Raw genomic sequence first — 72,089 nt, forward strand, 5'->3', positions numbered from 1 at the left:
TCCAGACGCGATATTTTACAGACTGTCGTCAAATAGCTGGAATATTGCCGAGTGCGGTGTTAAACAACAAATAACCAACCAACCTTCATCGCCAATCAGAGTGAGCAGCGCTGTTTGCGGTCCATTGTCAGGTTGCCAGATCCTCTTGCTTGAATTTCTTCCATGCAATCATACCATCCACACTGAAATCCATCGCTTTCGGAGCCAGTATATTCTGTATTTTAATCATTTAGCAACCCTTTCACTTCTAACATCATGAATTATTTCGTGTGAATACTGACAAGTCAACTTGAGCCCTTTCATTTTATTCTACCGGAGGTTCATTACACTAGACTTGGAGTAAATGTTCTCTGCTATTTTATCGGTCATAAAAGGATGTTATTTTTTTTACTATGCAAACGTTACTGTGGCACTTGTGTTGTTCAGTAGTTGTAGCATCTAAATGGCATGTGAAAATGGAGTGCTCTTTTCGCTACTCGGGGTCTCCCTTTTTCAAAGGAAGTACCCTGCCATTGTGATAACCTGAAGAAAACACAAATGCAAGAAGTCAATTTCAGGTGTCCAATGTTGTGTCTTGGCTGGAATATGGCTAAAAACGGCGTAAATCCAATACCCTCAATTACACTGTATGATTCCTGTAATGAACGGGACAAACTGAAAACATTGGACATTCTCCATGTGTTATAACGTAATCAGTACATCTCAAAGATGTGATGCTGATGACGTTGTATCCTACAAATAACATTATGGTAAGCCATAATATTTCAGAACATTCTTTATATGAGTAGTTTTGAAAGATTTAACTTAATTACTGGATAACATCAAAATCAGACATTAATATGCTATAATACTATGTCAAAACATTGACTTGGTAATTACAATTACAGTAATGTGGGGACGCAACATAACATTGACAAAGCTATTTCAGTTGTGATGGAGAACACCAAGTCAGTTAATGACTAATTGATCCTCGCTTTGGCACGTTTCTCTTGGATACGAACAATACCTATATAACGCCATGAATCATTGCTAATCTTCAATATCTGCGTGTGGCCGTTTTCATTGCGGTTGTGCTGTTTCTTGCAAAACATTAACCACGGTGATATAGTTTACGAAATGTTTGATTTCTGCAGATGTTTCTTTATCCTTCTTCTCTGTCACCTGACAATTGGCTCTGTTTCTTACAAAGAGAAGGAATTCCTGGCCAATCTCACCTTGAACTATGACCCCAAGATCCGCCCCGTATTAGATGGTTCCAACACGATTGTGTATGTCAGTTTGGGATTGTCCACAATATTATCTCTGGATGAAAAACAGGAAGTGCTCAGTTTTAAAGCATGGGTTATAATGGTCTGGCAGGACCAACTTTTGGTGTGGAACATGACAGACGGCATTCCTGATACAGTGGCTATGCCCTTGGTGGATGTATGGTCACCTACCATAATGAATCTTGACTCTGTGACAGACCTGAGGTATCTTTATGATGAAACGGATTCTGTGCTTGTCAATAACGATGGTACAGTTATATATTCCTACACAGGTAGGTTTGACATAGGATGCAAGGTGAATATACAACAGTTTCCTTTCGATCGTCAGTCATGTACTTTTCACTTGCAAACATTCTATGCCCCTGTAACTAAGGAATATCTTCAGGTAGCAAACACGTATTTAAATCTGGAAAAATACAACCAAAACGGAGAATTTCACCTTCTCAGTTCATCAATAGCATTGCAGAAATTCAAGATTTACAATGCCAGTAATGAATGGATAGAAGTGACCTTAGTCCTGAAGAGACGAACTATGTTCTACATCCTCAACAACATCCTGCCCGTTGTGTTCCTGTCCTTTCTCAACACCTTCGTCTTCCTGTTGCCCGAGGAAAGTGGTGAGAAGATGTCCCTGTGTGTCTCCATTCTGTTGTCATATACCATGTTCCTCACCCTAATCAACTCCTACTTACCAGCGAACTCCGACCACCTGTGTTTCTTCAGTGTCTATGTCACACTGCTTGTGTTGATCAGCACGCTCACGTGCCTCGTAACAATCTTCATGTTCGTACTTCACACTCGTCTTCAAAGGGGCAAAGTTTGTCCAAGATGGCTGCCACGAGCTTGGGGATCAGACAGCAAAGTTTGGACAACTGAACCACGGGTTGAGATTGAAGGCGTGGCTCCAAACCAATCAGATGATAAGGAGAAAGCAAACAAGACGACAGACATGAAGGATTTGATAATGACCAGGTGTAACAAGGTAGCATTTGGGACTTTCTTCACACTCACAATTCTCATTAACCTGATATATTTCATCAGCGTATCTCTATGATGAACATCATTCACTGATATGGCTTAATATGAACTGTGAGGGCTAAGAAAACTAACTTTTACTACTTTTACTTTTAGCTTGTAGGCTCCTGGAGACAACCGGGAAAAAGAATATATTCGATTGGTTGGTAGATGTATATTTTGACGTATCTTGTGTGTGTTTTGAGGCATCAGTCACAATATAATAGGAGATGCCATATTGTGACCTTTTGGTGTGAACAATTGACTTGCGTTTGATATCTTTAGAATGGAAAGAGTTTTTGCCACGTTTATTTGCATTCGTTCATCCTAACTTCACAGTAGGGAAGGCTGGCATGATATTCGGATGATGATTATTATAATCCTACATTCAGCCGGGGAATAACACACAGTATAACATACGAGGTGAGTATTACTGATCAGGTGGGGATAGAGACCAATGACGAACTTCCATTTGAATTGTATTCAGTCAGTTTATAAATTATACTCTCCAAAAAAAGAAACGCAAAATTGATAGTTTGGTTCATAAAAGCAAAATAAGCGGACCAAGAGGGGCAAAATGAAGATGTTTAATGTGTTTAGTGTCAGTGACAAATTTCCTAGATCAAAATGATCATAACAAGGACATGCAAACCATTAGTCGTGAAACACGTACGATTCGGAAAAACGCACCCAGTGCATTAATAAAAGGGCCATGGAGCTGCACGTCCTGCAAGTGCAGCAGCACTATTAAAATGCAGGATTTTTTATTGCCTAGCATCTGCGTCAGTCGTACAGTGACACTTTTACAACATGCCAAGATTAACAGAAGTGCAAAGAAACAACGTCTTTGGTGCAGGCAGGGGAATCCAGATCAGTTGCAGCCAGGGTTTTCAATGAACAAGGCTATGAGATCGGTTTTAACAACATGGGTCAACACGTGATCGGCCAAGGTCGGGACGACCAAGAGTAACCACCTCCGCTCAAGATCGCTACATCTGACTGCGCCAAAGGACGACCACAGCGACCTCAACCGCATCCCAAATACCCGAACTGCGCAGAATCTCCGACCAGACCGTACGGTACCGTTTAAGAGCAGCAGGTCTACGAGCAAGACGTCCTGTTCGACGTGTCATATTCAGTCGACACCACTGTCATTGGTGTCGTCAACACACGATATGGCCTCAACTGCAATGAAGAGATGTCTGGTTCAGTGACGAATCAAGATTTCTCCACCGTCGAGGGGATGGAAGAGCACGGGTCTATAGACGTCGGGGAGAACGTTACGCCGGAAGCTGCGTACAGGAAGTGGACAGGTTTGGTGGGGGTAGCGTCATAACGTGGGCGGCATTCTCTCATCATGGCAGGACAGGTTTGATCCATAGCCAGGGCTACACAACAACAACGTTTATGTTCTCCCCTGGCCCTCCTGATCCCTGGATTTGAACCCGATAGAGCACCTGTGGGATTAATTGGATAGACGGCTATGCCGACTTCAACAACAACCCTAGACGTTGCAGCAGTTAGCTTTAGCGTTGCAGGCCGAGTGGGCTACCATTCCCCAGGATGTGATTCGCATACTCGTCTCTTCCAAGGGCAGATACCAGGCCACTATCGATTCCAACCGGGGACATACACGTTATTGATGGTAGTTGACCTTCACCCTGGACATTTCCTGTACTGATAACTGAGATGACTACAATCACGAAGTGTTCTCGACCCGTGAAGATCCGGGGTAGAATAGGTCTTCAGCAACCCATGCTTGACGTAAAAGGTGACTGTGCTTGTCGTAAAAGGTGACTAACGGGATCGGGTGGTCAGGCTCGATGACTCGGTTGATGCATGTCATCGATCCCAAAGGCGTGGATGGATGCTCGTGATATTAATCACTGGATTGTCTGTTCCAGACTCGATTATTTACAGACCGCCGTCATATAGTTGGAATATTGCTGAGTGCGGCGTTAAACAACAAACCAACCAACCAAGTGTATTCTCTACAATTTTGGCTCAATACCTTGTACAGTTCCTCGTATAAATGTATTTTCCCGACACACACAAATCTGGCTTTGCACTTGCATTTATCATTTTCAAGAGTATACTTCAATCGTTCAGTCACCTTATTACATTTTTTATTTGTGTCTTTGTTACCCAGTTCTAATGTAACTAATGTATTTAACCTTGTAAGTTACTCAGTGATGATGTTGTTATTCTGTTGTATTTTTTGACAGTTTATGATAGCTGATGGATAGTCAATTGACGATTGCTTCGATGGTGGAGTCATTTAGAGTATTTTACTTGTGTGTTTGTTACCCAATTTTAAATTTTACTGATTCACTTAATTTTTGTCAGTTACTCACTTAGTGATTAAGAATAAATATGCTTTTCATTATGTTCTTCTTCTTGTTATTCTATTGACAAATTGTGTTTGATAGTTTATGATAGCTGCTGAATCGGGAAACCCATATTACTGTCAGGAAAGTCCACATATATACAGATGAACATTACTCGGCACCTATCATCCGTTAGTTCGAACGATTCATTCGGAACGTTACCGTCTGATTTAACGGGTTTTCACTTAATATCACAGGCGTATGTGTGATATCTTGCGGGAATATTTCTACTGATAGCATTAATTATTCCTTGTTTTATTCCCTTAATGTAGAGCACAAGGCACAGTAACAACAAGTGCCATCTTTTAACGTCGTTTGGTATGACGTGGCCACTGGATTGAAACACCAAACTTCTGCTTCTCTGGTCAGACGCTTTATCAACAAGGTCACGTTTTTGGGGGTTTTTTTTGTTGTTTAACGCCGCACTCAGCAATATTCCAGCTACATGACGGCGGTCTGTAAATAATCGAGTCTGGACCAGACAAGCCAGTGATTGACATCATGAGCATCGATCCACGCAATTAGGATACGATGACATTCATCAAACAAGACAGTGAGCCTGACCATCCAATCCCGTTAGTCTCCTCTTACAGATGGTTTCAGAGTTGGGTCTATTATAAGCTCTATAGTTGGTAGTGAAATGAGGTAAGTGGGTGATAATTTATGTTCTGTTTCGGGGGCACGGGTGGCCCAGTCGTCTAAGGCGCCGCGATTCTCTGTGCAGAGTTGCGTCCCTTGGGCACGCCAGAAACCTATGATTGTGGGTTCGAATACCGGGTTTGTCAGCACCATACATTTCCCACATTAAGCTGACACACTGCGATATAACTGGAATAATGTTAAAAGCGGCGTTAAACCCAACTCACTCACTCACTTTGCTCTCTTCATGTTCCAAATATCTCTGCAATGTTTATTTATGTTATTGCTGTTACCAAAATACCAATTTCTGTTTTTCATGCACCCAGTTTCTTTTCTTTTTTTGGTTTGCACACTTACCATTGTCAAATATATGGTAATCCTACACATAATTGTATGACATTTAAATAAGGATACTTTACAACTGTGTATTGATACAGTACTTAAACGCGGAAAGTAACAAGTGAAGGCACATCGCTATTTGGTGTTAAAATGCCCACTGAAGAAAGGCTCAAACGGTAAGTGGCACATTAACAAGAGAAAGCAAAGAAATGTCGTCATCTCGACTTTTTCCAAGAGGTATGTCGTCCGCAACCCTGTACATTTACATGTTTGAAATCGTTTTAGGGGTGGACCATTTGATTTCTAGGGGGAGGGGGGAAACGCAGTCCATAATTGTGGATAAATAAACAACTCAGCCTTCATCTGCTTGAGAAACAAATCTCATCCTTAATAAAAAAGACCGCATTAAGGCCATCCTCATCTATACAGAGTTTTCATGAGCGAAGCCACAATCGTAGACTGTATGCCCGTAGCGCTTATTTCTTCTTACTAAGAAATAGCATCAATGTTAAGCAAGATGACCCGGTATAGAAGTGATCAAGTCGTTTTAAGATGTTATATAGTAGTAATTGGATGGTAATTTGCGTAACTTTGCCTGAAATTCGGTATTACCCTCATACTTCGGTTCTGATGACTTGGGATGAGCGAGAGGTACGATGTCAGTAACCGTGGGACCTTGGATCTTAATTTACCGTAGTTCCTTCAGCAATCACAAGGGATGTTCTTCGTTTAACAGCTTTTATTCTCTTTGTGTTGCTGGTCAACCCACTCTATTTGTCTCTCAATTAAGGCTTCAGTCCCGGTCAAAATGCTGGTGTCTTAAGATTGTTTCCGAATACTAGTAACTGTCAGACAAGAGTAGGCGCACACAAGATGCCTGACTTGGGGCATGACTTTCCCCTAAAACACGGTTCCTACGTCACAGCAGTTCTCATTTTTTCGTTTATCATTGGTCGGCAACCTTTCCCCATTCAACAGACCATTCGAACCTACCCGTAGTTCCTTACCAGAATCCTTATTAGGTCTTTGGTTAGACGATTTCCAGGAATCTGAACTCTCTTCCCTAATACCATATATGTTTTATCTGTTGGTTGGTCTCTTATTATTCTTCTTCTATTTCTGGTATCTCGGATGTTATTTTTAACCTTATTACCTTGATACCTGATAGACCCCCTTGCTCTCGTGGCGTAGTGCTGCTCTCACCTCGAAGGGCTGTATATCTATCTACTCAAGGATGGTACCTACTCAAGAATGTTGCCAATTCTTGTCATGATATCTGGTATACATTCCCTCTTATTTCTATGACTTACTGATTTAACTTCCTCTTAATTATGCAAATACATATTACAATTCATGACTTAATGATTTAACTTCCCTTTAATTATCTAACTGCCTATTTTAATTTCAGGTTTATATTACTTGTCATATGAGGCGACTAACTGGATCGGGTGGTCAGGCTCGCTGACATGGTTGATGCATGTCATCCTTTCCCCATTGAGTGGATTGATGCTCATGATGTCAATCACTGGATTGTCTGGTCCAGACGCGATATTTTACAAACTGTCGTCAAATAGCTGGAATATTGCCGAGTGCGGTGTTAAACAACAAATAACCAACCAACCTTCATCGCCAATCAGAGTTAGCAGCGCTGTTTGCGGTCCATTGTCAGGTTGCCAGATGCTCTTGCTTGAATTTCTTCCATGCAATCATACCATCCACACTGAAATCCATCGCTTTCGGAGCCAGTATATTCTGTATTTTAATCATTTAGCAACCCTTTCACTTCTAACATCATGAATTATTTCGTGTGAATACTGACAAGTCAACTTGAGCCCTTTCATTTTATTCTACCGGAGGTTCATTACACTAGACTTGGAGTAAATGTTCTCTGCTATTTTATCGGTCATAAATGGATGTTATTTTTTTGACTATGCAAACGTTACTGTGGCACTTGTGTTGTTCAGTAGTTGTAGCATCTAAATGGCATGTGAAAATGGAGTGCTCTTTTCGCTACTCGGGGTCTCCCTTTTTCAAAGGAAGTACCCTGCCATTGTGATAACCTGAAGAAAACACAAACGCAAGAAGTCAATTTCAGGTGTGTCTTGGCTGGTATATGGCTAAAAACGGCGTAAATCCAATACCCTCAATTACACTGTACGATTCCTGTAATGAACGGGACAAACTGAAAACATTGGACATTCTCCATGTGTTATAACGTAATCAGTACATCTCAATGATGTGATGCTGATGACGTTGTATCCTACAAATAACATTATGGTAAGCCATAATATTTCAGAACATTCTTTATATGAGTAGTTTTGAAAGATTTAACTTTATTACTGGATAACATCAAAATCAGACGTTAGTATGCTTGTACGTCATACACTCAAGGACAACATTCAATGCTCTACTGAATGTGCGTCATTTAATGTTATGGTTATAATACTATGTCAAAACATTGACTTGGTAATTACAATTACAGTAATGTGGGGACGCAACATAACATTGACAAAGCTATTTCAGTTGTGATGGAGAACACCAAGTCAGTTAATGACTAATTGATCCTCGCTTTGGCACGTTTCTCCTGGAAACGAACAATACCTATATAACGTCATGAATCAATGCTAATCTTCAGTATCTGCGTGTGGCCGTTTTCATTGCGGTTGTGCTGTTTCTTGCAAAACATTAACCACGGTGATATAGTTTACGAAATGTTTGATTTCTACAGATGTTTCTTTATCCTTCTTCTCTGTCACCTGACAATTGGCTCTGTTTCATACAAAGAGAAGGAATTCCTGGCCAATCTCACCTTGAACTATGACCCCAAGATCCGCCCCGTATTAGATGGTTCCAACACGATTGTGTATGTCAGTTTGGGATTGTCCACAATATTATCTCTGGATGAAAAACAGGAAGTGCTCAGTTTTAAAGCATGGGTTATAATGGTCTGGCAGGACCAGCTTTTGGTGTGGAACATGACAGACGGCATTCCCGATACAGTGGCTATGCCCTTGGTGGATGTATGGTCACCTACCATAATGAATCTTGACTCTGTGACAGACCTGAGGTATCTTTATGATGAAACGGATTCTGTGCTTGTCAATAAGGATGGTACAGTTATATATTCCTACACAGGTAGGTTTGACATAGGATGCAAGGTGAATATACAACAGTTTCCTTTTGATCGTCAGTCATGTACTTTTCACTTGCAAACATTCTATGCGCCTGTAACTAAGGAATATCTTCAGGTAGCAAACACGTATTTAAATCTGGAAAAATACAACCAAAACGGAGAATTTCACCTTCTCAGTGCTTCAATAGCATTGCAGAAATTCAAGATTTTCAATGCCAGTAATGAATGGATAGAAGTGACTCTGGTCCTACAAAGACGAACTATGTTCTACATCCTCAACAATATCCTGCCCGTTGTGTTCCTGTCCTTTTTCAACACCTTTGCCTTCCTGCTGCCCGAGGAAAGTGGTGAGAAGATGTCCCTGTGTGTCTCCATTCTGTTGTCATATGCCATGTTCCTCACACTCATCAACTCCTACTTACCAGCGAACTCCGACCACCTGTGTTTCTTCAGTGTCTATGTAACACTGCTTGTCTTGATCAGCGCGCTCACGTGCCTTGTCACAATCTTCATGCTGATACTACACACTCATCTACAAAGGGGCATGGCTAGTCCAAGATGGCTGCCAATTGCTTGGGGATCAGACAGCAAAGTTGGGACAACTGAACCACGGGTTAAGAATGACGATGTAGCTCCATACCAATCAGATGTGAAAGACAAAGACAAAGCAAACAAGAAGTTAGACATGAAGGATGCGATAATCACCAAATGTAACAGGGTGGCATTTGGGACGTTCTTCACACTTACAATTCTTGCTAATCTGATATTTTTCATCTGCGTGTCTCTGTGATGGACACCATCACTGATATGGCAGAATATAAACTGTTTGACTACCAAACAAGGGAATCATTGCTGTCATTGCTTCTGCAGTTCGTAAGAAAACGCAGTGTTAGACAGTAATAGTCAGACCAGAAGGATGAGACGTATTTTATGTGTGTATCTTCATCTGAAGGTTACTGATAAAACATTTCTATGTGCAATGTGGTGATAAGACGTTTAGGCAAGAGGTAAGCATCCCTTTAGGCACCAATTGTGCTCCCCTTCTTGATTATCTGTTTCTTTGTTCATATTAATCTTAATTTCTGCTCGGATTGGCAAAATCAACTCAAGGGAATGTGGCCAAGAAGTTTACCGTAAACGTTTGATACATCGAATTTTGTGTGTTTCAATAATTGTCAAATAGCGAATTTACTGAGATAAATCTACTCGCCTGAATTAGAAATAGATGAGACCAGTGAAACAGCGTTACCTTAAGAAGAGGGATGACTTCAACTTCCCATTAGTCAACATTCTCTTCATTATAAGCAATATACCAGCAGTTCCACACTTTGGGGTCTACCATTCACAACGTTTGAGGTACAATCAAGCATGCTATTTCTACGAAGATTCCTGACACATCTGAAACAAGAATGACAAAACATTATGCCTGATGCAATTCCCTTTTTTGATTTATACCCTATCTTCCCGTGTATTTTTCAGGTGAACAGTTCACTTGCGTTTGCATAGAGATTTGTTAAGATTATTCAAAAGTTTTACTCGCTTTCATTTACGCTAGAAACGATGAAACAGTACTGAATATTGAATTTCCCTGTTTTGTATATTTTGGGATACTTTAGATTAGGGAGCAGGATGTCCCAGTGGTCCAGTGCCGCATTTCGATATGCAATGTTCCGTCCCCAGTACATTCAAGGATCAACTTAGTGATCTTTGATTGCCAGATTTGCCCTGATTATGATCATTAGTTTGTCAACACCATACAAATGCTCGTTGATTCCTCCAAATTGGCACATGTGTTGTTTTTAGTGACACTTCGTTTATGTATGCTAGTAGATAAAACACAATCATCTTGACAGATGAGATGAGATGAGATTAACCTGTCGATAAATCTCAGGCTAGGTTCAAGAGTTAACATTATCGTGCGCAGCATTGTCCTGTTTTCGTTCATCGTTTATCTTCAGTAATAAGTTCATTTGTGTATAACATTTGTGTTTACGTCAGTAATAACATAACAGATGTAGAAACTATGTTTAGTTTGCCGTAAATTACCTTCAGTTTGTATTCCGATAACTGACTGCACAGAGCGACATGCCAGGTTACTAGGCCGCGCCATTTTGAATCATGATATCATCGATATTTGTGTTCCCTCGGTTACATTACAATTATTGCAAAAAGTGATGTATTTTAAGTTCCTTAACTTCTGTCAGTTTGTTAAGTTGTTATATTAGTCGTGTGCTTTGTGGTATAAAATGATAACACAGTACATATTCGTTCGATGACCAGCTGTGACGTCACAGTTTGTTTACTGTTAGAGACGATCAGCTGGTTGTGGCGTTGTGGTTGTTTTTTACGTTTAAGATCCCGTTAGATTGAGATCAGCTGTGAATGAATGTAGTCGCTTGATATTGTGAGTATGCCAGTACCTTACAAAGCTGCCACACGCTTATCTTTGGCGCTGTTTTAGCTCCTATATTGTATATTTATTGAATAATTTAAGATATATATATCCGTACTAATAGATATATTTGCTAATTTGAGTTGTTGATTCGTGTAAATAAATTGATAGTGTTATTGTTGACAATGATATCCTGTTCTGTGTTTATTTGAACATGCAAACTGTGATACCATGTCCAGTTAATTGAAACCCCAAGATCCATCACAGTTTTTGGTGTCAGAAGTGGGATATCTTTGGAATGTTTTATGATAATTGTGTAAAAAAAGAAAATAATTTATTTTTTGTTGTTGTTGAAATGTTGCCTTTTTAAATCTTATCATATTTAATAGCTAATCATCACCAAGAATGTCCACCTTACTATCTCAGGTCACATGCACCCATTGCACCCGCCGTGGAGAATGTGAGACCTATAAAGAGTAGTAATGAAATGATGGATAGTGTTGGCCACCAAGGGAATCCTATACAATCGTTCAGCGAAGGACGTGTGGGTGATCCTAATAGGCAGCCAAGTACACTTACTGCACCTCAGCTTCGCTGGTCTAACCATCACGTACCCAATGACAACTCTCCTGATCCATCTACAAAGAGGAGTGAAATATATTGGCATATGATAAACATGGGCACAAATCTCTTGCTAAACCTGAACAAATATTGTCTTCAGCAACCCATACTTGCTGTAAAAGGCGACTATGCTTGTCGTAAAAGGCGACTGACGGGATCGGGTAGTCAGGCTCGATGACTTGGTTGATACATGTCATCGATCCCAATTGCGTGGATCGATGCTCATGATACTAATCACTGAATTATCTGGTCCAGACTCGATTATTTACAGACCGCCGTCATATAGCTGCAATATTGCTGACCAAACCAACCAACCAACCAAGCATGATGAAAATCCTTTTGACATGGTTTGAATTCCGAAAAATAAAATAACATTATTTGTCAAACAGTGACAAGACTGGCACGCTTATTTACTATTTCATTACCATCCGTGTCGGCTGGGATACATACAAAATCACATGATATACTAGTATATTTAGAATTGAGATAATTGCCTATACTCTAGATGTCATGCAAACTTTCACTTTTCGATCCAGTTGCCCCAAACTCAATTTTGCCGCTGCCATCGAGTCAGTAAAAAGGATCGATCAAGACGAGGCCTATTTGTGCATAGAGCATTCTTCTGATCACAATTCCAATTTTCACCTTTGATCCAAATTTGTTTGATATCATATGCTGGCTACATAGGCGCTAAAACACTTATACAGGGACGAGGGTTGGGCTTATTGGAAGTTCTGGCAAATTTCAATTCCTTCAAACACTGCTTTGATTATCGGCCTCAAAGTTTTCTTTTGTAGTCTAGCAGCCCCACTTTAACACAGACAATTTCTTTTGTTTCATTCATGCCACTAATTACAAAGGCTGAAGCTTGACTGATATGGGTTCTAGGCCATAGATCGCAGTCTCCCTTTAAAATTGATAAGGTTTCGGAGGGTCAACTTGAAAAAAAGGTTTCCAAGGGAATTTTGGGGATAATATCTACTCACACGCAAAAGAAACGGAAGTCAAGTATGCAGTATACATGTTATTTATTTTCAACAGTAAAGACAAGAAATACTAATAGGGCAAGATTGACAAAAATTTGACTGAAGACAGTTTAATGGATTAAAAGACAGATGACATAATTGGGTTTTTTCAAATGTTAAGGGCTTACACAGTTTCGGGTCAATACCCAAAACGTCAGTCAATACCTGGTGTCACCACCATTGGCATTGATCACTGCCACACTTGGGCGGCATTCTCTCATCATGGCAGGACAGGTTTGATCCATAGCCAGGGCTACACAACAACAACGTTTATGTTCTCCCCTGGCCCTCCTGATCCCCGGATTTGAACCCGATAGAGCACCTGTGGGATGAATTGGATAGACGGCTATGCCGACTTCAACAACAACCCTAGACGTTGCAGCAGTTAGCTTTAGCGTTGCAGGCCGAGTTGGCTACCATTCCCCAGGATGTGATTCGCATACTCGTCTCTTCCATGGGCAGGAGATGTCAGGCCGCTATCGATTCCAACCGGGGACATACACGTTATTGATGGTAGTTGACCTTCACCCTGGACATTTCCTGTACTGATAACTGAGATGACTACAATCACGAAGTGTTCTCGACCCGTGAAGATCCGGGCTAGAATAGGTCTTCAGCAACCCATGCTTGACGTAAAAGGTGACTGTGCTTGTCGTAAAAGGTGACTAACGGGATCGGGTGGTCAGGCTCGATGACTCGGTTGATGCATGTCATCGATCCCAAAGGCGTGGATGGATGCTCGTGATATTAATCACTGGATTGTCTGTTCCAGACTCGATTATTTACAGACCGCCGTCATATAGTTGGAATATTGCTGAGTGCGGCGTTAAACAACAAACCAACCAACCAAGTGTTCTCTCTACAATTTTGGCTCAATACCTTGTACAGTTCCTCGTATAAATGTATTTTCCCGACACACACAAATATGGCTTTGCATTTATCATTTTCAAGAGTATACTTCAATCGTTCAGTCACCTTATTACATTTTTTATTTGTGTCTTTGTTACCCAGTTCAAATGTAACTAATGTATTTAACCTTGTAAGTTACTCAGTGATGATGCTGTTATTCTGTTGTGTTTTTTGACAGTTTATGATAGCTGATGGATAGTCAATTGACGATTGCTTCGATGGTGGAGTCATTTAGAGTATTTTACTTGTGTGTTTGTTACCCAATTTTAAATTTTACTGATTCACTTAATTTTTGTCAGTTACTCACTTAGTGATTAAGAATAAATATGCTTTTCATTATGTTCTTCTTCTTGTTATTCTATTGACAAATTGTGTTTGATAGTTTATGATAGCTGCTGAATCGGGAAACCCATATTACTGTCAGGAAAGTCCACATATATACAGATGAACATTACTCGGTACCTATCATCTGTTAGTTCGAACGCTTCATTCGGAACGTTACCGTCTGATTTAACGGGTTTTCACTTGATATCACAGGCGTATGTGTGATATCCTGCGGGAATATTTCTACTGGTAGCATTAATTATTCCTTGTTTTATTCCCTCAATGTAGAGCACTAGCACAGTAACAACAAGGGCCATCTTTTAATGTCGTTTGGTATGACGTGGCCAATGGATTGAAACACCAACCTTCTGCTTCTCTGGTCAGACGCTTTATCAACAAGGTCACGTTTTTGTTTGTTTGTTTGTTTGTTTGTTGTTTAACGCCGCACTCAGCACTCGAGTCTGGACCAGACAATCCAGTGATTGACATCATGTGCATCGATCCACGCAATTTGGATACGATGACATGCATCAAACAAGACAGTGAGCCTGACCACCCAATCCCGTTAGTCTCCTCTTACAGATGGTTTCAGAGTTGGGTCTATTATAAGCTCTATAGTTGGTAGTGAAATGATGTAAGTGGGTGATAATTTATGTTCTCTTTCGGGGGCACGGGTGGCCCAGTCGTCTAAGGCGCCGCGATTCTCTGTGCAGAGTTGCGTCCCTTGGGCACGCCAGAAACCTATGATTGTGGGTTCGAATACCGGGTTTGTCAGCACCATACCCGTGCTCGTGGGTTTCAACGAAATGGTAAACGTCTCCCACATTAAGCTGACACACTGCGATATAACTGGAATAATGTTAAAAGCGGCGTTAAACCCAACTCACTCACTCACTTTGTTCTCTTCATGTTCATTTACATGTTTGAAATCTTCTTAGGGGTGGACCATTTGATTTCTAGGGACAGAGGGGAAAAGCACAGCCTATAATTTTGGGTAAATAAACAACTCAGCCTTCATCTGCTTGAGAAACAAATCTCATCCTTCATAAAAAGTCTCAACCGCATTAAGGCCATCCTCATCTATACAGAGTTTTCATGAGCGAAGCCACAATCGTAGACTGTATGCCCGTAGCTCTTATTTCTTCTAACTAAAAATAGTATCAATGTTAAGCATGATACTTTTGTCGTCGATCTGTGAAGACCCGGTATAGAATTGATCAAGTTGTTTTAAGATGTTATATAGTAGTAATTGGATGGTAATTTGCGTAACTTTGCCTGAACTTCGGTATTACCCTCATACTTCGGTCCTGATGACTTTGGATGAGCGAGAGGTGCATTGTCAGTACCCGAGGGACCTTGGATCTTAATTTACCGTAGTTCCTTCAGCAATCACAAAGGATGTTCTTCGTTTAACAGCTCTTATTCTCTTTGTGTTGCCGGTCAACCCACTCTATTTGTCACTCAATCAAGAGACTCCGGCCGCAAGGCTTCAGTACAAGTCAGAAATGCTGGTGGCTTAAGATTGTTTCCGAGTACGACTTTAGTGACTGTCAGACAAGAGTGGGCGCACACCAGAACCCCGACTTGGGGCCTGACATTCCCCTAAAACCCGGTTCCTACATCACAAGAGTTCTCATTGGTCTGCAACCAGAACCCCTTCAACAGACCATTCCAACCTACCCGCAGTTCTTTACCAGAATCCTTATTAGGTCTTTCGTAAGACGAACACCGATTTCCAGGAATCTGAACTCTCTTCCCTAATACCATATATTTTTTATCTGTTGGTTGGTCTCTTATTATTATTCCTCTATTTCTGGTAGCGCGGATGTTATTTCTAACCTTATTACCTTGCCATGATACCTGATAGAACCCCTTGCTCTCGTGGCGTAGTGCTGCTCTCACCTTGAAGGGCTGTATATCTACTCAAGGATGGTACCTACTCAAGAATGTTGCCAATGCTTGTCATGATATCTTGTATACATTCCCTCTTATTTCTATGACATACTGATTTAACTTCCTCTTAATTATCCAAATACATATTACAATTCATGACTTAATGATTTAACTTCCCTTTAATTATCTAACTGCCTATTTTAATTTCAGGTCTATATTACTTGTCATATGAGGCGACTAACGGGATCGGGGGGTCAGGCTCGCTGACATGGTTGATGCATGTCATCCTTTCCCCATTGAGTGGATTGATGCTCATGATGTCAATCACTGGATTGTCTGGTCCAGACGCGATGTTTTACAAACTGTCGTCAAATAGCTGGAATATTGCCGAGTGCGGTGTTAAACAACAAATAACCAACCAACCTTCATCGCCAATCAGAGTTAGCAGCGCTATTTGCGGTCCATTGTCAGGTTGCCAGATGCTCTTGCTTGAATTTCTTCCATGCAATCATACCATCCACACTGAAATCCATCGCTTTTAATCATTTAGCAACCCTTTCACTTCTAACATCATGAATTATTTCGTGTGAATACTGACAAGTCAACTTGAACCATAATATTTCAGAACATTCTTTATATGAGTAGTTTTGAAAGATTTAACTTTATTACTGGATAACATCAAAATCAGACGTTAGTATGCTTGTACGTCATACACTCAAGGACAACATTCAATGCTCTACTGAATGTGCGTCATTTAATGTTATGGTTATAATACTATGTCAAAACATTGACTTGGTAATTACAATTACAGTAATGTGGGGACGCAACATAACATTGACAAAGCTATTTCAGTTGTGATGGAGAACACCAAGTCAGTTAATGACTAATTGATCCTCGCTTTGGCACGTTTCTCCTGGATACGAACAATACCTATATAACGTCATGAATCAATGCTAATCTTCAGTATCTGCGTGTGGCCGTTTTCATTGCGGTTGTGCTGTTTCTTGCAAAACATTAACCACGGTGATATAGTTTACGAAATGTTTGATTTCTGCAGATGTTTCTTTATCCTTCTTCTCTGTCACCTGACAATTGGCTCTGTTTCATACAAAGAGAAGGAATTCCTGGCCAATCTCACCTTGAACTATGACCCCAAGATCCGCCCAGTATTAGATGGTTCCAACACGATTGTGTATGTCAGTTTGGGATTGTCCACAATATTATCTCTGGATGAAAAACAGGAAGTGCTCAGTTTTAAAGCATGGGTTATAATGGTCTGGCAGGACCAGCTTTTGGTGTGGAACATGACAGACGGCATTCCCGATACAGTGGCTATGCCCTTGGTGGATGTATGGTCACCTACCATAATGAATCTTGACTCTGTGACAGACCTGAGGTATCTTTATGATGAAACGGATTCTGTGCTTGTCAAAAAGGATGGTACAGTTATATATTCCTACACAGGTAGGTTTGACATAGGATGCAAGGTGAATATACAACAGTTTCCTTTTGATCGTCAGTCATGTACTTTTCACTTGCAAACATTCTATGCCCCTGTAACTAAGGAATATCTTCAGGTAGCAAACACGTATTTAAATCTGGAAAAATACAACCAAAACGGAGAATTTCACCTTCTCAGTGCATCAATAGCATTGCAGAAATTCAAGATTTACAATGCCAGTAATGAATGGATAGAAGTGACCCTGGTCCTACAAAGACGAACTATGTTCTACATCCTCAACAACATCCTGCCCGTTGTGTTCCTGTCCTTTCTCAACACCTTTGCCTTCCTGCTGCCCGAGGAAAGTGGTGAGAAGATGTCCCTGTGTGTCTCCATTCTGTTGTCATATGCCATGTTCCTCACACTCATCAACTCCTACCTACCAGCGAACTCCGACCACCTGTGTTTCTTCAGTGTCTATGTCACCTTGCTCGTGTTAATCAGCGCACTCACGTGCCTTGTCACAATCTTCATGCTGATACTACACACTCATCTACAAAGGGGCATGGCTAGTCCAAGATGGCTGCCACTAGCTTGGGGATCAGACAGCAAAGTTGGGACGACTGAACCACGGGTTAAGAATGATGTAGCTCCATACCAATCAGATGTGAAAGACAAAGCAAACAAGAAGTTAGACATGAAGGATGCGATAATCACCAAATGTAACAGGGTGGCATTTGGGACGTTCTTCACACTTACAATTCTTGTTAATCTGATATTTTTCATCTGCGTGTCTCTGTGATGGACACCATCACTGATATGGCAGAATATAAACTGTTTGACTACCAAACAAGGGAATCATTGCTGTCATTGCTTCCGCAGTTCGTAAGAAAACTCAGTGTTAGACAGTAATAGTCAGACCAGAAGGATGAGACGTATTTAATGTGTGTATCTTCATCTGAAGGTTACTGATAAAACATTTCTATGTGCAATGTGGTGATAAGACGTTTAGGCAAGCGGTAAGCATCCCTTTAGGCACCAATTGTGCTCCCCTTCTTGATAATCTATTTCTTTGTTCATATTAATCTTAATTTCTGCTCGGATTGGCAAAATCAACTCAAGGGAATGTGGCCAAGAAGTTTACCGTAAACGTTTGATACATCGAATTTTGTGTGTTTCAATAATTGTCAAATAGCGAATTTACTGAGATAAATCTACTCGCCTGAATTAGAAATAGATGAGACCAGTGAAACAGCGTTACCTTAACAAGAGGGATGACTTCAACTTTCCAATAGTCCACATTGTCTTCATGATAAGCAATATACCAGCAGTTCCACCCTTTGGGGTCTACCATTCACAACGTTTGAGGTACATTTAGTCGACTTTCATTTACACAAGAAACGGTTAATTCCCCTGTTTTGTATATTTTGGGATACTTTAGATTAGGGAGCAGGATGTCCCAGTGATCCAGCGCCGCATTTCGATATGCAATGTTCCGTCCCCAGTACATTCAAGGATCAACTTACTGATCTTTGATTGCCAGATTTGCCCTGATTCTGATCATTAGTTTGTCAACACCATACAAATGCTCGTTGATTCCTCCAAATTGGCACATGTGTTGTTTTTAGAGACACTTCGTTTCTGTATGCTAGTAGATAAAACACAATCATCTTGACAGATGAGATAAGATGAGATTAACCTGTCGATAAATCTCAGGTTAGGTTCAAGAGTTAACATTATCGTGCGCAGCATTGTCCTGTTTTCGTTCATCGTTTATCTTCAGTAACCAGTTCATTTGTGTATAACATTTGTGTTTACGTCAGTAATAACATAACAGATGTAGAAACTATGTTTATTTTGCCGTAAATTACCTTCAGTTTGTATTCCGATAACTGACTGCACAGAGCGACATGCCAGGTTACTAGGCCGCGCCATTTTGAATCATGATATCATCGATATTTGTGTTCCCTCGGTTACATTACAATTATTGCAAAAAGTGACGTATTTTAAGTTCCTTAACTTCTGTCAGTTTGTTAAGTTGTTATATTAGTCGTATGCTTTGTGGTATAAAATGATAACACAGTACATATTCGTTCGATGACCAGCTGTGACGTCACAGTTTGTTTACTGTTAGAGACGATCAGCTGGTTGTGGCGTTGTGGTTGTTTTTTACGTTTAAGATCCCGTTAGATTGAGATCAGCTGTGAATGAATGCAGTCGCTTGATATTGTGAGTATGCCAGTACCTTACAAAGCTGCCACACGCTTATCTTTGGCGCTGTTTTAGCTCCTATATTGTATATTTATTGAATAATTTAAGATATATATATCCGTACTAATAGATATATTTGCTAATTTGAGTTGTTGATTCGTGTAAATAAATTGATAGTGTTATTGTTGACAATGATATCCTGTTCTGTGTTTATTTGAACATGCAAACTGTGATACCATGTCCAGTTAATTGAAACCCCAATATCCATCACAGTTTTTGGTGTCAGAAGTGGGATATCTTTGGAATGTTTTATGATAATTGTGTAAAAAAGAAAATAATTTATTTTTTATTGTTGTTGAAATGTTGCCGTTTTAAATCTTATCATATTTAATAGCTAATCATCACCAAGAAAGTCCACCTTACTATCTCAGGTCACGTGCACCCATTGCACCCGACGTGGAGAATGTCAGACCTATAAAGAGTAGTAATGAAATGATGGATAGTGTTGGACACCAAGGGAATCCTATACAATCGTTCAGCGAAGGACGTGTGGGTGATCCTAATAGGCAGCCAAGTACACTTACTGCACCTCAGCCTCGCTGGTCTAACCATCACGTACCCAATGACAACTCTCCTGATCCATCTACAAAGAGGAGTGAAATATATTGGCATATGATAAACATGGGCACAAATCTCTTGCTAAACCTGAACAAATATTGTCTTCAGCAACCCATACTTGCTGTAAAGGCGACTATGCTTGTCGTAAAAGGCGACTAACGGGATCGGGTAGTCAGGCTCGCTGACTTGGTTGATACATGTCATCGATCCCAATTGCGTGGATCGATGCTCATGATATTAATCACTGAATTATCTGGTCCAGACTCGATTATTTACAGACCGCCGTCATATAGCTGCAATATTGCTGACCAAACCAACCAACCAACCAAGCATGATGAAAATCCTTTTGACATGGTTTGAATTCCGAAAAATAAAATAACATTATTTGTCAAACAGTGACAAGACTGGCACGCTTATCTACTATTTCATTACCATCCGTGTCTGCCGGGATACATACAAAATCACATGATATACTAGTATATTTAGAATCGAGATAATTGCCTATACTCTAGATGTCATGCAAACTTTCACTTTTCGATGCAGTTGCCCCAAACTCAATAGCACGTGCAGCTTCCATCAAGTCAGTAAAAAGGATTGATCAAGACGAGGCCTATTTGTGCACAGAGCATTCTTCTGATCACAATTCCAATTTTCACCTTTGATCCAAATTTGTTTGATATCATATGCTGGCTACATAGGCGCTAAAACACTTATACAGGGACGAGGGTTGGGCTTATTGGAAGTTCTGGCAAATTTGATTCAATTCCTTCAAACACTGCTTTGATTATCGGCCTCAAAGTTTTCTTTTGTAGTCCAGCAGCCCCACTTTAACACAGACAATTTCTTTTGTTTCATTCATGCCACTAATTACAATGGCTGAAGCTTGACTGATATGAGTTCTAGGCCATAGATCGCAGTTTCCCTTTAAAATTGATAGGGTTTCGGAGGGTCAACTTGAAAAAAAGGTTTCCAAGGGAATTTTGGGGATAATATATACTCACACGCAAAAGAAACGCAAGTCAAGTATGCAGTATACATGTTATTTATTTTCAACAGTAAAGACAAGAAATACTAATAGGGCAAGATTGAAAAAATTTGACTGAAGACAGTTTAATGGATTAAAAGACATAATCGGGTTTTTCTTAAAATGTTAAGGGCTTACACAGTTTCGGGTCAATACCCAAAACGTCAGTCAATACCTGGTGTGACCACCATTAGCATTGATCACTGCCACACATAACCTGTACATTGAGTGGATCAGACGATTTGTGAAGGCCCTAGGGATCCTCCTGCATATATCCAGAGCAGCTGTGCGTAGTTCATCGGCAGTTGTAGGGACTGGGCGCATATTGTGCAGACGACTTTGAACCTCATCCCAACAGTGTTCCATGGGGTTCAGATCAGGGCTGAGGGTTGGCCACGGTAGAACACGGATGTTGTGTTTTTGCAGAAAGGTCATGGTAGCTCTGGCAACATGGGGACGAGCGTTGTCCTGCTGGAAAATGTGTTGTTGATGTTGTGCAAAAAGTGGAACAACCTGGGGTCTGATCACTTGGTCGATATACCACTGAGCAGTGACGCCGTGGCCCCGACCTTGACCAACATTCAGAAGTCACATGGGTCCAAGTCTCGCATTAAGTCCAATCCCTGCCCATATCATGACGCTAGGTCCACCCCATGGATCCCTTTCCACAACGTTTCTCTCAGCGAAACGATCACCTCGACGCCGCCAAATTCTGACTCTTCCGTCTGCATGGGAGACACAAAAGCGACTTTCATCAGAGAAGATGACACGCCTGGAGAACAGGACGACGTGCTGGTCGGCGACATCTGAGGTTGTTGGAACGGAGACGTCGGATCACAGTGTCCCGGCTAATGTGTCGATTATGTGTTCCTATGGTCTGTCGAGCACTTTCACTTGCAGCTAGGAACGGATGTCGCTAGTGTTGACGGGTAATCTGCCGATCATGTCGAGGTGTAGTGACCCTAGGACCACTGCTCCGAGGAAGGTCATCTGTGGCCTGTGTAGCATTGTATCGATGCAGGAGACGGTAAATTGTGGGTATGTTAACGTTGAAACGTTCCAAACGTCCGATAGCCTGGTTTCTCTGAATTTGAGTTAGGCGTGGCACTGTTGACCAAGGAGTGGTTGGTCCAAGAATCGGCAACAGTTCTATACCCAATACAGTTCGTGACAGTTCGTGCATTTTCGATTTCGCGAGAAATGGGTGCATGATAGCCACATATTCATTGAAATGGTGCGTTTTGGAGATTCGTTTTTTATGTTGCGTTTTTACTCGGGGCTTCCAAAATGCAACCAAAATATTGATAACACCATCAGGCTTCACTACATGCTAAAACTCGTATCAATTTATGGTTCCGTGTTTGTTACCTATTAGCTTAAAGCAACTTGCGTTTCTTTTGCGTGTGAGTATACAATAATATGTTTTCATCTGTACAATTATATTTCTTGTTTTCTTTTTCTGTCGATCTGCTGAATTCAATGCCTGTTTATGGCTGGAAATGTGAGTGAGTAAAAATTGTACATCGCATCGGCAATATTGCCGCCATATCGTGATGAGAACAAGGTAGTTACACAAATTAAAATGAGTCAGTGAGTTACAATTTTAAGTCATATCGGCAATATTTTAGCCAAATCGTGACTATCACGGGTTAAACAAAATCAAAACATTGAGACTTTTATAAAATCCTGCTAACGAAGGACAGTTAAATAACTAGACATATCACAGAAAACGATTTGAAATAAAATGGACAGCGCTGTACATAGAAATACGTGATAAAACGGACTATAGATCGCCAGCAATTGAAGGTAGATCACCATACTGGGAACCATGGGGACTTACAGTACTTTTGCTACCTGCATGGACCCCACCAGCAACACCACATCGTCTTCAAACAGGTATCATTAATGGCAGTTCTCCAATTCTTAATAAAGTCGTCTATATATTCACGAACCGTGAATGTATATAAATAATACTCAAATGCTAGAAGTGATTTATATTCTTGATACAGACATACTAGTAGTTTATTTGATTTACCAAAAAATGGAATGCAGCTCTTAATCTATGTACAAAGTGTATTTAAAATAATATTATCACCAATTTCTCGTGTGATTCATTCAAGGTCATAACTTAAATAATCTTTTTACATTTGAAACCCACGTTGCGCGATTACATTGATCTAAAGATCCACATAGCAGATAACATTATATGTCTGTTATTAGACACTGACAACAATTTCAACCAACAATCTCTTGTGATAGTCAGCAAAACAACCGTATCTACCACATTCACCAAGTACAGCCCAATGTTTACCTACACCTTTAGCATACTTGAAAACTTTTATAAGAAAACACTCGATATATTCTAGAATATCACCGCTTCACAAGTATGCAATACAATTTATTTAATATGTGTATCAACATTTTGTAACAGATGGTGAAACATTCTGTAACTTGAAGTGTAACTGTTTAACATGACCTCCAACTTAATTAGCTTTAAGAATAAGACCATATTTATAAAACCTATTTGAGGACAGCAACTCAAGATAATTATAGTACGTAGATCTTTTTACATGTTCATTTCCACACATCCATTTTGCACTGCTTCCAAGTGTACCACCATTCCGAAAAGTAAGATTTCTGTCTTATCTACATTAATTTGTAAGCCCCATCTAATCCTAATTTCTTTGAGAACATTGCATTTCTATATTATACCAATAACTGTCATCAAAGGGTCTTCTGCATATAACAATAACAATATATCTAGTTTGTTTCGGTTTGTTTGTTGTTTAACGCCGCACTCAGCAATATTACAGCTATATGACGGCGGTCTGTAAATAATCGAGTCTGTACCAGACAATCCAGTGATTGAAATCAAGAGCATCGATCCACGCAATTGGGATACGATGACATTCATCAACCAATTCAGCGAGCCTGACCACCCGTTCCTGTTAGTCGCCTTTCACGGCAAGCATAGGTTGCTGAAGACCTATTCTACCCAGGATCTTCACAACTTTTGAAGATACTTTTGAGATACAATCGAGCATGCTCTTTCTACTAAGATTTCAAAGATCGTCATACAACTCTTGCTCAGAAGTTGTTTTACCAAGGTTACACCATTCAAGGCCTGAAAAAGCTTTAAAAAAAATTGGTATGGTGGACGCAAATTTAACGCATAGATGAAAAAATATGTCCGATGCAATTCCTTATTTTCATTTGTAGCAAATCCTCGCGTTTTGTTTTTCCGGTGAACAATTGACTTGCCTTTTCAGGTGTTTTTGACGGTTGCCAGCGACAACAGTATGCTTACCCTTTCGCGAACAACTGGTATCCTCACAAATTCATAGTGATTCATGAACACATGTACACCACACACTAGCAGTCGGATTCTCTCACAGTCGACTATGTTTTTGACAGAATTTTTTCTTATGAATATGGAAAGGATTTTGTCGCTTTCATAAAATACAATTTAATCTCCAAAATGAAAAATAACCTTTCCTCCTGTGACATGCAGTTCAAAGAGGCTACATGGTCACTTAATGAGTTTCACCAAGCTAAAAAGAAAACAGTCACATGATAAACACCTTTAACACCTAATCCAGAACAAGCCAATATTTAGTTTTACTAAACCAGAATAAGTTTCAGCAGGCGATAAAAACTACAAGTTGAAATACCTCACGAATGTACTAGACCTGAATGTCAACATAGTTGACATGACAACCAAACTGCAAAATAACTGCAAAACACTACCACCAACACAACATCATTTTTATATTGCTTCAGACCTTTATACTTTATATTTCAGTTTCACGAAACAATTTAGTGAGTTGTGACGCTACTTAAACAGCATTTGTGTTATATAACTGTGTCAGCTTAATATGGGGAAAATGCCTGCTGTGGTAATGGTCGAAGACGTTTACCACTTTGGTGAAATCCACGAACATGCTGATGCTGACAGACCTAGAAACCTAATGCGTGATTCAAACCCACAATCATATATTTCTGGTGTGTCCATGGAAAGCAACTCGACACAGCAAATACCGGCGCCTTAGACGACTGTGTCCCTCAGGCCACCACGAAACAAACAACCCCATTACCCAATGACACCAATAAGTAAGGATGTTTCTGATAATACAACGAAACCTTTAATACTTGATGCAAAATCGCTCTGCTATACAATCACTGATGATTAAAACGCTGTGATCTGATACTGACGACGATATATAATTGTATACAATTTTGCAGAAAATACAAACCTCATAAAGACCCTGATTTGGTTTTAGAAAGCACTCCTATTAAAGGTGTAAAAGAGGTTCTTGGGTATTATTGTTTATCTCCATTTAACCTTTTTACCACACATAAAACATTTGAAAAATAAATGCCTGAAGGCACTTGACCTTCTGAAAGTCGTTTCAAGTTCAAAGTGTACAGGGCACTCACTTATACGCTCTAAACTGGATTATGGCTTCATCATCTATGGGGGACTCTGTAAAAGTAATTTAAAAGTATTAGATAGTATTCATCAGGCTTTGCCTCGGAGCCTTCAGAACATTCCCTCTTAATAGCCTGTATGTGGAAGCTGATGACCCATCGCTAAAAACAACGTTGCATTAAATCATCTTTACAGTATATTTCTAAACTGCATTCTGATCATTCTAATCCAGCCTACGAATGTGTTTTTAATCCTCCATATAAAGAACAAAAATACATCTCTTACTTCACCCCTAGGAATCAGAATACAATCTCATATTTCTGCTTCTCAAATTAATCTTGAAAATATAGCCCCAGCCAAACTCCTGTCTTCACCACCATGGCAGTTGGTAAAGCCAGTAGTGGATACAACATTAATTAAACTAAAGAAATCTGATACAAATCAACTAATTTATCAACAACAATACAATGAATTACGAAGCACATATGATGCTTACAAATCTATATTTACAGATGGATCCAAGGATGGTGACGCAGTTGCCAGTGCCACCTTCATTGGATCCAGGACTATTTCGTCAAGACTACCGGATAATTGTTCCATTTTTACAGCTGAATCACATACTTTATCAACAACACTAGAGTACATTTGTAAACAATCGAAACATAAACAATTTATTATAGTTTCAGATTCTTTATCCTGTCTTCAGACAATACAAAATCAGTCTTGCAAACATCCACTTTTAATCGAAATCCTTGAATTATATAATGATCTTGCTACTGGCCAATACGACATCGTCTTTCGTTGGTTACCCAGCCATGTTGGAGTCATTGGTAACACAATGATCGATGCGTCTGCAAAAGCACCTCTTTACACATCCGTGACACCACTTTTAATTCCATACAGTGATTATAAACCTGTGATCAGATGCTACATCCGAGATCTTATGCAACAGAAATGGGACACCCAAGTAGGTATCAACAAATTACATGAAATTAAACCAAATATCGGTTACACCTACTTGGGTTGTCAGTCCAGACTTGAAGAGGTAATTTTACGACTATGTCGTATTGGCTATAGTAGATATACTCACGAATATTTATTGAAAGGTGCAGATCGTCCATTTTGTATCCCTTGTGATGAGAGAAAATCACGGTCAAGCATGTCCTGCTTGACTGTATTGATTTTGCCATCACAAGGGATAACTATTTCACATCATCATCTCTCAAAGATCTTTTTAATAATATTACTTCTCTTTTAATTATTGGGTTTTTAAAAGAAATAGAATTGTATAATAATTTTTGATAATGTCTTGTATAAAATAAATGATCTTTTAAAATTGGTAGAATGAATTTATATCTGAGTTTGTTACTGACTGTATCCTCAAAAGGGGGTTGACGTAGTGAAAAATAATTGTCCCCCTGAGAGGATATCGTAAGTCCATGTCATTCAAAGAATATTTCTGCTTATTACTCCTTTAAACGTAGAATATTTGTAATTTTATTTGTTGCTAACTTTGCGTACAATCGCCAGGTGCTGAACGAATGATGTAAATCCTGCTGGGTTCCATGCAGGTTGCAAAGGTACTGTAAGTCCCCATGGTCCCCCCGACCCGTGAAGATCCGGGGTAGAATAGGTCTTCAGCAACCCATGCTTGCCGTAAAAGGCGACTAACGGGATCGGGTGGTCAGGCTCGCTGACTTGGTTGATGCATGTTATCGATCCCAATTGCGTGGATCGATGTTCATGATGTAAATCACTGGATTGTCTGGTCCAGACTCGATTATTTACAGACCGCCGTCATATAGCTGGAATATTGCTGAGTGCGGCGTAAAACAACAACCAAACCAAACCAAAACCCCATGGTCCTCAGAATGGTGGTCTACCTTCAGTTGCTGGCGATCTAGAGCCCGTTTTTATCTTGTATTGTAACGTATAGTGCCATCCTTTTTTTATGATTCCATACTAGTTTGATATCTTTTTCTGTGAGAAGTCTAGTTATTTTACTGTCATTTGTTGGCAGGTTTTTCAAATGTTCACTCACTCACTCCTAACATATACGATTAAACATGGTTATTAGAAGTAGTTTTGTAAAAGCTAAATTCATTATTGCTTTAGCAAATAACAATGATGGTTCAACATACACTCACATGAATATTCAAAGCGTTAACAAATGTGTTCCATGCAATAAGATGACATAATTATAACATAACGTGATTGTATTCATGTCTTACAATCGTACAAACCACTCTGCTTTAAGCACAGAAGTTTTGTTGCTTTTATTTACATATACAATGTCCGAACATCGATAGTGTAATGACATTCAAGTGTTATGTTGGGGCGCAGCATCAGATTGACAAAGCTATTCAGATGGTGATTGTGAAATTCAGATAATGACTAAACGGTTTCTCTTGGATACGAACAATACCTTTGTAATACTATACATCATTTCTAATATTGAGTCTCAGCGTGTGGCCGTTTCCATTGCAGTTGTGCTGTTTCTTATTCGACGTTAACCACACTGACATAGTCTTGGAAATGTTTGACTTGCACAGATGTGTCCTTATCCTTCTTCTCTGTCACCTGACAATTGGCTCTGTTTCTTACAAAGAGAAAGATTTTCTGGACAATCTCACCTTGAACTATGACCCCAAGATCCGTCCCGTGTTAGATGGTTCCAATACGATGGTGGGTATCACAATGGGATTGTCCACAATTTTATCTCTGGATGAAAAACAGGAAGTGCTCAGCTTTAAAGCATGGGTTTTAATGACATGGAAGGACCAACTTTTGGTGTGGAACATGACAGATGGCATTCCCGATACAGTGGCTATACCCTTGGTTGATGTATGGTCACCAACCATTATGAATCTTAACTCTGTGACAAACTTGAGGTATTTGAAAGATAATACGGATACTGTGCTTGTCTTTCGGGATGGAACAGTTATGTATTCCTACACAGGTAGATTTGACATTGGATGCAAGGTGAATATCCAACAGTTTCCTTTTGATCGTCAGTCATGTACTTTTCACTTGCAAACATTCTATGCCCCTGTAACTAAGGAATATCTTCAAGTACAAGACAAGCATTTAAATCTAGAAACATATAAGGAAAGCGGAGAATTTCACCTTCTCAGTGCATCAATGGCACTACGGGAATACAAGACTCTCGGTGTGAGCAGTGACTGGATTGAAGTGACCTTAGTCCTGAAGAGACGAACTATGTTCTACATCCTAAACAACATCCTGCCTGTTGTGTTCCTGTCCTTTCTCAACACCTTCGCCTTCCTGTTGCCCGAGGAGAGCGGAGAGAAGATATCCTTGTGTGTCTCCATCCTGTTGTCATATGCCATGTTCCTCACCCTCATCAACTCCTACCTACCAGCAAACTCCGACCACCTGTGTTTCTTTAGTGTCTATGTCAGCCTGCTCGTGTTAATCAGTACGCTCACGTGCCTTGTCACAATCTTCATGTTCGTACTTAACACTCGTCTTCAAAGGGGCAAAGTTTGTCCAAGATGGCTGCCACTAGCTTGGGGATCAGACAGCAAAGTTGGGACCACTGAACCACGGGTTGAGATTGAAGGCGTGGCTCCAAACCAATCAGATGATAAGGAGAAAGCAAACAAGACGACAGACATGAAGGATTTGATAATGACCAGGTGTAACAAGGTAGCATTTGGGACTTTCTTCACACTCACAATTCTCATTAACCTGATATATTTCATCAGCGTATCTCTATGATGAACATCATTCACTGATATGGCTTAATATGAACTGTGAGGGCTAAGAAAACTAACTTTTACTACTTTTACTTTTAGCTTGTAGGCTCCTGGAGACAACCGGGAAAAAGAATATATTCGATTGGTTGGTAGATGTATATTTTGACATATCTTGTGTGTGTTTTGAGGCATCAGTCACAATATAATAGGAGATGCCATATTGTGACCTTTTGGTGTGAACAATTGACTTGCGTTTGATATCTTTAGAATGGAAAGAGTTTTTGCCACGTTTATTTGCATTCGTTCATCCTAACTTCACAGTAGGGAAGGCTGGCATGATATTCGGATGATGATTATTATAATCCTACATTCAGCCGGGGAATAACACACAGTATAACATACGAGGTGAGTATTACTGATCAGGTGGGGATAGAGACCAATGACGAACTTCCATTTGAATTGTATTCAGTCAGTTTATAAATTATACTCTCCAAAAAAAGAAACGCAAAATTGATAGTTTGGGTCATAAAAGCAAAATAAGCGGACCAAGAGGGGCAAAATGAAGATGTTTAATGTGTTTAGTGTCAGTGACAAATTTCCTAGATCAAAATGATCATAACAAGGACATGCAAACCATTAGTCGTGAAACACGTACGATTCGGAAAAACGCACCAAGTGCATTAATAAAAGGGCCATGGAGCTGCACGTCCTGCAAGTGCAGCAGCACTATTAAAATGCAGGATTTTTTATTGCCTAGCATCTGCGTCAGTCGTACAGTGACACTTTTACAACATGCCAAGATTAACAGAAGTGCAAAGAAACAACGTCTTTGGTGCAGGCAGGGGAATCCAGATCAGTTGCAGCCAGGGTTTTCAATGAACAAGGCTATGAGATCGGTTTTAACAACATGGGTCAACACGTGATCGGCCAAGGTCGGGACGACCAAGAGTAACCACCCCCGCTCAAGATCGCTACATCTGACTGCGCTAAAGGACGACCACAGCGACCTCAACTGCATCCCAAATACCCGGACTGCGCAGAATCTCCGACCAGACCGTACGGTACCGTTTAAGAGCAGCAGGTCTACGAGCAAGACGTCCTGTTCGACGTGTCATATTCAGTCGACACCACTGTCAACAACAACTGCATTGGTGTCGTCAACACAGGATATGGCCTCAACTGCAATGGAGAGATGTCTGGTTCAGTGACGAATCAAGATTTCTCCACCGTCGAGGGGATGGAAGAGCACGGGTCTATAGACGTCGGGGAGAACGTTACGCCGGAAGCTGCGTACAGGAAGTGGACAGGTTTGGTGGGGGTAGCGTCATAATGTGGGCAGAATTCTCTCATCATGGCAGGACATGTTTGGTCCATAGCCAGGGCTACACAACAACAACGTTTATGTTCTCCCCTGGCCCTCCTGATCCCCGGATTTGAACCCGATAGAGCACCTGTGGGATGAATTGGATAGACGGCTATGCCTACTTCAACAACAACCCTAGACGTTGCAGCAGTTAGCTTTAGCGTTGCAGGCCGAGTTGGCTACCATCGCCCAGGATGTGATTCGCATACTCGTCTCTTCCATGGGCAGGAGATGTCAGGCCGCTATCGATTCCAACCGGGGACATACACGTTATTGATGGTAGTTGACCTTCACCCTGGACATTTCCTGTACCGATAACTGAGATGACTACAATCACGAAGTGTTCTCGACCCGTGAAGATCCGGGGTAGAATAGGTCTTCAGCAACCCTTGCTTGACGTAAAAGGTGACTGTGCTTGTCGTAAAAGGCGACTAACGGGATCGGGTGGTCGGGCTCGATGACTCGGTTGATGCATGTCATCGATCCCAAAGGCGTGGATGGATGCTCGTGATATTAATCACTGGATTGTCTGTTCCAGACTCGATTATTTACAGACCGCCGTCATATAGTTGGAATATTGCTGAATGCGGCGTTAAACAACAAACCAACCAACCAAGTGTTCTCTCTACAATTTTCCCTCAATACCTTGTACAGTTCCTCGTATAAATGTATTTTCCCGACACACACAAATCTGGCTTTGCATTTATCATTTTCAAGAGTATACTTCAATCGTTCAGTCACCTTATTACATTTTTTATTTGTGTCTTTGTTACCCAGTTCTAATGTAACTAATGTATTTAACCTTGTAAGTTACTCAGTGATGATGTTGTTATTCTGTTGTTGTTTTTTTTGACAGTTTATGATAGCTGATGGATAGTCAATTGACGATTGCTTCGATGGTGGAGTCATTTAGAGTATTTTACTTGTGTGTTTGTTACCAAGTTTTAAATTTTACTGATTCACTTCAATTGTGATTAAGAATAAATATGCTTTTCATTATGTTCTTGTTGTTGTTATTCTATTGACAAATTGTGTTTGATAGTTTATGATAGCTGCTGAATCGGGAAACCCATATTACTGTCAGGAAAGTCCACATATATACAGATGAACATTACTCGGCACCTATCATCTGTTAGTTCGAACGATTCATTCGGAACGTTACCGTCTGATTTAACGGGTTTTCACTTGATATCACAGGCGTATGTGTGATATCCTGCGGGAATATTTCTACTGGAAGCATTAATTATTCATTGTTTTAATCCCTCAATGTAGAGCACAAGGCACAGTAACAACAAGTGCCATCTTTTAACGTCGTTTGGTATGACGTGGCCAATGGATTGAAGCACCAACCTTCTGCTTCTCTGGTCAGACGCTTTATCAACAAGGTCACGTTTTTGTTTGTTTGTTTGTTTGTCTGTTGTTTAACGCCACACTCAGCAATATTCCAGCTAAATGACGGCGGTCTGTAAATAATCGAGTCTGGACCAGACAATCCAGTTTATTGACATCATGAGCATCGATCCACGCAATTAGGATACGATGACATGCATCAAACAAGACAGTGAGCCTGACCACCCAATCCCGTTAGTCTCCTCTTACAGATGGTTTCAGAGTTGGGTCTATTATAAGCTCTATAGTTGGTAGTGAAATGATGTAAGTGGGTGATAATTTATGTTCTCTTTCGGGGGCACGGGTGGCCCAGTCGTCTAAGGCGCCGCGATTCTCTGTGCAGAGTTGCGTCCCTTGGGCACACCAGAAACCTATGATTGTGGGTTCGAATACCGGGTTTGTCAGCACCATACCCGTGCTCGTGGGTTTCAACGAAATGGTAAACGTCTCCCACATTAAGCTGACACACTGCGATATAACTGGAATAATGTTAAAAGCGGCGTTAAACCCAACTCACTCACTCACTTTGTTCTCTTCATGTTCCAAATTTCTCTGCAATGTTTATTTATGTTATTGCTGTTACCAAAATACCAATTTCTGTTTTTCATGCACCCAGTTTCTTTTCTTTTTTTGGCTTGCACACTTACCATTGTCAAATGTATGGTAATCGTACACATAATTGTATGACATTTAAATAAGGATACTTTACAACTGTGTATTGATGCAGTACTTAAACCCGGAAAGTAACAAGTGAAGGCACATCGCTATTTGGTGTTAAAATGCCCACTGAAGAAAGGCTCAAACGGTAAGTGGCACATTAACAAGAGAAAGCAAAGAAATGTCGTCATCTCGACTTTTTCAAGAGGTATGTCGTCCGCAACCCTGTACATTTACATGTTTGAAATCGTTTTAGGGGTGGACCATTTGATTTCTAGGGGGAGGGGGGAAACGCAGTCCAGAATTTTGGGTAAATAAACAACTCAGCCTTCATCTGCTTGAGAAACAAATCTCATCCTTAATAAAAAAAAGACCGCATTAAGGCCATCCTCATCTATACAGAGTTTTCATGAGCGAAGCCACAATCGTAGACTGTATGCCCGTAGCGCTTATTTCTTCTTACTAAAAATAGTATCAATGTTAAGCATGATACCTTTGTCGTCGATCTGTGAAGACCCGGTATAGAATTGATCAAGTTGTTTTAAGATGTTATATAGTAGTAATTGGATGGTAATTTGCGTAACTTTGCCTGAAATTCGGTATTACCCCCATACTTCGGTCCTGATGACTTTGGATGAGCGTGAGGTGCAATGTCAGTACCCGAGGGACCTTGGATCTTAATTTACCGTAGTTTCTTCAGCAATCACAAAGGATATTCTTCGTTTAACAGCTTTTATTCTCTTTGTGTTGCCGGTCAACCCACTCTATTTGTCACTCAATGAAGAGACTCCGGCCGCAAGGCGTCAGTCCCTGTCAAAATGTTAAGATTGTTTCCGGGTACGAGTACAAACCATAGGCTACACAATCGTGTTCTTCTGTGGTCACCTTACCTCGTATTTATTTTAAAACAACCAACTTCTATATTGATGACAATTATTTTTTTAATGACAAAGAAAGTATTTCTTATCATCTCAGATCGGACGATTGGCTGTAATGGCTGTATTTGTAATGGTGTAAATTTATAAACCTCGCATTTAACCGAGTGAACCATTTAAGTATATCAACCGATGTTTCTTCTTGCGTATGTTCATTTGTCTGTATGTAGTTAGAAGATTACCGTGTTCATGAACTTTAACAATGTCAATACCGGGTGTGACCACATTTTGCGTTGATACAGTCGAGAGCAGCGGTGCATTTGAAGACCCAAGATGATTGAAAACAGCCTGGGAATGTTGTTCCAAATGTCTGGCTGGTTCAGGTTCAGGTTCAGGTAGGCGTCGAAGCATCTCATACCAAACATGTTCTATGGGGGAGACGTCTGGACAAACAGCCGGCCGTGGCTGTACATCAACGTTATGCTGCCTCACAAAATGTGTTACAACACGGCGGCATTGTTCTGCTGTTACGTGACGTTAAGTCCCTGCATTTGCACAAAGGGTAGAACAAAATCTCGACTGATGTCGTCCGGGTAGTGTTCGCCATTCAAATTGCCACGAACAATGATGAGTCGTGTTCTCCCATGAGTTGTGATGCCACCCCTAACAATTACTTCCACACCCAAACTGAAGACGTTGAGAAACGCATGCGTCCTTAAAGCATTCTCCTGGAGACCCTTGCACGACCATCAGACCTATCCAGATGAAACATGGATTCGTCTGTGAACAGTATACTGTCCAAGTATTGTCTTCTGAACCTCAGATGCTGTCTTTACCAAGCTAGACGCGTGCTTGGCGGTGACGTGGAAGCAAAATTGGGATCAACGTTGGGATCAACCGGATGCGTACAGTTCTGCTACTGATATTTTTAAACCAGAATTGTCCAAGCTGTTAATGTAGCAGTTTGGCATCGATTCCGTAGATGCACCAACCGAATATGGCTGTCTTGTTGACGTGACGTCACACGTGGTCGATCGGTCCATTGCAAGTTATGAGTGTTGCCCTAATGTAGATAACGTTTCCAAAGAGATGAAATTGTGTTTCGATGAACATTAAAATATCTGGCAACTTCGTTTTGTGCCATTTCTGTTGGCATCATATCCACGGCGCGGAGACGTTGATTTTCAGCAAGCCGTGGAATTGCGTAAGCATTATTTACAGTTAAACAAAAGTGTTTTCATGAGCACCTGATAGCTGAACATTCATTGTGTGCTGTTCACACTTTTAAAGACACGTGTGTTAGTATCATATTCCCTAAAAGACGCGACCCGTGAAGATTCCGGGGTAGAATAGGTCTTCAGCAACCTATGCTTGCCGTAAAAGGCGACTATGCTTGTCGTAAGAGGCGACTAACGGGATCGGGTTGTCCGGCTCGCTGACTTTGTTGATGCATGTCATCGATCCAAATTGCGTTAAACAACCAACAAACAAACAAAACCAACATTATATGTATATAACATATATTTAACAAGGAGCCTATCACTCATTAGAAATATTATGTCATATGTTAGCTTTACGCGTGTTTTTATAAAAGGCACGGCCGAGATTAGGATTACATTCGGATTAGAATTACTGCAATCCTACAATCAGCCTGGGACTAACACGCGGTATTACATAGGTGATATTACTTGTCAGGCGGGGAATATAGAAGCAATGACGCAGTTCCATCCAGATTTTAGTCAGTAACATATTTGTCAGTGTATATGCTTATTATATATATGTTATATGTGTTATGTCGGCAATAATACATTTTATCGACATTTACCGAAGGATTACCGGAATTCTACATTCGATATTAAATAGGGGATAGTTATTACTGGCCAGGTGGGAGATAAACAAGCAAGGACGAAGTTTCATCTGAAGTTTATTCAGTCAGTTCATAACATCATGTAGTCACTTTGAGCGTCTGATTTATTTGTTTGTTGTTTGTAATGTTACTAACGGTGAACCTTGTCAGTTACTTAGTGATCATGAATAAAAAAATATTAATGTGAGTATTCTATTGTAGGATGATAGCTTATTACGCTTGCTTGGTTTTTTTTTAACTTTAAAATTATTACCTTCGTTTCTGATTAAATATGAAATTCATTTAATTCAGTCAAGCATCAGTAAGATCATAACTTACAGAAATATATTTGACTTTACATTAGTAGTAATATAATTAATTTCATGATGGAATACACTACATGTGTACAACTGAAATGGCTGCAACTCGACCGAGTGTAACCGAGTATCTTCTTTTGACGTGGTCTCCGAACATTTGTGATTGCTATTGTGTTCAGTCATTACTTTGTGCTCTTTGTAAACTCCACCATCATCATCTGTTCGTCAATCTCAGGTGCTATAGTGATGGAGTGATTATGGTTTGCAACATGCAACATTCTAGCTATATGACGCTAGTCTGTAAATAATCGAGTCTGGAACAGACAATCCAGTGATTAATATCACGAGCATCCATCAACGCATTTGGGATCGATGACATGCATCAACCAAGTCAGCGAGCCTGACCACCCGATCCCGTTAGTCGCCTTTTACGACAAGCACAGTCACCTTTTACGTCAAGCATGGGTTGCTGAAGACCTATTCTACCCCGGATCTTCACGGGTCGAGAACACTTCGTGATTGTAGTCATCTTAGTTATCGGTACAGGAAATGTCCAGGGTGAAGGTCAGCTACCATCAATAACGTGTATGTCCCCCGTTGGAATCGATAGCGGCCTGGCATCTGCCCATGGAAGAGACGAGTATGCGAATCACATCCTGTCATCATGAGCATCGATCCAAGCAATTGGGATGGATGACATGAATCAACCAAGTCAGCGAGCCTGACCACCCGATCCCGTTAGTCGCCTCTTATGACAAACAGTTGCCTTTTACGGCAAGCAAGGGTTGCTGAAGACCTATTCTACCCCGGATCTTCACCGGTCAAGTGGCTGAGAGTTGAGTTGTAGTTATCAATGTCACAAAAGTATCTCCAAGTTTCTGAACTTAGCAATAAACGTTGTGTTAACTAACTTAGTTCAAATTACATTTTACACATTAAACCACCTCTACCTACGACTTGAGGGTAAAACTATAAATAGTGTATATTGCGTTCATAAATTGAACGTTTGAACTTTCTTTTAGACGTCTTATGTCTTACTTATAGGGTTTTCGTCACTCAAACTACCAACTACTTTAAAGCGACGTTTCGGTGCATAGTCTCGCACAACTTAGGCCAAAGTATTTCCTGGAACAATCGTGTCCCTTGTCAGAAAATCATCATCTATTGATGCGTCTGAGCCTACACACCCAAACTGGAAGTAGCTCTAAAAGGTTTTAATTCCCATCAGCACCCAACGCCAATACCCACATACATTAATGTTTTAGAAAATGATTGGATTGTATGACATGCACTCATGGCGAATACCTGGGGCTTTATACATTTGTATATTGAAAACAGGTTCTATAACGTGTCTGAACCCTGACTTGATGGTTGATGTTAATAATCTTATTGTGGTAAAAGTGTATTATGAAGTTATGAAAGTTTATAACTGAAACGAACACAAGCGATAGGGGATAAAAATCTAAATGATTTCAACATGTTCAATATTATTTAAGAAATATCTACAGATGCATGCGGTTTGATACTGTGCCATTCAATCAATCAGAAATATTACAAAGTTTGATTTCTTATTCGTCAGCTCTAGAATCTGAATGGCATGTGAAAATGAAGCACCCTTATTGTCACTCAAGGTGGCCTTTTATGAAGAAAGCAACCTGCCCGTTTTGTATGCTGCAAGATGCAGAAAACACGAATGCGAGAAGCTCATTTCCTTTGTCCATCGTCGTTTTTGGCTGGAGTATGGCTAAAACATTCTGAATCCAGTACCCTTAATTATTATGTATGATGCCCGTGAAGAACGGATAAACTGGGAACATTCTGTATAATTATGACAACTCAGCGATGAAATACTGACGGCAAAGTATCGTAAAATAACATTATATTATATTTTTCCCCACCTAGGACATTTTATATCTAAGTACTTTTTGAAGGATTTCATTTCCACTCAATGTCAACCGACATTAATGCATTCGGAAACTTTTCACCAAATGTGCTCCGTTTTATGTTAAGGACTACCATGGAAACAGTTATTCATGTTGAACTGTTTCAAAGTCCAAAAATCGATAATAGTATGACAATTTACAGTTAAGGTGGGACGCGACTTAGAATTGACAAAGCTATTTCAGTTGATGATGAAGTACACACATTCAGACAATGACACAACGATCCTCGCTTTGGCGCGACTCTCCTGGATACGAACAATACCTATATAACGTCATGAATCATTGCTAATATTCAGTATCTGCGTGTGGCCGTTTCAGTTGCGGTTGGGCTGTTTCCTGCAAAACATTAACCACGCTGATCTAGTTTACGAAATGTTTGACTTCTGCAGATGTGTCTTTATCCTCCTCCTCTGTCACCAGACAATTGGCTCTGTTTCTTACAAAGAGAAAGATTTCCTGGCCAATCTCACCTTGAACTATGACCCCAAGATCCGCCCCGTATTAGATGGTTCCAAGTCGACAGTGAGTATCAGATTGGGATTGTCCGCAATATTATCTCTGGATGAAAAACAGGAAGTGCTCAGCTTTAAAGCATGGGTTTCAATGAGCTGGGAGGATCAGCTTTTGGTGTGGAATACGACAGATGGCATTCCCGTATCAGTGACTATGCCCTTGGTGGATGTATGGTCACCTACCATACTGAATCTTGAATCTGTGACAAACTTGAAGCATCTAAAAGAAGAAACGGACACGGTGCTTGTCACCACTATAGGTAGAATTGTGTATGTCTACTATGGCAAGTTTGACATAGGATGCAAGGTGAATATACAACAGTTTCCTTTTGATCATCAGTCATGTACTTTTCACTTGCAAACAGTTTATACCTTAGTATTTAAGGAATATCTTCAGGTAGAAGACATATTTAGATCTTGAAACGTATAAAGAAAACGGAGAATTTCACCTTTTCAGTTCATCAATTGAACTGCAGGAATACAAGGTTCACAATACCAGTCAAGAATGGATAGAAGTGACCTTGGTTCTGCAGAGACGACCTATGTTCTACATCCTCAACAACATCCTGCCTGTCGTGTTCCTGTCCTTTCTCAACACCTTCGCCTCCCTGCTGCCCGAGGAGAGCGGGGAGAAGATATCCCTGTGTGTCTCCATCCTGTTGTCATATGCCATGTTCCTCACCCTCATCAACTCCTACCTACCAGCGAACTCCGACCACCCGTGTTTCTTCAGTGTCTATGTCACCCTGCTCGTGTTAATCAGCACGCTCACGTGCCTTGTCACAATCTTCATGCTGATACTACACACTCATCTTCAAAGGGGCATGGCTAGTCCAAGATGGCTGCCAATTGCTTGGGGATCAGACAGCAAAGTTGGGACAACTGAACCACGGGTTAAGAATGACGATGTAGCTCCATACCAATCAGATGTGAAAGACAAAGCAAACAAGAAGTTAGACATGAAGGATGCGATAATCACCAAATGTAACAAGGTAGCATTTGGAACGTTCTTCACACTTACAATTCTTGTTAATCTGATATTTTTCATCAGCGTATCTCTATGATGGACACCTTTTACAGACATGGCAGAGAAAGAACTGCTTCTGCCACAAAACAATTAACTACTACCGTCATTGCTTCTGCAATTTGTCAGCCAAGAATGTTGCTGTTGAAAAGAAGACAAACACATTTGGTTGGTCAGTAGATATATGTTCTTATTGTATCTTACATGTGTTTTACAATAGTGGAATAGTGCTGACTGTATTTAAACTAGTTAACTGTTATATGTATAAATATTTTGTTAAAGATCAGGGAGCGACTGTTTGATATTCTTGGGGTGGCCTGGGATTTTATCAAATAAAAATTAGAAATTGACTACCATATGAATTACATATTTTGTGGAATAAGATATTCCAATTGTAAAATGATCTCTCTTATATGTCTGTAACAACCATCAGCTCCCTGCAGTTATCCAACCATCCCGTGAAGATCCGGGGTAGAATAGGTCTTCAGCAACCCATGCTTGCCGTAAAATTGCGTGGATCGATGCTCATGATATCCATCACTGGATTGTCTGGTCCAGACTCGATTATTTACAGACTAGCGTCATATAGCTGGAATATTGCTGAGTGCGGCGTAAAACAACAAACCAACCAACCAATCCAACCATCCGTGCCAAGCCTGTCCCAACAATGAACAATATGGCTACTGTAAGCAAGGGGAAGGATCTTCACAAACTAAACTTCAACTGATTATCTAGCATCCATGAAATCAAAAGCAGGAAAGTTCAAATAAAGCATGTTCAAATGAGATTGTACAGGTTCCAAGTGTTCATAAAAAACACTATTATTTTCATTGATTTGAGAACGAAGGAACAAAACTTCTACAGTCAACTTAAATCAAGTCGATAATGATATGTTAATATGTTAAAAAGTTAATATGTTCAAAGGCTCCATCATTGAATCTAAAGTGTTGGGGCTACTTCAGTTTAGGATCAGTAATAATATTTTAAATTAAGACATTATTGTCATTATTATACCTTCAGATTATTACAAATAAAAGTTTGGAGAATAGTTGAATAGTTAACATTGGCATTGTTAATACAAATTTAATTTAATTTAAATTCGTATAATTAAATTTGTATTATATTAAAATTGTTACAGAGACTTAACAAAGTGGTAATAAAATGCACAGTCCCTATGAGTATAAGTAAGCTTTTGATTGTCTTTTCGTGATAGAACGATGATATATCATTTATATATCGATATCATCCTGTTATCAACGTTCATGGTGACATTATCCTGGTGTAACGTCTCAGTATATTGTTGTTCGACTTAATTGCCATTTTCATATGTAAAGAGTTTTCAAACGGGGTGTTAATACATTTAACTGCATAAAATAGTTCCTTTTCCACACGAATTACCCAGACTTTCTGTGACTTGATCCGATTCACTTCAGTCATAAGTATCGTTCATGGACAAATCTTCGTCCACGGACATGGGGATGTTATGTTCTTGCACAGATAAAATCGCCAATAATTCGAAATTTCCATCTGTCATCGCCCTAGGAAACGAATGTATTTCATTCGCCCTTTCTGGCCTAAAGTGACCTTTTGGTGGGGTCAAACGGGTTCCGTTCAGTTTATTAGAAGTCACGAACTGGACATGGTTTGTTAGAGCAGAATTTCTTTGTTGCTCAATCTGCGACCTCATTGCTTTCCTAAGAGCGATTTGAGAGTCTTGTCGGAAGGGAATACAACAGTTTTTCTTTCTGGAACTGGACAAAGAAGGACATTTAAAGGGGACGTTGGTAACACCAAATACATCATCAGCGTCCATAGTATTTCTAGCAGTATTCGGCACGGAATGGCGAATACCATTACGAGGCGTGGACACAGTAGATTCACGATGTGATGCCTGCCCACGTCTTGGTGTGGCTTCTTGGTGAGCTCCTTTGGTGTCACACTGAAGGATATGGGTCTTCTTTGTCTGGCGTGGGGAGGTTCTTGGAAGAGCCACCCATCTCCGGATCGTAACGCCCTGGTTTGTGTCAGAAGGAGGGCTGATCATTTCTCTGAAAAGGAAGTAAGGAAATTGGAATCGTGTGTTTTATTCGACATCGGGCAATAACATATGCATGTGAGGTTAGCTGAAAATGGGGTTTAGGCCTAACTGAGATAAAATGCCGCAGTTTAACATGAATACCCCACTTAGACACAGTATACTGACTCGGAGCCGACCAGTCATTGTTTTATGCCAAGCGCCAGGCAGTGTAACAACAAGTACCATATTTTAACGGGTTTTTTTTGTATGAAGCGGCCGGGGCTCGAACCAACGACCTTCCGCTCTCCGGGCAGACGCTCTAGAACTAGACACGGAGCCGGTCGAACAAAAACATCTACGCAAATGAACAGTGATCATATTCATATTCCTATTTATTATATTGTTGATTTTAGAAGCACGAATCAAACTCCTCTTTATCAAAGAAGACTTAAAGCTTATGTGTGATTGATTTGGAAAGTTTTGTTTGTCAAGTATAAGTATATGTTCATTTGTCAGAGAGAATTACAGTAAACTACGGTTATAACGAACACGCATATAACGAACTGACCAATATAACGAACTTCTTTTTTAGTCCCGGCCATTTGTTGTATATATGCTGTATATACGCTTACAATACAGTAAACTACGGTTATAACGAACTCAAAGGGACCACTAATTTTAGTTCGTAATAACCGTACTTCGTTATAAGCGTATATACAGCAATTATATGCTTTGTCACGAAACAATGCATTATGCATGAAACTAAAAGTTCACGAACGGAGACACAATACAGTAAACTACGGTTATAACGAACTCAAAGGGACCACTAATTTTAGTTCGTAATAACCGTACTTCGTTATGTCTCCGTTCGTGAACTTTTAGTTTCATGCATAATGCATTGTTTCGTGACAAAGCATGTAATTTGTAACACGTAACATAGTTAACAAGGACCCTATCACATACACTTGCGTAAGAAATATTATGTCATATGTTAGCTTTACGCGAGTTTTTATAAAAGGCACGGCCGAGATTAGGATTACATTCGGATTAGAATTACTGTAATCCTGCAATCAGCCTAGGACTAAAACACGGTATTACATAGGTGATACTTGTCAGGTGGGGGATAAACTAGAAATGACAAAGTTCCGTCCAGTTATATTTAGTCAGTAACATATGTATAGGTTTATACGTTTAATATATGTAAGTTATGTTTGTAACCGACAAAGATGCATTTTATCGGACACTTCCCTCCTTTTTGGAAATGGATGTGCTCGGCCGGCTCGCAACAATAAAAGCGGTAAAAGTCGCTTTGACTAAATAAAATGAAAATGAAATGTTGCTGTCAGATTTAAATTTATAATATTTGTAAGGACCCTAACCAGGTCATGCTTGTTTTTAATTTTTTATCCCCTACCGATCCAAATCAAACTTAAGATGATCATAAAATAATTCTGTAAAAGCCTTATATTTTTTGTACTTTTTCGGCCTGTCGACAATTTTTTTTACGATTAAAATATGTTAACCGAAAATAAAGAAAACAAGTCTCTCAATGATGGATGGTTTTTCATGATGTTTTATTGTTATTTCATACGGTTGTTTGATTGTTCGTGAGTGTTGTTGGTTATTATACTTTTAAACCTTTGTTGGTTTCTACAAAAAACATCAGTTACTTCACCGCTCAATCGCTGAATTATGAATAAATGTATTTATTTGACTCTTTGGTTTGTTTAATGTTGATGCAACTGAATGTCCGCATTATTTTCTGATAAATCTGATCATTTCCTCCTAGTTTATTTTCAGTTTGATGAGCGTATTTCGCCTCGTGCAGTGGTTGGCGTGTTTCGCCTCGTGCGCTGGTTAGAGTGTTTCGCCTCGTGCGCTGGTTGGCGTGTTTTGCCTCGTGCGATGGTTAGAGTGTTTCGCCTCGTGCGGTGGTTAGAGCGTTTCGCCTCGTGCGCTGGTTAGAGTGTTTCGCCTCGTGCGCTGGTTGGCGTGTTTTGCCTCGTGCGATGGTTAGAGTGTTTCGCCTCGTGCGGTGGTTAGAGCGTTTCGCCTCGTGCGGTGGTTAGAGTGTCTCGCCTCGTGTGGGGGTTAGAGTGTTTCGCCTCGTGCGGTGGTTGGTGTGTTTCGCCTCGTGCGGTGGTTGGCGTGTTTCGCCTAGTGCGGTGGTTGGCGTGTTTCGCCTCGTGCGGTGGTTGACATGTTTCGCCTCGTGCGGTGATTGGCGTGTTTCGCTAAGTGTTGTGGTTGGCGTGTGGTTGCTGACCCAATTCAAACGCCATGATATTACTGGAATACCGTTCAAAGCGGGGTTAAAACCAACTCACTCACTCATAACATAAACCTCAACACGTTAAAAGTTCGACTTGTTATCGCCCCCTAACGGTGCTGTTCGTTATCATGCTATCAACCACTAGTTTTCTTGGTCCAGACTCGAGCTATCCACAGCCCCTCGTGAAATAGCTGCAATATTGCTCTCCAGTATAATTCAACATCCAGGCACTTCCTAACTGTCCCAGGGCTCAAGATAGTATTAGGAGCCATTGAATATTGAGTCACATTATATTGAGTAAATTGATTGCTTTCAATATATTTTACTCCCTTCCGCCCAGTCTATTTGCGTAGTATTAAAACCAATGAGTAGACCAGGGTTTTTTCAAACTTAAGTACATAAAACACAAAGTGGTCACACGCCTTTCCTTTAAAGCGTTCGCTCGTCACGCCGAAGACCCAGATTGGATTCCCGACATGGGTACAATGTGTGAAGCCCATTTCTGGTGTTACCCGCCGTGATATTGCTGGAATATTGCTAAAAGCGGCGTAAAACCATACTCACTCACTCACTCACTCACTATTAGGTAATGGTGATTTAGTCTGCGGATTTTTCACAAATACGCAGCATATCGTGATCTGTGTTGTCCAGGTTCCCATTCCACAAAGCGATCCTTACGCTACGGATATCGTAAGTCATTGTTAAAGGATGGGACTTATGTTAATCTTAGCGCTACGACTATCAAAGGCCGATGTTCAAGGATGGAAGTTATGATCATCTTATCGCTACAACTATCATAAGTCATTGTTAAAGGATGGGAGTTATGATCATCTTATCGCTACAACTATCAAAGGCCGATGTTCAAGGATGTGAGTTATGTTCATCTTATCGCTACGACTATCATAAGTCATTGTTAAAGGATGGGAGTTATGTTCATCTTAGCGCTACGACTATCAAAGGCCGATGTTCAAGGATGTGAGTTATGTTCATCTTATCGCTACGACTATCATAAGTCATTGTTAAAGGATGGGAGTTATGTTTATCTTAGCGCTACGACTATCAAAGGCCGATGTTCAAGGATGGAAGTTATGATCATCTTATCGCTACGACTATCATAAGTCATTGTTAAAGGATGGGAGTTATGATCATCTTATCGCTACAACTATCAAAGGCCGATGTTCAAGGATGTGAGTTATGTTCATCTTAGCGCTACGACTATCATAAGCCGATGTTAAAGGATGGAAGTTATGATCATCTTAGCGCTACGACTATCGCAAGCTGATGTTAAAGAAGGGAGTTATGCTCATCTTAGCGCTACGACTATCGTAAACCGATGTTACAGGATGGGAGTTATGTTCATCTTAGAGCTACGACTATCGTAAGCCATCGTTAAAGAATGGACGTTATGATCATCTTAGAGCTACGACTATCGCAAGCTGATGTTAAAGAAGGGAGTTATGCTCATCTTAGCGCTACGACTATCGTAAACCGATGTTACAGGATGGGAGTTATGTTCATCTTAGAGCTACGACTATCGTAAGGCCATCGTTAAAGAATGGACGTTATGATCATCTTAGAGCTACGACTATCGCAAGCTGATGTTAAAGAAGGGAGTTATGCTCATCTTAGCGCTACGACTATCGTAAACCGATGTTACAGGATGGGAGTTATGTTCATCTTAGAGCTACGACTATCAAAGGCCGATGTTAAAGGATGGGAGTTATGATCATCTTAGCGCTACGACTATCGTAAACCGATGTTAAAGGATGTGAGTTACGATCATCTTAGAGCTACGACTATCGTAAACCGATGTTAAAGGATGGGAGTTATGATCATCTTAGAGCTACGACTATCGTAAGCTGATGTTAAAGGATGGGAGTTATGATCATCTTAGAGCTACGACTATCGTAAGCCATCGTTAAAGAATGGACGTTATGATCATCTTAGAGCTACGACTATCGCAAGCTGATGTTAAAGAAGGGAGTTATGCTCATCTTAGCACTACGACTATCGTAAGCTGATGTTAAAGGATGGGAGTTATGATCATCTTAGCACTACGACTATCGTAAGCTGATGTTAAAGGATGTGAGTTATGATCATCATAGCGCTACGACTATCGTAAGCTGATGTTAAAGGATCATCTTAGAGCTACGACTATCATAAGCCAATGTTAAAGGATAATCTTAGCGCTACGACTATCGTAAGCTGATATCAAAGGATGGGAGTTATGATCATCTTAGAGCTAACACCGCTTTGTGGAACGAGGCCCTTGACCGACCTGCATTAAACGATCTTAGCTGAGACTATTGTAACAATTGTAGTTATTCTTCTAAGTATAGAACGTACTATGACTGACAATTTGTCTAGCGCAAGGATCGCTTTGTGTGAGCGGGTCATGTTAACATAGGAAGTGATGTAACGCGATCTGTCAATCCTACATCTTCACGTTTGTTCGTTTCATTTTCATGATGGTAACGGTTTGGTGGCATGTCAACATCAAATTTAAGACTCACACTAAGTACACCTGGGGCGGACAGGAATGTAAATCAAAATAATTTACCATGGCCTTAAAGGATTTTCAGGGACACAGTGAGGTGAGGTGAAATGGTGTTTAACGTCGCGTCCAAGATTATTGCACTTATATAGCGACGTGCATGTACGTGTGTGTGTTTGTGTGGCTGCTTGTACTAGTCCGGACTGATGCCAATATATAGTGCTAGCTCACTGAGATACCATGCTGCAGTTTAACATGAATACCCCACTCAGACACAGTATACTGACTCTGAGCCGACCAGTCCTTGTTTAAGCCCCTTAATGCCGAGCGCCAGACAGGGTAACAACAAGTACCATCTTTGAACGTCTTTTGGTATGACGCGGCCGGGGATGGAACCCCGGACCTTCCGCTCACCGGGCGGACGCTCTACTACTAGACCACGGAGGCGGTCAGGGACACAGTGAATGGGTTCTACTGGTTATTCCTCATCAAACTTCCTAAATCTTAGGCAGGGGAAATAAAAAGTACCTGGTCGTTGACGTTTATCATTGTATTGAAACCATGAGCTTGGGTATACGAAGGACCATAATCGTCGTGAAGTTAAGACTAGAACCTGTTGATCCTGGTACGACAAAGGGACATAACTCTACATCACCCGCTGCCAGGAACGTATAGAACGTCAAGGACAGGGAATAAACCAGTCTCGATTATCCGACCAAACAGATTCCAGTGGGCGTAAAAGACCAAATAGCTGTGAAAATAATATGAAATTTGGTGATGACGCCATGAATTTGCGAAAGGGTAAGCGGTAGAGCCCGCCTTTCTCACTAAAAGTATGTGTTTGTTGCCTCAGAGCACACAGTGGCATGTAAACAAACCAGGTAATCATGTGACGGACCAGATATCCAGTCTCAAATCTATAATAACACCCGAATCAGCACGGCATTCAACATTTCGTTGTGTTTTGTCGGAAGTTCATGTGGGGTGGGATTAATCATCACACGACATGGACAGCTTGGCAAACATGAAGAGGCATAGACTGTTTGTGCAATGCATTCCAAACAAACAACAACCGGTATTACACATTAGCCACTAAAATGTCGACAATGCACAGGATGCGATACTGTTTGCCTTGTAAAACTTTTTCACTTTTGTTAAAACAGACCCAAGCGTATTCGAAAAAAAACAATTGCCGTCCACTATAGCACTTACCTTGTCAAATGCCAGACATTTACCTGTGCAGGTATGGCTCTGTTCAATCAATATACCGTTTAGGTGTTTAGGAGTTTCCAGCTTGGCATATATGCAAATCTGATAAGGGCCCGTGCCCTTGCATAGCTTTGAAAGTATATCTGTTCCATCAACCACTAGCGTGACTATCTTAAAGAACATCGTAATTGGTATTTATGTTGAAAGAGGGCGCCAACACATAACATCGTGTTTTATTACACATCACGGAAAGTTCCGACAAAGCTCATTGAATTTCTGTTATGTAAGGAAAGTAGCCTTGGACAGGTGGTTGGACAATGCCGTCACGGTGCTCAGATAATCTGGGCCAATCATCACAAGCTCCCCGCCTGTCTGGGTGTAAGTGAAAGCTGCTTAAGACATGCATAAAATAGGATTTGGGGAAGCTTTAGTTTAACCAGCTGGGTTATATTTACGGTCCTATTTTTAGTGATTAAATCACTGCTTGTGGTACATACCTATGGTAGGCTTGTGTAATATGAGCTTATTTCATGTGTTTTCTTATGGGGTAGTACATGTAGTTGTTAGTTGCAGTGGTGCTGTTGGCTGTAGTTGTAGCTGTAGTACAACTTATACTGATGTTATAGTTACAGTAACGGTGGAGATGGAACGGTAACAGTACGTGTGTGAGAGATAGTGTGTGAGTGAGAGCTTTGTGCGAGAGAGAAAGAGAGAGAGAGAGAGCATGTGCGTGTGTGTGCGAGAGAAATAGAGAGCGTGTGTTTGAGAGAGAGAGAGAGAGTATGTGTGTGTGTTTAAAAGAGAGAGCGTGTGTGTGAGAGTGTGAGGAAGAGAGCGTTTGTTTGTGTGTGTGTGTGTGGGGGGGGGGGGGGGGGTAGCGTGTGTGTGAATGAGAGAGCGTGTGTGAGGGAGAGCGTGTTCGAGAGAGAGAGCATGTGTCAGTGCTAGAGAACGAGAGAGCGTGTGAGAGAGAGAGGAGGAGAGAGAGAGTATGTGTGTGTTTTTGTTTGAGAGAGTGAGTGTGAGGAATAGAACGTGTTTTTGTGTAGGTGGGGGTGGGGTATCATGTGTGTGAACGAGAGAGTGTGAGAGAGTGTGAGCGTGTGTGCTAGAGAGTGAGATCGTGTGTGCGAGAGAAAGAATGTGAGAGCGTGTGTGCGAGAGAGAGAGCGCGTGTGTGAGAGAGTGTGAGGGAGAGAGCTTGTGTCAGAGAGAGAGAGAGAGAACGTGTGTCAGAGAGAGTGTGTGTGTGCGAGAGGGAGTGAGCGTGTGTGCGAGAGAGAGAGAGAGAGAGAGAAAGCGTATGTGTTAGAGAGAGAAAGCGTGTGTATGAGAGAGAGCGTGTGTGCGAGACAGAGAGAGCGTGTCTCAGAGAGAGAGAGAGAGTGTGTGTGCGAGAGAGAGAGAGAGCGTGTGTGTGCGAGAGGGAGTGAGGGCGTGTGTGCGATAGAGAGAGTGTGTGCGAGAGAGAGAGAGCATGTGTGTGTGAGAGAGAGCGTGTGTGTCAGAGAGAGAGAAAGAAAGCGTGTGTGAGAGAGAGCATGTGTGAGAGAGAGAAAGCGTGTGTGTGTGAGAGAGCGTGTGTGAGAGAGAGAAAGCGTGTGTGTGTGAGAGAGCGTGTGTGCGAGACAGGGAGAGCTTGTGTCTGAGAGAGAGAGAGAGAGTGTGTGTGTGTGCGAGAGAGATCGTGTGTGTGCGAGAGGGAGTGAGGGCGTGTGTGCGAGAGAGAGAGAGGGTGTGTGCGTGCGAGAGAGAGAGCATGTGTGTGAGATAGAGAGAGAGCATGTGTGTGAGAGAGAGAAAGCATGTGTGTGAGAGAGAGAGAGAAAGAAAGCGTGTGTGTGTGAGAGAGCGTGTGTGAGAGAGAGAAAGCGTGTGTGTGTGAGAGAGCGTGTGTGCGAGACAGGGAGAGCTTGTGTCTGAGAGAGAGAGAGAGAGTGTGTGTGTGTGCGAGAGAGATCGTGTGTGTGCGAGAGGGAGTGAGGGCGTGTGTGCGAGAGAGAGAGAGGGTGTGTGCGTGCGAGAGAGAGAGCATGTGTGTGAGATAGAGAGAGAGCATGTGTGTGAGAGAGGGAAAGCATGTGTGTGAGAGAGAAAGAGAACGTGTGAGTGTGAGGGAGAGAGCGTGTGTGTGAAAGAGAGATAACGTGTGTGAGCGAGAGAAAGTGTGTGTGAGAGAGATAGCGTGTGTTTGACAGAGAGAGCGTGTGAGTGTGAGGGAGAGAGTGTGTGTGTGTGTGTGTGTGTGTGAGCGCGCGCGCGTTTGTGTGTGTGTGCATGTATGTGTGTGTGTTGTGGAACGCCGCACTCAGCAATATTCAAGCTGTATGATGGCGATCTGTAAATATTCAAATCTGAGCAAGACAATACAGTAATTAATATTGTGAGCAACGATCCACGCTGTCGGACTAAGGGGTACCAGTAATCAACCAAGTCACCGAGCCTGTAGTAGCCAGTAGTAGTAGTAGTACTAGTAGTAGTTGCAACAGCATTAGTAGTATTAGTAGTAGTTGCAGTAGCAGCTGTAGTAGCAGCAGTAGTAGTAGTAATTGCAGTAGTAGTAGTAGTAGTAGCAGTCGTAGTACCAGTAGCAGCAGTATTAGTAGTAGTAATTGCAGTAGTAGTAGTAGCAGTCGTAGTAGTAGTAGTAGTAGTAGTAATTGCAGTAGTAGTAGTAGTAGTAGTAGTAGTAGCAGTCGTAGTAGTAGTAATTGCAGTAGTAGTTGTAATTGCAGTCGTTGTAGTAGTAGCAGTAATAGTAGTAGTAGCAGCAGTAGTAGTAGTAGTAGTAGTAGTAGTAGTTATGGCAGCAGTAGTAGTAGTAGAAGTAGTAATTGCAGTAGTAGTAGTAGTAGTAGTAGTAGTAATTGCAGTAGTAGTGGGTGCATGTGGCTTTACGCCACTGTACGTCTCCAAACACATGTTAAATGACACACTACTATAAACCTATATACATGTATCAACAGATACGGATGAAAGTTCCTGAAATCTAAAACATAGAAAATTTGGATCGCCAACCATCGTCTTTGTTTCCCTCAATTCTAACATGTTCCGCGATAGATGTCGCCCGGTATGTCGTCTGCCACCACGGCACGTGCTGTGAGGAGCAGTATTATCGCCTGACAAACAAGTCAGTCAACAAGGACAGTGAGATAACTCCTGCTGGCCTTGTGGCGTGACCTCACACAAGGAGACTTAGATAATAGGCCTAGATTGGACAGAATGATATAGCACGCAATCAGATTGTCTCTCGTATCCGATATTGAATTATCAATTACGATGTTGTCCATTTTATATAAGCTCCTATTTTCGGGATAATACTGGTCGACAGTACAAATCGTTGTGCATGAAACGATAAACACGGGTCGTATCAGTGGTTATAGTTATGTGACCTTTATTGATGTTTAAAAGACGAAGGTTTCATTCTCGCAAATCGACACTTAAAATAGAATACATATTGACTTCGTATTTGGAAGTCGACAATTTCCAGCAAGGTTAGAAAATCTTCGGAATGAAATGTATATTTTGAAACGCATCAATCGCGTTGTAAAAATGTGAATGGTACGCAATAGCTGGTGATTGTGTGATTATTGTTTAGGCCATCAGCCATATTCAAGCTACGGCAGCCTATGAATAATCAAAGCCTAGATCAGGCAAACTGATGTCATTTACCCCGGAATCCCCACGTGGATGGTAGCTAAAAAGCTTATGTTGAAATCATACATTGTCACTATTCCATTCCTGTCCGATGTGAAAGGTGAGGTGAAATGGGGTTTAACATCGCGTCCAAGATTATTGCACTAATATATAGCGACGTACATGCACTTGTGTGCGTGCGTGCGTGCGTGCGTACGTGCGTGCGTGTGTGTGTGTGTAGGAATGTGTACTTGGCCATGGAGTCTCTCTGATGTGAGTTAGTGAATGAGTTGGATTTTGCGCCGCTTTTAACAATATTGCAGCTATGGTGAATATTGCCTTTAATGAATCGAGTCTGGACCAGACTATTCAGTTATTGATATTGTGAACAATGATCCACGACGTCGGGGTACCATGACGCGCATTCAACCATCACGGAACATGTCCACCTCATACATTGGGTCGCCTCTTACATCCAGCGGGACGTTCGGGTAGCCTAGTGGTTAAAGCGTTTGCTCGTCACGCCGAAGACCCGCGTTCGATTCCCCACAAGGGTACAATGAGTGAAGCCCATTTCTAGTGGCCCCGCCGTGATATTGTTGGAATATTGCTAAAGGCGGCATAAAACCATACTCACTCACTCTTACATCCAGCACAGGTTGCGGTGGACCAATTCTAACCCGGATTCATCACGGGGTATATATCAGTAACACGAAAAATAAAACGTCGGTTCTCAAACATACGACTCGGAGGGGAATACATAAAACACAAATCAATTTAACTTGAACATCACGTTTTTTGTTTCAATCATATCAATATATTATCCTGCGAAAACATGTGATGAACCTTTTGATGAACATTACCTGATTCCGTATGGAATGTTCTGCAGACGTTTGTACTGAACCTCTTCATGGCGATGCCGGTTTTTTTCGAGTCTTTGCAAGTAAGCAGACGACATATCACTGTGCTTGGTTATGATTCCGTCAAGGTCGCGTGACGTGGACCAACCTTCAACCGTACTCCCATCCAAAGGGAGACAACGCTCTGACGTCATCGGATTAAAATGTTTTCTGCTTTTATTATCATCCATGACAACTTCTCCTTGAACGGACTAGAGGTGAAGCGAAGGAAAGTGCGACAGGCGTTGATATTCTGTCATTATGAGTCGGATCTCTAAATTCGTCTCCATCAACGTCAACGTCAGTAAACCGTTGGCCACCCTGTCGTCACCAAGAGTGTGCTTCACAGTTGTCACAACGTTGAACACAAAATGGACACGGCGTGTCACCAGGAACACACTCGTATCATTGTAGGTATTCAGTTTTCAGAAACGCCTTCCCTAAATATCCTGGAACACTTGGATCAAGATTGCGTCTCTTGGCTTGTTAGGAACAATACTCATTCAACGTTCATTGCCATGTTTCATACTGTTTTTACGTGCTTGGTTAAAAAGATTTTGCCATCAAAGCCCGGAATTTATCGCTAAACCACACAGGCTACACACCAATATCTGAAAGTGTGTGAAACTGTAACAAGATCCGTTCTCCAGTTGTTTCCGAGCCTCTTGGTCAAGTCATGAACATACACACAATTGAACCTGTCGCCGTGATTGTTGAAACAAGTGTTTCTGTATTGACAAGTCCAGTGTCTTAGACCATAGTCATTCCAGACAATAATCGCCCAATTTAGATGAACTACTTCAGGGAGATATTTCAATGATTTGTCAATAAAACACACGCGAGGAGACGTGGTTGACTCTCGTTTATCACGAACAAGGTAAAACGAGTGATGAGAGCTATTGTTCCGTGCAGTAAACACAAATTGTATATATTTGGAATGATGGAATAGAAGTACTTACAATAGCAATAAAAGTGTGACAGTTATGTGTCTGGGTTTCGAGAAATTCAATTTCCGTTCTGTCAAATCTGATTGAAACTGTTGAAACTCTTATGCATTAGAAATGCATTTTTATCAGATCTGACACACGCAGCAGGTAGGGTGTATTCTCGTAAAGCAGATTTCTTTATAGATCGTACTGTCGTCTGCCCAGGACCTCGTGCACAGAGTACGCCAAGTACAGGAGACACCATGGAAACGCCCCGCACTTCCTATATCCCCAGGAAAGAAAGAAACGACTTCAATTCAATATAAATGTATGGCAACATGAACACATTATCACAAGATCATTAAGACTTTTTTAAAGTCGACACGAGGCTGTTCCTGTGAGATCCGGTTATTAATGCTGTCTATTATCCTGCGGTTTGTCTCAGAGGCATATCCTTTGTACATCTATGCCATCAGACACACCTATTTAAACTCATATTTTCCGCAGCTTGGGGGACACAAAATGTCATCCAAAATGAACTTAGAACAAAAATGTCGTTTGCGACACCGGTTGGTCATTACCACACTGACTTGTAGCGTTGCCCAGGTGCAGGTGTGGTAGGTATTAGTATCAAGAATATTGTATTGGTAAATATCAAGGACGTAAGTCCTCCATATCCGTAAATCCGCAATCGTAAGACGCCGGGTAAACAGTCATGTCAAACTCTTGACGTCTCAATAACACTATGAGTTGTCCCTGATACACTACGCGAAGTGTCGCCAAATATGTAACATTGAGCATTCCGACGACAATGAATGTCGTCTTCAATCGTTCCCGGGTCTGAAACCTGAATCTGCTGGTGTTTTTGTGTTCTTATATAACGACCGTCTCATTGTGCCACTTTTCATAACGAACATCAATCAGAATGTCGTCTCCCTTCTCTTTATCACCAAACTGTTTCACCTTTGTACCAAACATATTCAAACGCTTTTGGATTCAGTGAATCACTTTTCTTGATGCTTTCTTGACAAGCCTATTACGAGTACTTAAAACGTTCGTTTAATTTATCCGCAATTCAAAATGATTGATTAGAAAATCAATAGCAAAAGTAGTTATCTTTATGCTGGCATCCCTTAAATAAATAATTGTTGCCAGTTTCCAAACACACATACCATATTCGTGTTCCAAGTGTCTACACTGATGGCCAAACAATGTAATGCTTTAGAATCCCGGTTTTGGAGAGTTGTCTAAAGCTGTCGTCTGTTCGTTTCAAGAACAAGACTTGAGTCGATCATATTCAAACTCGTTGTTTCCGCCCAAAGCCATCTTTCACCAGAAGGAGTATTTTAGGGGATCGCGAACGAAAAAACACTCCAGTATTTCTCCTCGCGTCTCCTACAATCAAGGCAGCTGTTCCGCATCCTGCATGGCAAACAATTTGTCGTCTGCTGATAATCATAGTCCAAACACCAAATCACCCTCGTGGCTCTGTTTGGCCATGATTTCAACACTGTGACACCAGTTATTAATTCCCCTCGCTGAAAACTATCACAATCAAATTGTCGTCTGCTTTCATGGGAGTCATGACTGACATCGCGGCGCGCGGAAAGCCACTCCAAACGGTGGGTCAATGGGTCCGGTAAATCTAGTAAATTGTAATACGACCATTGGGATCATAGGGCATTGACAATTGATCACAATCAATCGCTTATTGACTTGCTACCCCCTGGTAATAATACGGACCCATTTATCAGCCCATACCAGCAGGCCGCTAATGTGAAGGGTGTTCGCCCATATTTGCTTCTCAATAACAGTGTCGATGTGTGTGTGCGTGGGTGAAAAGACGTTGAATTCCTTTAAACTAAATGTACCTTTTTACGCCGTCTGTAATGAAAACAAGCCTATTTATCACACGGCTAAGACATGCAGCTACCAAACTGTAATTTGTCCGGACACAATATTGACTTCATGAGCATGAATAGAAGCAACAGGAATTGCCTCGTAAAAGAACAGTCGCAGATATGTTTTAGATCAATATGGCTTCACGAACCAATATATTCATCGATCTACAGATTAACTGCCTCTTCAGGCAAACGTTAACGTCGAAGGAGGTCGGTCGTTTTTATGGGATAACTAGAAACACAGGGGAGTCCAGGCCGAGTTTGAATCGGCCCCTCCAGTGACTGCAACCTACTCGAATTCCCGTTGTAAATCCATAAAGCACCTACTGGATCTCTTCAGGTGTTGACGTGGATTAGAATGTAACCATTTAATACCAACTTGGTAACACTTGCGAGTATCGTGTCAAGATGCATATACGAGAATTTGATTTACCAAGAGTTGATTCTTAACGATGTAAGGTTTAACATTTGAGCCCGTTGGGATGTGACGTAATTTCAAATGTACGAATAGCACGGGTATAGAGGGAGGTGAGGTGAGATGAGGTGAGGTGAGGTGAGGTGAGGTGAGGTGAGGTGAAATGGGGCTTAACGCCCCGTCCAAGATTATTGCACTTATGTAGCGACGTGCATGCACGTGTGCGTATGGCTGCTTGTTCTAGTCCGGACTGATGCCGATTTATAGTGCTAGCACACTGAGATACCATGTCGCAGTTTAACATGAATACCCCACTCAGACACAGTATACTGACTCCGAGCCGACCAGTCCTTGTTTTAGCCCCCAAATGCCGAGCCCCAGACAGGGTAACAACAAGAACCATCTTTTAACGTCTTTTGGTATGACGCAGCCGGGGATCGAATCCCGGACCTTCCCGTTCGGGCTGACGCTCTACCACTAGACCACGGAGGCGGTCTGTACTAAGAGGGGTTTATATTACTGCTTCGTATATTTATTTAGGTAAACCAATAAACTTCAGTGTGCAAACGTAATTTGGAATATGAAGATGTTCGTCGGGAATTTATTACATCGATGAGTTAACGTGAAATGGTCCCATAAAGATAAACTGACGGATGGAAAAAACAACGTCGAGTCTGAAGGTCAGATGATGAGTTATAAAAGAATACACTGAAATGTACAGGTTCCCATTGGGTGTGTATGAGTGAGTGAGTTGGGTTTAACGCCGCTTTCGGGGCGGTCGGGTAGCCTAGTGGTTATAGCGTTCGCTCGTCATGCCGAAAACCCGGGTTCGATTCCGGACATGGGAACAATGTGTTAAGCCCATTTCTGGTGTCCCAGATATTGCTGGAATATTGCTAAAAGCGGCGTAAAACCATACTTACTCACTTAAAGCCGCTTTAAACAGTTTTTCAGTCATCTCACGGCCTACCAGCTTGGTGTTGGAGAAAAGCCAGAAGTGATGCATATCTTAGACACCTTGGAGATACCCATGGGTATAGGTGGAGTCAAACCCAGAATTATTATCAGCACGAATCTGGGAATCGAACTCATAATCACAGGATTCTACCATGAATAAGGAATTGTTCTAATTCCGGCGCCTGGGACTGGATCCAAGACCTCCTTTAAAGGCTGTACTGAAAGGGGGCGGTCGGGTAGCCTAGTGGTTAAAGCGTTCGCTCGTCACGCCGAAGACCCGGGTTCGATTCCCGACATGGGTACAATGTGTGAAGCCCATTTCTGGTGTCCCCCGCCGTGATATTGCTGGAATATTGCTAAAAGCGGCGTAAAGCTATACTCACTCACTCACTCACTGTACTGAAAGAAATGTCCATTGATGTGTAGTATTTCTGTCCTGCTAATAGGCAAGTCTGGATTTGTGGATTCCACTTTCTTATAGGGACAATCTGTTCTTTTTGTTTACATAAACTAGAAATTGTTTATGTTTCATGCCGTTTTATGAATATCTCAGCCTTGTCTCGGTATTAGATATCTTGGACATGCTTCACACTTGGTACCCATGTGTGGAATCGAACCCAGGTTTTAGGCGCAACAAGCCAACGTAGTGGTCTACCCCATCGCCTCCACGTTGTGTGAACCTGTTGATTGGCTAAATAATTAGCCCCGTTACAAGGATATGATCTGTCTTTTCTTAGTTTTTCTCATCAACACGTTATCTTTCAACACCCGATAAACAGCATAATATATGTATATTTTAAATATAGCAGGTGGGTCAGTATAGGTTTGTGAATTATAGCATGTTTTTGCCGATATAACGTATATTGCCTGTATATTGGTAGATTTGACATGGGGCGCGCCCGTGCGTGCGTGGGCGTGAATGCGTGCGTGTGTTTTATTTATTTTCCTATTCACATCCATGACATGTAACCGTTGTTTGTTTGTTGTTTAACGCCGCACTCAGCAATACTCAAGCTATATGACGACGGTCTGTAAATAATCGAGTCTGGGCCAGACAATCCAGTGATTGACATCATGAGCATCGATCTACGCAGTTGGGATCGATGACCTGCATCAACCAAGTCAGCGAGCCTGACCACCCGATCCCGTTAGTCGCCTCTTACGACAGGCATAGTCACGTTTTACGGCAAGCATGGGTTTCTGAAGACCTATTCTACCCCGGATCTTCAAGGGTCTTCTTAGAGTACGAACCACATCCGCGTATAAGAACACAAATTACGTCTTCACGGGTCATATTTAACCTCCTCGCCATAAGTGATCAACGTAAAATGTCACTTTGTTCAAGTACACATGTCCGACAAAGTTACTAGTCAACATACCTTTCATAACCTATACAACGACCGTAGCGAGGTGCGTTGTGGCCCATCAATTATTCCACACTACATTATACGTCAAGTAGGGGACAAAGGGCTGTATAAACACAGTTCAAAAGAAATAATCACATCCGTCGGAAACCAGAATTAGCAGTCGATAGAAGTTCATCGCGTGTGTTAGTAATATGACCTGTATGTTTGGGCGTCTGTAGCGTGATTGAGAATACTCCATTTTGTAGCGGAGGGAATCGATACAAACAGCCGGAATAAACAAACAATGAAATGGGTGGGTTATTGTCGTGCAGTCACACACAGTGATACATTATTCTGGTTGTATTGAGCAATGGAGAAGGATTGTGCAACTGTAGATGTGGCAACCAAGACATTCATCCTTGTTTGTTTTGCTGTGATCATAATCTACATGTGACTGTCTCAATAAATACTGATTATAGTGACAGAGTGAGTGAGTGAGTGAGTTGGGATGGTTTTACGCCGCTTTTAGCAATATTCCAGCAAGATCACGGCGGGGGACACCAGAAACGGGCTTCACACATTGTACCCATGTCGGGAATCGAACCCAGGTCTTCGGCGTGACGAGCGAACGCTTTAACCAGTAGGCTACCCGACCGCCCCTTATAGTGACAGAACATTCCGCGTTCCGGTTTCCTCATAATCCTTGTGGACAGCCTCTGTGGCCTAGTGGTAGAGCGTCGGCCGCTAGAGCTGAAGGTCCGGGGTTCGTCATACCAAAAGACGTTAAAAGATGGCACTTGTTGTTGCCCTGTCTAGCGCTCGGCATTAAGGGCTAAACGAAGACTGTTTTTGTTTATTTGTTGTTTAACCCCACACTCAGCAATATTCCAGCTCTATGACGGCGGTCTGTAAATAATCGAGTCTGGACCAGACAATCTAGTGATTGACAACATGAGCATCGATTCACGCGATTGGGATCGATGACAAGAACTGGTCGGCTCGGAGTCAGTATACTGTGTCTGAGTGGGGTATTCATGTTAAACTGCAGCATGGTATCTATGCGTGCTAGCATCAGTCCGGACTAGCACAAGCAGCCACACACACACACACACACACACACACACACACTCACCTCACCTCACCTCACCTCACCTCAACACACCTCACCTCACCTCAACTCAACTCACCTCAACTCACCTCAACTCAACTCACCTCAACTCACCTCAACTCAACTCACCTCAACTCACCTCACCTCACCTCACCTCACCATGATCCTTGTTCTGTGGAATAGATCACCTAAAACAGTCCATGGGACACGAAATGAACATTAACAGTTAAATGATAGTGATAATACAAATAATATTATTATGTGTTTCGTTGTTCTTTAACGCCGCACTCAACATTATTCGTATTAGGGGCGTATTAGCGTTCGCCCTTCACGCCGAAGACCCGGGTTCGATTCCCCACATGGGTACAATGTGTGAGCGCCACTTCTGGTGTCTCCGCCGTGATATTGCTGGAATATTGCTAAAGGCGGCGTAAAACCACACTCACTCACTCACTCGGCAATATTACACCTAAATGTGACGGGGTTCTGTAAATAATGTGGACCAGACAATCCAGTGATTGGTATTATGAACAGCGATCCACGCAGACGAGGTACGAGGACACCAGAAAGGTCACCGACCCTGACCATCCGATCCATTTGGCCACCTCTTACGACCAGCACTGGGGACCTGTGCTCTAACCCGAAATACTAGCTGGGATATATAGCAGTAGCGTCTTATAGCTTCATGGGTTCTGACTTCATTCAAATTCATTCTCGAACCTCAGAACAGCCATCTATTTTAACGATTACAATAATTTCATGATTTGAGAGCAGACCAAGCTGAAACAGTCACATCATTGATGATGATGATGATGATGATGATGATGATGATGCATACTGACTATAGGTTTATTCCACTTATTCCACCGGACCCGTGAATAGGTTACCGTATCCCAATTGCGTAGATCGATGCTCATGATGTCAATCACTGGATTGTCTGGTCCAGACTCGATTATTTACAGCCGCCGTCATATAGCTGAAATATTGCTGAGCGCCGCGTTAAACAACAAACAAACAAACAAACAAACAAACTAATATGGTATTGGTCTTATAAACCTAACGTTTGTAAATGCATTGGGAAATTGGAGGTTTTAGGTAGGTGCAGCTCTTATTACAGTCTGATGTAGATGGCAACGTAGGGAGCATCCATCAGTGGTGAAAATAATGAATACATGTAGTTTGTTTGGTTGAAAATACCCAAACGTCAAATGTTTGGTGTTAAAAGTGAAAATGGATAGATTGTTTTTTTGGTCCTCAGTAAATAGATAGTATGTTTGGTTGAAAATATCCAATCGTCAAATGTTTGGTGTTAAAAGTAACCGTTGTTTGTTTGTTGTTTAACGCCGCACTCAGTAATATTCCAGCTATATGACGACGGTCGGTAAATAATCGACTCTGGACCAGACAATCCAGTGATTGACATCATGAGCATCGATCTACGCAATTGGGATCGATGACCTGCATCAACCAAGTCAGCGAGCCTGACCACTCGATCCCGTTAGTCGCCTCTTACGACAGGCATAGTCACGTTTTACGGCAAGCATGGGTTGCTGAAGACCTATTCTACCCCGGATCTTCAAGGGTCTTCTTAGAGTACGAACCACATCCGCGTATAAGAACACAAATTACGTCTTCACGGGTCATATTTAACCTCCTCGCCATAAGTGATCAACGTAAAATGTCACTTTGTTCAAGTACACATGTCCGACAAAGTTACTAGTCAACATACCTTTCATAACCTATACAACGACCGTAGCGAGGTGCGTTGTGGCCCATCAATTATTCCACACTACATTATACGTCAAGTAGGGGACAAAGGGCTGTATAAACACAGTTCAAAAGAAATAATCACATCCGTCGGAAACCAGAATTAGCAGTCGATAGAAGTTCATCGCGTGTGTTAGTAATATAACCTGTATGTTTGGGCGTCTGTAGCGTGATTGAGAATACTCCATTTTGTAGCGGAGGGAATCGATACAAACAGCCGGAATAAACAAACAATGAAATGGGTGGGTTATTGTCGTGCAGTCACACACAGTGATACATTATTCTGGTTGTATTGAGCAATGGAGAAGGATTGTGCAACTGTAGATGTGGCAACCAAGACATTCATCCTTGTTTGTTTTGCTGTGATCATAATCTACATGTGACTGTCTCAATAAATACTGATTATAGTGACAGAGTGAGTGAGTGAGTGAGTTGGGATGGTTTTACGCCGCTTTTAGCAATATTCCAGCAAGATCACGGCGGGGGACACCAGAAACGGGCTTCACACATTGTACCCATGTCGGGAATCGAACCCAGGTCTTCGGCGTGACGAGCGAACGCTTTAACCAGTAGGCTACCCGACCGCCCCTTATAGTGACAGAACATTCCGCGTTCCGGTTTCCTCATAATCCTTGTGAACAGCCTCTGTGGCCTAGTGGTAGAGCGTCGGCCGCTAGAGCTGAAGGTCCGGGGTTCGTCATACCAAAAGACGTTAAAAGATGGCACTTGTTGTTGCCCTGTCTAGCGCTCGGCATTAAGGGCTAAACGAAGACTGTTTTTGTTTATTTGTTGTTTAACCCCACACTCAGCAATATTCCAGCTCTATGACGGCGGTCTGTAAATAATTGAGTCTGGACCAGACAATCTAGTGATTGACAACATGAGCATCGATTCACTCGATTGGGATCGATGACAAGAACTGGTCGGCTCGGAGTCAGTATACTGTGTCTGAGTGGGGTATTCATGTTAAACTGCAGCATGGTATCTATGCGTGCTAGCATCAGTCCGGACTAGCACAAGCAGCCACACACACACACACACACACACACACACACACACACACTCACCTCACCTCACCTCACCTCACCTCAACACACCTCACCTCACCTCAACTCAACTCACCTCAACTCACCTCAACTCAACTCAACTCACCTCACCTCAACTCACCTCACCTCACCTCACCATGATCCTTGTTCTGTGGAATAGATCACCTAAAACAGTCCATGGGACACGAAATGAACATTAACAGTTAAATGATAGTGATAATACAAATAATATTATTATGTGTTTCGTTGTTCTTTAACGCCGCACTCAACATTATTCGTATTAGGGGCGTATTAGCGTTCGCCCTTCACGCCGAAGACCCGGGTTCGATTCCCCACATGGGTACAATGTGTGAGCGCCACTTCTGGTGTCTCCGCCGTGATATTGCTGGAATATTGCTAAAGGCGGCGTAAAACCACACTCACTCACTCACTCGGCAATATTACACCTAAATGTGACGGGGTTCTGTAAATAATGTGGACCAGACAATCCAGTGATTGGTATTATGAACAGCGATCCACGCAGACGAGGTACGAGGACACCAGAAAGGTCACCGACCCTGACCATCCGATCCATTTGGCCACCTCTTACGACCAGCACTGGGGACCTGTGCTCTAACCCGAAATACTAGCTGGGATATATAGCAGTAGCGTCTTATAGCTTCATGGGTTCTGACTTCATTCAAATTCATTCTCGAACCTCAGAACAGCCATCTATTTTAACGATTACAATAATTTCATGATTTGAGAGCAGACCAAGCTGAAACAGTCACATCATTGATGATGATGATGATGATGATGATGATGATGATGATGATGATGATGCATACTGACTATAGGTTTATTCCACTTATTCCACCGGACCCGTGAAGATCCGGGTTAAAATAGGTTACCGTATCCCAATTGCGTAGATCGATGCTCATGATGTCAATCACTGGATTGTCTGGTCCAGACTCGATTATTTACAGCCGCCGTCATATAGCTGAAATATTGCTGAGCGCCGCGTTAAACAACAAACAAACAAACAAACAAACAAACTAATATGGTATTGATCTTATAAACCTAACGTTTGTAAATGCATTGGGAAATTGGAGGTTTTAGGTAGGTGCAGCTCTTATTACAGTCTGATGTAGATGGCAACGTAGGGAGCATCCATCAGTGGTGAAAATAATGAATACATGTAGTTTGTTTGGTTGAAAATACCCAAACGTCAAATGTTTGGTGTTAAAAGTGAAAATGGATAGATTGTTTTTTTGGTCCTCAGTAAATAGATAGTATGTTTGGTTGAAAATATCCAATCGTCAAATGTTTGGTGTTAAAAGTGAAAATGGATAGATTGTTTTTTTGGTCCTCAGTATATAAATAGTTTGTTTGGTGGAAAATACCCAAACGTCAAGTGTTTGGTGTTAAAAGTGAAAATAGATAGATTGTTTTTTGGTCCTCAGTAAATAGATAGTTTGTTTGGTTGAAAATACCCAATCGTCAAATGTTTGGTGTTAATAGTGAAAATGGATAGATTGGTTTTTTTTGGTCCTCAGTAAATAGATAGTATGTTTGGTTGAAAATATCCAATCGTCAAATGTTTGGTGTTAATAGTGAAAATGGATAGATTGTTTTTTTTATCCTCAGTAAATAGATAGTTTGTTTGGTGGAAAATACCAAAAAGGCAAATGTTTGGTGTTAAAAGTGAAAATGGATACATTGTTTTTTGGTCCTCAGTAAATAGATAGTTTGTTTGGTTGAAAATACCCAAACGTCAAATGTTTGGTGTTAAAAGTGAAAATAGATAGATTGTTTTTGGGTCCTCAGTATATAGATATTTTGTTTGGTGGAAAATACCCAATCGTCAAATGTTTGGTGTTAAAAGTGAAAATGGATAGATTGTTTTTTTGGTCCTCAGTAAATAGATAGTATGTTTGGTTGAAAATATCCAATCGTCAAATGTTTGGTGTTAATAGTGAAAATGGATAGATTGTTTTTTTGGTCCTCAGTAAATAGATAGTTTGTTTGTCGGAAAATACCAAAAAGGCAAATGTTTGGTGTTAAAAGTGAAAATGGATACATTGTTTTTTGGTCCTCAGTAAATAGATAGTTTGTTTGGTTGAAAATACCCAAACGTCAAATGTTTGGTGTTAAAAGTGAAAATAGATAGATTGTTTTTGGGTCCTCAGTATATAGATATTTTGTTTGGTGGAAAATACCCAATCGTCAAATGTTTGGTGTTAAAAGTGAAAATGGATAGATTGTTTTTTTGGTCCTCAGTAAATAGATAGTATGTTTGGTTGAAAATATCCAATCGTCAAATGTTTGGTGTTAATAGTGAAAATGGATAGATTGTTTTTTTGGTCCTCAGTAAATAGATAGTTTGTTTGGTGGAAAATACCAAAAAGGCAAATGTTTGGTGTTAAAAGTGAAAATGGATACATTGTTTTTTGGTCCTCAGTAAATAGATAGTTTGTTTGGTTGAAAATACCCAAACGTCAAATGTTTGGTGTTAAAAGTGAAAATAGATAGATTGTTTTTGGGTCCTCAGTATATAGATATTTTGTTTGGTGGAAAATACCCAAACGTCAAATGTTTGGTGTTAAAAGTGAAAATGGATCGATTGTTTTTTGGTCCTCAGTAAATAAATAGTTTGTTTGGTGGAAAATACCCAAACGTCAAAAGTTTGGTGTTAAAAGTGAAAATGGATAGATTGTTTTTTGGTCCTCAGTAAATAAATAGTTTGTTTGGTGGAAAATACCAAAACGTCAAAAGTTTGGTGTTAAAAGTGAAAATGGATAGTTTGTTTGATGGTCCTCAGTGAACAGATAGTTTGTTTTGTGGAAAATACCCAACCAGTTAGTTCAAGATGGTTGTAGCCCATACTTTTACCAGAAGTATTGCTGTGACAACTCGTTCATTGACCCAAATTGGTTCTTGGACTGCAATTTCTCGTGGCTTTTGTGTCAGTATGGTTTAACGCCGCCTTCAGCAATATTCCAGCAATATTACGGCAGCGGACACAAGAAATGGTCTTCACACATTGTACCCATATCGGGAATCGAACCCGGGTCTTCGGCGTGACGAGCGAACGTTTTAACCACTAGGCTACCCGACCGCCCCTGAGGTTATATGTGTTATAGCTGAAACATGAATGGCGGATCTAGCATTTTTAGAGGTGAGGTGTCAAAACCTCAAAATCCTCTCTCAGGTCATTTTACTGCCTACAACATACATTTGGTTTTCAAAAGAGGGGGTCCAGACCCACTGGAGCCCGCCGGATCCGCCTACGAACACCCCCACTACTGAAACTAACTTTGTCGTCGTGTTGATAAGTGCATGTAGCTGTAGGGAACCGCCCAGTTTGTTTGTTTGTTTGTTCTTTAACGCCGCACTCAGCAATATTCCAGCTATATGATGGCGGTCTGTAAATAATCGAGTCTGGGCCAGACAATCCGGTGATTGACATCATGAGCATTGATCCAGGCAATTGCGATCGATGACATGCGTCAACCAAGTCAGCGAGCCTGACCACCCGATCCCGTTGGTCGCCGCTTACGACAAGCATAGTCGCCGCTTACGGCAAGCATGGGTTGCTGAAGACCTATTCTACCCCGGAACTTCACGGGTAGGAACCGCCTAGTATCGGTACAAGGGAGTGATTAATATGAAAGATTAAATGGGTGATTGATGTGAAGGGCGGGTGTATTTGTGATTAGAATGAAGGGTAAAGACGTGATTAATGTGAAGGGGCAGGGACCACGTCCAGGAAGTACTCCAAGATAACCCGATATCAGTTCTCCTCTACCTGTCACCAGGCTGCAATAGAGACCCAACACTCTTGCTCAAAGACATGCAAACCACGGCAGATTATCACTAGTGTTCTATCAGTGGTTGTTATGGGTGTTTTAGGTAAAGGTTGGAGCACGGGACCCGTTGAAATATTAGTTAAAGCCAGATGACATCTCCACTATAGAACCTGAAACACTTCCTAGTTATTGTTCATAGAACCTGGACATCTAACATGTTTAAACAGCATTGTTTTGATAACCGTACTTAAAAGGACATTCAAGACCTCTGTTTAGGCGAGATGAACTGTGCGAGTAGCCACCATATGGTGCACGCGAAATGTTCACTGAGCTTATGCACGTGCACGTTATGTCCTGGGGCAAGATATTCACGCACGCACAAATCCAAAGATTCGTCTTTCGTGTTACATGTTATTACTATGGAGTTAGTTTGGTTTAATGATTTATTTAACAGAATTCCAGTTATAGTGAGTGAGTTGGGTTTAACGCCGCTTTTAACAGTATTCCAGTTATATTACAACGTGCCAGCTTAATGTGAGAGGAAAGCCCGAAGTGATGCAGGTCTCAGACGTTTACCACTTTGGTGAAACCCACGAGCACAGGTATGGTGCTGACAAACCTAGAAACCTAATCGGGGCGAACCGGGATTCGAACCCACAATCATAGGTTTCTGGCGTGCCCAAGGGACGCAACTCTGCACAGCGAATCGCGGCGCCTTAGACGACTGGGCCACCCGTGTCCCCCATTCCAGTTGTCTGCTTATTGTGGGAGGAAAGCCCGAAGTGATGCCGGTATCAAGACGTTTTCCACTTTGGTGAAACCCACGAGCAAGTATGGGCAAACCAAGAAACAATCAGGCGAACCCGGTTTTGAATTATGTCTATTGAGTCCTAGCGTTTCTTGATGTGGTATGTTGTTTGCTTTCAAATATTTATGGTTATGTTACATGTAAGTTATAATGTTATATTATTCATCTTTCAAATCTAAGTGTTTCCTTTATATGCACGTTGTATCTTTATGCGACATGTATACAGAACATCAAAGTAATCTAGTGAACAACATACTTTGTCCTTTTCACAAATCTTGGTTTTCATTGAAAACCATCTTCCCGAGGCAAGGGTTAACTGATTGTAAAATCTAGACTCCACCCTTGCCGAACTAGGTCGGAATTTCTGGATTTGATGGTAGCGCCACCAGTGGCTATGACGAGTTATCTCCCTTCTATGTCCCTCCTATTGACCAATCAGACTCCACCGCTGATATCACTTGAATTTGTTTCAAACAAAACGAGCGCGGCCAGTGAACACTATCTGATCGATAATCAAGATCTATTTTGTAATAAAACAGGTCTTGCTCCACGAAGTACATCACGCCCCTTGATTAAAAAGATGAAATAGTCAGTTAACTCCCTTGCTTGGGAAGATGTTGAAAACAAAACAAAGTGGCATTTTATCAACATTTATTGATGTCAGAACTCCCACAGAATGCTTCCTCTCCTTCACCAACCTCACAATGACAATGGGATTGTACAATGAATGATGTTCACGAATTACTTCTTGACAAGACAGCTGTAAACATGAAGGTTGTAGACTTCTATATGAAAGGAATGAAAAATATTAATTATGTACAGATATACACAATGTTCATAGTTTCGTCCTCAGGATCTTATGATTTGTTTGTTTGTTGTTTAACGCTGCACTTAGCAATATTCCAGCTACATCACAGAGGTCTGTAAATAATTAAATTTCGACCAGACAATCCAGTGACTGACAACATGAGCATCGATCCACACAACTGAGACGATGACATGCATCAACCAAGTCAGCGAGCCTGACCACCTGATCCCGTTAGTCGCCTCTTACGACAAGCAGTCTCCACTTACAACAAGCATAGTCGCCTCTTACGGCAAGCATGGGTTGCTGGATTACATATGAAGCGCCCCTTTCTACAAACCTGGTACACACACATATACTGATGCATAAGTGTCAGCACATCTTTTCAACCCTGGTTGTGCTATTCCACACATGCCCCTTGGATAACTGGGCGGTCGGGTAGCTTTGTGGTTAAAGCGTTTACTCGTCAGACCCGGGTTCGATTTCCGAGATGGGCACAATGTGTGAAGCCCTTTTCTGGTGTCCCCCTCTGTGATATTGCTGGAATATTGCTAAAAGCAGCGTAAAACTCATCAGACCTGGGTTCAATTCCCAAGATGGGCACAATGTGTGAAGCCCTTTTCTGGTGTCCCCCGCTGTGATATTGCTGGAATATTGCTAAAAGCAGCGTAAAACCATACTCACTCCCTCTGATAACTGCTCCTTTTGCAATATTGCTGATGCAATGTTAAATATTAACTCACTCTCTCCAAATCTAACAAAGAGACTTTCAAGAGTATGTCAGTTTTTGTTTAACGCTGCACTCAGCAATATTCCAGCTATATGACGGCGGTCTGTAAATAATCGAGTCTGGACCAGACAATCCAGTGATTGACATCATGAGCATCCATCAAGTGAGTTTGCTTGTTTGTTGTTTAACGCTGCACTCAGCAATAGCTAGCTACATCATGGCAGCCTGTAAATAATCAAGTATGGACCAGACAATCCAGTGATTGATGTTATGAGTAATGATCCACACCATGGAAGTACAACACTTTATCAACTAAGTCACCGAGCCTGACCAGCAGAGGTTACTGTGGTCTATGGTATTCTAACCCAGAATTAACACAATTATCAATAATCTCATGATGAGAGACCAGTAAAAATCTCATTGTATCATACAATTTAACCCTATGAATCTCTCTTTTCCTGCATTTGATTCACATATATTACATACTAAATAGCAATATATTTATTGACAGCAGTTGTATTCAACAGAGTAAAAGAGGAGAGAGAATTCCAGGAGAATTAAGCGCTGGCCCTCTGTAGCCGATTCCCAGGGGTTTGTGTGGCAAACATAACAAAATTCCCCTGCATTGCGAGGGTGGTCCGATCAATCCCTCCACCCATCCAATCTTAGGCCAAACAACAAAACACCTGATCACCTGGACCAGAGACGTTTGTAGTTGGGGTTCTTTGTTCTTTCACAAAATTTTAAAAGAAAATGATACTGTAAAACGTGAAATCAATGCGTCTCCAAAAGAATGTGTGCTGGCCCCTAGCCAAAAATGCGACTCAATATGAATGCGACACCCCCTCCTCTCAAGCTACAGTGGATTTATATCAACAAAATGTTGTCAGGTTTACATGTGAATCCTCACCTTAATCCAACCTTACATTAATCCATTCACACACCAAATAGCACCACATATTAGCGATGAGTAGAGTTCTTGGCTAAAACAATACATGCATGTTGACTCGTGTCGGCCTTTGACGCAGTCGCAAAGAACAAGGACACTGTGTTGCGTGGGTGGCGTCCGTCTTGACTTGCAGGTGTGATCAGTGATGACATAAGTGAGTAGAACTCTTGTCTTGGCCCCAGCACTGACAATTCACATGAAGTAATTAGTGCTTGAATGACATTGTTTATATACTTGTTACAAGTGCTGGTCAATAAACAGTGATGTGGAATACATAGTTGTTTGTTTTTAGTGTATGTCTAAGTTGGTATTCCTGCTAACCAAAATGTCTTATAGTTGATATAAATGCGATGTTTATAAACGCGTGCAAAGACCACTCGCATTTACGCTCGCGTTAATTTCACGATTTACAGTATCTATTATTAGCTCAAAATAGCTAAAGAAACAATATATCAGATTACTTACTAAATGTTAAAATTGGATTTCTTGAGGGTTTTCACCCTGTGATAAAATATTTGGGTCGAAAGTGAAACAATGGATCGATCGGGTTACCCGAAACACCATTATTTTTATTTTTTTACCTTATTAGCACCAAGACAATGGCTTAACAATGGACATATATGGACTCCAGGAGAAGTATTCTTTTGTGTGATGAAAACCAACATGTATTCAGGGGAAGCTGTACACTTCTTTATCGTATGCACTTGTAAAACATATTATCATAATGAGAAAATCCACTTCTTATTAGTGTAGCTTGCAATTCAGACTCTGCTTTCCCAAGTCCCAAGTGTTTTCCCAACCATCTGCCGACATGGGGCATTAATTATCATTCGTTGATGACATGCTGATCCTCCCCAAGGGCCTCAAGACAACTGATACAAGGTTTTAATCTGTGATGTAGATGTAATTCCAAGGGCTGCATCAACCCATGGGCCGGGCACCCAGCACAGACAACACTGATAGCACTATGTGTAGGAGTCTCAGTTAAAGATCCACATGATGTTCAGTCCAGACATGCCGATGTTGACTCTCCTACAAAAAAACAAGAAATAAAAATAAAATACTGTATTCGACGTAATAAGCAGCCCCATCTCATAAGCGCTCACGGCTATATTTGCTGATATATTGGCTAGTGATGCCGCTTTTAACAGAATTCCTCTAATGCCACAGCCAGAGTTGGGAGGAAAGCCTAAAGTGATGCAGATCTCAGAGCGAACCGTGATTCAAACCCACGACCATAGGTTTCTGGCATGCCCAAGATACGCAACTCTGAACTGGGAATTGTGGCGTCTTAGATGACTGGGCTATCTGCGCACCAACTACATTGGTGAAACTCACGAACAATGGCATGCTGCTGATAACAAGGATCACCTTGGAGATTTGAGTGAGTGAGTGAGTATGGATTTACGCCACTTTTAGCAATATTCCAGCAATATCATGGCGGGGGACACCAGAAATGGGCTTCACACATTGTACCCATGTCGGGAATGGAACCCAGGTCTTCCGTGTGACGAGCGAACGCTTTAACCACCAGGCTACCCGACCGCCCCCTTGGAGATTTGAACCCATGATTAGCCGATCTTGGCAGCTAAGGCATGCAACTTTGTAACACCATAGACGACTGGACCAGACCTAGCACAGCAACATGTTTCATATGGACCATTATTCAACCCACACATCTATTCAGTTTTCAGGCAACTGTGTCCAGGACACTCACCCCAGCATTCCACCACGCTTCATCTTGATGTAGAAAAAGAACAGCAGAATAGCCTGGAACATATTGTTCCTGCCCTGGAACAAACAAGAACATCTCGTACAGGCTCATGTTTTATTTCCGTTTAAATATGATGAGTGAGTGAGTTGGGTTTAATCACGCTTTTAACAGTATTCCAGTTATCTCGCGGTGTGTCAGCTTAATGTGGGAGGAAAGCCCGAATTGATGCAGGTATCAGACGTTTACTTCTTCCGAAAAACCCACGAGCACAGGTATGGTGCTGACAAACCTAGAAACATAAGCGGGGCGAACGTGGATACGAACCTACAATCATAGGTTTCTGGTGTGCCCAAGGGATTCAACTCTGCACAGCGAATCGCGGCGCCTTAGACAACTGGGCCACCCTTGCCCTCGTTTAAATAAGGAATTATGCTTTAAGCTACTCTATACAAGATATAGTGGTCCCTGGATTCAAATACCACAGAAGACCTCAAGGGCTCTTGGGCCCCAACGTAATTTCAAGTGAGTTGGTATGGTTTTATTCTGCTTTTAGCAATATTCAAGCAATATCACGGCGGGGGACACCAGAAATGGGCTTCACACATTGTACCCATGTCTGGAACCGAACACAGGTCTTTGGCGTGACGGGTGAACGCTTTAACTTCTAGGCTACCCGAGCCCAACATAACTTCAAACCCTTTCTCATACAATGGTATATGTATATGCCAGCATACTTTAAAATATTTATATGCTGGAATACTTCCATGATGGAACACATGGGTTGGTTATCACTGTGTCTGAAATTTCTGCCAGCTTCACCTCTTAGGACAGGCAATTCTTATCTTCCAGTTCACCTGCCCGGTGGACAGGCAGGATTTTATCTAGGCATGTATGTTATGACCATAGAATATAATTATTGAAAAAGAAGTATGTGTGACCTAATTAATAAATTCTGTTGTTCTTTTGATTCTAATTAATATCCCTTTGGCTCCATGTTGAATGAAGACCTTAGATAGGTAACTTTTTGACAAGGAAAGTTTGAGGAGTTGCCTCCCCTGTGGTATGGTTGAAGATTTGGAGGAATTTCCTACGCTGGTCAGAAACTCTTGATGCGAGCTGCCTCCTAGTGGGCAGACTGGAGTGAGTGAGTTGGGTTTAACACCGCTTTTAACAGTATTCCAGTTATATCATGGCGTGTCACCTTAATGTGGGAGGAAAGCCCGAAGTGATGCAGGTCTCAGATGTTTACCACTTCGGTGAAACCCACGAGCACTGGTATGGTGCTGACAAACCTAGAAACATAATCTGGGTGAACTGGGATTCGAACCCACAATCATAGGTTTATGGCGTGCCCAAGGGACTCAACTCTGCACAGTGAATCGCGGCGCCTTAGATGACTGGGCCACCTGTTCCCCCGGGCAGACTGGACATACCTTAGGTAGGTTGAAGGTCTCGTCTCCGATGATGACCTGGAAGTGGGGAGGGTTGATGGACACCTGGTATATGTACATTGCATCCTTCTTCCCCTGGTCTGATGGACAAGAAGCAACCACATCATCAACACATCAATACAGTCAAATACATCACTGTCATCTCTTTACTTGTGTGAGTGTGTGTGGGCATCTGTGTGTCTGCTTGTACTCTTGCGGACTAATGATGATTTTGTCAGCAGTTTAACATGGATACCTCACTCAAACACTGCATACCGACTCTGAGCCATCCAGTCCTTGCTTTATCCACTTAATGATGATCACCTGGCAGAGTAACAAGTATCATCTTGTAACGTCTTGTGGAAAGATGCATCCTGGGATTGAACCACCTAGCAACCATCAATTCCCTATGGCAACACCTAGCAACCATCAATTCCTTACTGCCACACCCATCAACCATCAATTCTCTACTGCCACACCTAGCATGCATCAATTCCTTCCTGCGACACCCAGCAACCATCAATTCCCTATGGCAACACCTAGCAACCATCAATTCCTTA

General features: G+C 41.4%; 6 protein-coding genes across 6 annotated transcripts in view; 4 read left to right on the plus strand and 2 right to left on the minus strand.

Moving 5' to 3' along the window:
• The first annotated feature begins 1,800 nt into the window (after positions 1-1,800).
• Positions 1,801-2,322, plus strand: LOC139446249 (neuronal acetylcholine receptor subunit alpha-6-like). The gene has a single exon (XM_071227601.1). It carries the CDS (start codon positions 1,801-1,803, stop codon positions 2,320-2,322), a length of 522 nt encoding a protein of 173 aa, XP_071083702.1.
• A 6,036-nt stretch (positions 2,323-8,358) lies between these two features.
• LOC139446250 (neuronal acetylcholine receptor subunit alpha-7-like) lies at positions 8,359-9,570 on the plus strand. The gene has a single exon (XM_071227602.1). The coding sequence runs from the start codon at positions 8,359-8,361 to the stop codon at positions 9,568-9,570; it is 1,212 nt and encodes a 403-aa protein (XP_071083703.1).
• A 7,414-nt stretch (positions 9,571-16,984) lies between these two features.
• LOC139446251 (neuronal acetylcholine receptor subunit alpha-3-like) lies at positions 16,985-18,187 on the plus strand. Its single transcript, XM_071227603.1, has one exon. It carries the CDS (start codon positions 16,985-16,987, stop codon positions 18,185-18,187), a length of 1,203 nt encoding a protein of 400 aa, XP_071083704.1.
• Positions 18,188-28,808: 10,621 nt separating this feature from the next.
• Positions 28,809-39,352, plus strand: LOC139446252 (neuronal acetylcholine receptor subunit alpha-6-like). Its single transcript, XM_071227604.1, has 3 exons — positions 28,809-29,336; positions 38,197-38,298; positions 38,765-39,352. The coding sequence occupies exons 1-3, from the start codon at positions 28,809-28,811 to the stop codon at positions 39,350-39,352; spliced, it is 1,218 nt and encodes a 405-aa protein (XP_071083705.1).
• Positions 39,353-40,741: 1,389 nt separating this feature from the next.
• Positions 40,742-52,030, minus strand: LOC139444892 (uncharacterized). The gene is made up of 2 exons (XM_071225897.1): positions 51,804-52,030; positions 40,742-41,360 (listed from the first exon to the last, which is right to left on the minus strand). The coding sequence occupies exons 1-2, from the start codon at positions 52,028-52,030 to the stop codon at positions 40,742-40,744; spliced, it is 846 nt and encodes a 281-aa protein (XP_071081998.1).
• Positions 52,031-69,330: 17,300 nt separating this feature from the next.
• LOC139445935 (transmembrane protein 209-like) overlaps positions 69,331-72,089 on the minus strand; it is a 20,996-nt gene continuing 18,237 nt past the window's right edge. Inside the window, exons 13-15 of the mRNA XM_071227184.1 lie at positions 71,533-71,630; positions 70,103-70,176; positions 69,331-69,417 (exon numbers count right to left, since the gene is read on the minus strand). Coding sequence (XP_071083285.1) covers positions 69,366-69,417; positions 70,103-70,176; positions 71,533-71,630 — 224 coding nt within the window. The 3' untranslated portion in view covers positions 69,331-69,365. The remainder of the gene's footprint in view (positions 69,418-70,102; positions 70,177-71,532; positions 71,631-72,089) is intronic.

This window comes from Haliotis cracherodii, unplaced genomic scaffold, assembly GCF_022045235.1.
Source record: "Haliotis cracherodii isolate W230 unplaced genomic scaffold, xgHalCrac1.p SCAF_6, whole genome shotgun sequence".
NCBI lineage: Eukaryota > Metazoa > Mollusca > Gastropoda > Lepetellida > Haliotidae > Haliotis > Haliotis cracherodii.

Excerpts from the sequence above, each read along its gene's own strand:
- LOC139446249 (XM_071227601.1), top strand. The coding sequence starts at position 1,801 with ATGTTCTACATCCTCAACAACATCCTGCCCGTTGTGTTCCTGTCCTTT.
- LOC139446250 (XM_071227602.1), top strand. The coding sequence starts at position 8,359 with ATGTTTGATTTCTACAGATGTTTCTTTATCCTTCTTCTCTGTCACCTG.
- LOC139446251 (XM_071227603.1), top strand. The coding sequence starts at position 16,985 with ATGTTTGATTTCTGCAGATGTTTCTTTATCCTTCTTCTCTGTCACCTG.
- LOC139446252 (XM_071227604.1), top strand. The coding sequence starts at position 28,809 with ATGGCACTACGGGAATACAAGACTCTCGGTGTGAGCAGTGACTGGATT. Across the intron at positions 29,337-38,196 it reads TAATGACCAGGTGTAACAAG|ACAATTGGCTCTGTTTCTTA; the intron begins GTAGCATTTGGG and ends CTCTGTCACCAG. Across the intron at positions 38,299-38,764 it reads TAGATGGTTCCAAGTCGACA|GAATACAAGGTTCACAATAC; the intron begins GTGAGTATCAGA and ends ATTGAACTGCAG.
- LOC139444892 (XM_071225897.1), bottom strand. The coding sequence starts at position 52,030 with ATGGATGATAATAAAAGCAGAAAACATTTTAATCCGATGACGTCAGAG. Across the intron at positions 41,361-51,803 it reads AACATTCCATACGGAATCAG|AGAAATGATCAGCCCTCCTT; the intron begins GTAATGTTCATC and ends CTTCCTTTTCAG.